Source organism: Haematobia irritans, chromosome 4, assembly GCF_050003625.1.
Source record: "Haematobia irritans isolate KBUSLIRL chromosome 4, ASM5000362v1, whole genome shotgun sequence".
Classification (NCBI taxonomy): domain Eukaryota; kingdom Metazoa; phylum Arthropoda; class Insecta; order Diptera; family Muscidae; genus Haematobia; species Haematobia irritans.
In genome coordinates, this window is record NC_134400.1 from 123,966,117 (window position 1) to 124,038,205 (window position 72,089).

Here is a 72,089-nt window from a genome sequence, read left to right on the forward strand (position 1 = left end):
CAAAATTTTATTTTGTCAAAATTTTATTTCTATAGAAACTTTAAACTTAATTATATACGTATTTAATCGGCCTTTTCTAGTTTAATATATACCACGTATGGACTATGTGGTATATATTACGGTATTAGGAAGTTTTAAGATACCTTGCCATCGGCTTCAGTAGAAGTTTCTACGCAATCCATGGTGGAGGGTACATAAGCTTCGGCCTGGCCGAACTTACGGCCGTATATACTTGTTTAATTTAAATATCTTAAATCACGAAAATGATAGTAGCAATCACAGTTTTAATTGAGCATCAATAAAATACTTGATTAACAATTAATTGATTTCATTAGCAAATTTCAATTAATTATACCCTTCACCACTACTGTGGTACAGGGTATAATAAGTTTGTGCATTTGTATGTAATGCCAAGAAGAGAAGATGTCTTAGAATTAAATTCTGAGCCGATATAGCGATGTCCGTCTGTCTGTAGATGTAATTTTGTGTGCAAAGTACAGCTCGGGGTTTAAGTCCGATCGTCCTCCAATTTGGCACAGAGTTTTACTTTGGTTCAAAGACAATCGCTATTGATCGGTTCAGATTTAGATATAGCTGCCATATATATTTATCACAGATATGGTAATAATTGACGTATTTATCAACGTATTTTCTTAAAATTTCGCGTAACCAAATATTTTAGGGCTCTCGTAAAATATGCACAATATCAGCCAAATCGGTTCAAATTTAGATGTAGCTCCCATATATATCTTTCGTCCAATTTGGATTTATATGGGCTCAAAAGCCAGAGTTTTGGCCTGATTTGCTTCAAATTTGGCACAAGGAGTACGTTTAATAGTATCGTTTAATAGTATATATATTGAAGCTTTAATTAGATAAAGCTTCAATATATGTGTTCTTCCGGGTTATGCAAATATGGTCAAAATACCCACATCTTACACAAAATTCTGTGATTATTTCCCAAGATCATAGTCATATGTGTAGTCATATCTCCCATATCTTGTTTTTTAGTAACATTGTGCTTCATCACAGGGCGAAAGCCGATATAAATGTTAACATTGTGTTTCATCACAGGGCGAAAGCCGATATAAATGTTAATTCTAGAGATTTGGTAGAAGTATACAAAAATTTGTCTCCAAATCGGTTAAGATATAAATATTTGTATATGGGAAAATAAACCTTTATAATAACTCCCAACAAATTTGAAGGAGTTGAGATGGTAACACAAACTTTGGTCTACATAGTGGTGAAGGGTATAATATAGTCGACCCCACCCGTCTTTAGACTTTACTTACTTGTTTTTTAATTGGTGTTGATTGCAAATTATTAATTATTAATTTATTAATTATTACGTTTTTAATAAAAACGAAACTAATTTTAATCGCTATAATATATTTCAACCACTTTCTATAACTATTTTTACTCCTTTCTAGTTTGATTCAAAAATTTATAGTTTCAAAAAATTTTAATTAAGAATTACAAAAAATATATCCATAATTTTTTTAACTGTTTTACTCTTCCATAATTGATTTAATGTTTCTAGTTTGATTAAAAGGTTAATAGTATCAACTTTTTAATTCGAATATTTGGGTGATATTTTTTTGGTAAAAATTTTGATAAAAAAATTTCAATAACTTGCAACCGTTGTTCGTTTGTAAAACGATTCATGGTTAAATTTAGGACAAACTGAGAAAACAAGAAAGTTTATAATCTTTGTTTTAATTTTTTCGTTTGATTTTTATATGTGATGCTGTAGTAGAAAATGCATACGAGAAGGGACACTTGTACATATGTTGGGTATTCGAAGATTACATCGCACAAAAAAACTAACATTACAAAACAAGTGTATAAAGAAACATTAACCATTTACTGAAATAGATTGATTGAATAACTAGACGGCTAAAGTCAAAGACGAATTGAATGCCGACTAAAGAAAACTAGAGAGAAATACACGTAGTTTCTATTATGTACAGCTGAAGTTTAATCAATAAATTCTATTAGAATAACGGCTTTGGGTTAAAAATTACAGAAGTCTTGTCCATAGTGACTTACTTTATCTCATATGTAAAATTTTCACGGACACCAATGATTTTTCTTTTGAAAGTTACTTTTAAAATTAGAATTACGTACAATAATTCATCTATGCATTTCCGCATATTAGTATTGTGGCTTCTTCCTCTTTGTATATATTTTTTATTTCTATTGATTATGCATTCGTTGAAATTGTTAAAGTTTTCCAATGCTGCCGGAATAATTTATTTGTCGTCCTACAGATTCGAAAATTTTCCAACTTCACAAACTTTCTACCTGAACGATTTCATCACGTTAGAGAATGATCCAAAAATATTAAGCATATCCCTTCAACAGTGTTATACTATTTATATATTTCAATTAATTTATAATCATAGGTTTTGAAAATAAATACAAAATTATTGTGTTATAATAACAGATTTTTTTGACTCAACCAGTTCGATGCTCGATGCTCAATCAGCTTCTCAACTTTTATGAGAATCTCCCCAATAACATATTTATTTCACTTTTACTTTAGAAGTGATACATAAGTATGTATTTCTTATGTATTGTGTCAATTTCATTTTTGTTGATGACAAAAAGTGTTGACCACCTACTGTTTGCTTTATGATTACATTTATATAAAAGTTTATTTCTTAAGTCTTTTGTTTTCTCTTTGGTCACAAGAAAACAAAAAGAGGAGTACAATAAAACACAACTCTTATAAACATAGATAAGTTGCCATTGCGTTCTGAGTCGAAGAATTTTGAGAAAAATACATACGCACTCTCTTTTTCTCTCTCTCTCTCTCTCAACATTTTAATACGTATGAGCATGTGGTCATTGTACTCATGCGCATGGCTATCTTCCAGAAAACGGTTAAGCTGTGCATGTTAACAGATTACACTGGGAGCACACAACCACTCATGCTGGTGTGAAGAATGCTATTGCCCCAAAGCCCCCGTTGTCCGTAACTGCTGTCATGGCACGCATAGCCTTAACCATGTTAAGCGTAAAAGAAATGTTAGTTATAAACCCAAGTAAACGGCGCCACTTGAAGTAGTTTGCCTTTGTACGTTGTCAAGTTTAGTTCTTTCAATACCAAATAAAGAAAAATTCAGAGTTATAACGAATATAATTGCTAAAAAAGAAAATTCTCTTAAATGAAAGGACTCTGAAACAAAAAATTCAATATTCTATCGAAGCAATAAAAAATTTTCCATCCAGTAAAAAAATTGACAATAAAAAATGAAATTTATAATTGTAAGTGAAAAAATTAAATATAAGTGGATTATATCGAGAATTTTCAATAAAATAAGAAAACTAAATATACAAATATGTTTGTGCTATGTGACAAGTGTTTGGATATTATTGATGTTGTGTTGTTCTCTTAATTACAATGGCCTGTTTTCGTAGTAGAATACACAATGTAGTGATAAGTAATTATAAATGTTAAAAATGTAGTGATAAGTAATTATAAATTGCTTGTGACTTAATTAAGCCATACACAATGACGATATAAACTCATAACATGAATTCAAAAGTTAAGCCTAAATTATAAGATTTGTTAATGTGCAAATTTTAACAATAATGCGCCCATCTTGAACTTCGTATGGTACTAAAAACATTCTTGCAATTTGTTTTTCTTCAAACTACGTAATTTTCTTTGACAAGTGAAAAAAAAATTAATTACATCTGATACATTTTCTTGAATTTGTCGAAAAATATTTACTTATTTTTGTGAAATCGGCGTGACGTCTGTGTTTTTATTATAGTTTAGTTAACATTTTTAAAGATTGAATTAACTTTTCTAAAATTAAGGATTTACGGATTTACGTTTAAATAAAATTCGTATGACCCTTTACCCTTCAACATGTGATAAGGTGCCTCTGGACTTTTTAGACATTTATTATTACACAACTCTGGATTTTACCGATCTAAAACGTAGTAGTTTATAATTTCTAAAATCCATGTTTGAGATTTTTTTAATACCATAGTAAAATACCATAAATAAAGATAAAAATTCACATATTGGAGTGTTAAATTAGGAGTAAAATTGTAACATAAAAAATTCTTCAAAATTTTCCTAAGATTGGATTCGCCTGATAAGGAATAAAACACTCAAAAAACAGTGAACCCACCATGAAAGAAAGTTTTGGTTCATTTTAGAAAAGTTTGATTAATTTTAGAAAATTTTAAAATAAACTGTATTATAAACGCCGATATCACAAAAATACGCAAATATTTTTCGACACATTCAAGAAAATTTATTAGACATTATTATTTTCTTTCACTTGATGAAGAACATTTTTCTAGTTTGAATGAAACAATTATACTTTCAACACTGAAAGAATAACTTTACCGCCATACGAAGTTGACGATGGACGTATTTGTGGTTACATTTACAAAGTTTTAGATGTTCTGAACTATATTGTGGGAAATACGAATTTAGAAAATCCTTATGCTTCGTTTGTGTATGAATTTCCCCCTATTTGAAGTTAATTCCATGAACTAAAATTAAGTAAAATTGGCTTTAGTGCCCTAGAGGGTTCACTTTTTTTTGAGTGAATGTTAAAATTTAAATATTTCTATGAAAAATGTGAAAAAAGTGTGCTGCGTTTTTTCATAATTTTTTTTTTCTTGAAAATTTCTTTCTCCGTACTAGCGAGTCATCAGCTTTTTAAGGAGGAAGTCTTTATTCTTATAGACTATTTAAATTGAAATTAAGGAACACTACAAATAAACGAATCAATTACCTCGTGCGAAAAAGTAACTAAATTTGATTCCTTTTTTTGATATGTCTACTCTGATATAATGAAAAATTACGAATTTCTGGAATTGAATAAAATTTTGTTAAAAAAAACATACTTTTTCTGTTGTTTAAGAAAATAGTCAATTTAACTACTTTGTGCGAATTTCGAGTTTAGTAAAATTGTGTACCTCATTCGTTTAAAACTTTATAGAAATTTTCGTTTCCTTTTCTCTGAAGATATGGAGATGGTGTCAAACCATGGAAAGGAGTGACCAATTGGTGCTACATTCAGCTAGAGAATTTTTGGCAAAATTAGACAGAAAAAATAGTAAACTCTTAATCTAGTTGTACTGGAAATGATATTTAATAAATAAATGAAATATGTTAATGAACTACGTCATGCGAAAATTCAACTAAATTATACTCCACATTTTGTTAAACCCAGGAAAATTTAATGCCCTGGTGTACTCATAGAATAATGGTTTCCTTTGAAAATTTCAGGGGGATTTGATGACAGATATTTTCCCAAGCAGATCAGTTCAACCAGTACCCTTCCCAAAGATAAATGTAAAGATTCTACTTATGAAGACTAGATCAGATTCTGCTGGTTCTTATAAACCATTTTTTGTTTGAGTTTTAGAGGAATCATAAACATCTCTTGTAACTGTGCAAGAAAATGATGAAATAACGCCTTGATTTGAAATCTTAAATCTGTAGATTTTTACCCCAATTATTTAAATGGTTGCGAGAAGTTAAATCTGTATATTTTACATTCAGTTCCAAGCAATTTTCATGATCAGTGCACCTTCTGTACCCTTAAGATCTGAAATCGGTCTATATGGAGGTCTTACCAAATGGACCGATAAAAACTAAATCATATACACTTTTTTGTGGGTCTAAAATGCCAGTATATTTTCAATTCTAGGCAAATCGGATAAAAACTACAATTTCTAGAAACCCTAGGAGTTAACTTTGGATATCGGTCTAATGGAGGCTATACACATGGAGGGATATACACAATATGTTATTAAGCACATCTAACTGTAGTTCTATCATCTAGACCTGTACCGATACACAATATATTCGTCACACCTCTTTATGGTCCTAGAATACCTCTAGATTTCCAATTTCTGACAAATTAGAAAAAATACGGATTCTAGAAGTCCAAGAAGTAAAATCGGGAGATCGGTCTATATGGGGGCTATATCAAAACATGGTCCGATAATCACCATTTTCGGCACACCTTTTTATGGTCCTGGAATACCCCTAGATTTCAAATTTCAGGCCCTGGAATACCCCTAGATTTCAAATTTCAGGCCCAATTTGGTCCGATAATCACCATTTTCGGTACACCTCTTCATGGTCCTAGAATACCTTAAGATTTCTAATTTCAGGCAAATTGGATAAAAAATGCGGATTCTAGAAGCCTAATAAGTAAAATCGGGGGATCGGTCTATATGGGGGCTATAACAAAACATGGGCCGATATTCACCATTTTTGACACATCTCTTTATGGTTTTAAAATACCTCTAGATTTCCAATTCCAGGCAAATTGAACTACTGTATGGGCCGATTTTACCCATACAGTTGTTCATTCTTACTATTTTTGGAAATCGTACGAACATTTTCCATGGCTTAAAAACTGTTTAGTGTTTGGTTGAAAATAGGATTGAACTCATGACCGCCAATAGTATGCCTCTATTTAAGATATGAATTGTTCCAAAACCTGAGAATTTACAAATTAAAAATATACAAATATTTGTTTGGGGATTTTGTGAATATCTGACATATTATATGCAATAAACGTTAGTTCGGAAAAATCTTATTGAGTAACATCTTAATGTTACCAAATTTTAGGAATGTATGGCTGCATAAATGTAATCATTGACAACGACTGATCTTAATATTTGCTGTCGATATTGCCTAAATTAGTGATAATTTCTCCGCTATATCAAATCACAATCAATCATTTAAATCCAACCTATAGATACCAACAAAATTCTAAATATTTTATTATTCACTACATGGTTGGATTTATGATTTATTTTATATTTTCTCAAAATATTTCCGGCGGGTTATAAAAAACAACTCTTTTGTGGTTGACACATGTGTTGGATAACAAGTACTTGTTGTTTGTTTTCTTTAGAGAAATCTTTATCGCCAACTATGCTAAGGTAGTTGAACAGCATTGATTTTTGATCTTGAGATAAATACGTTATGAGTTTCTTTAGAAAAAGAAAGAAGAAAGTGTCATTCACATTGGGTCTCCGCATTTTGTCAACCAGTTTTAATGAATGTTTATTTGACCTAAATTGAGTACGGTATACCACATATAAAAATTAATAATAAATATTCTTGAAATTTATCAAATTATTTATTTTGAATACAAATGAATGTTTTATTTAAATATATTTTGCATGTGTGTTTGTGGTAAAATGGGCTTTGAAGTCAGTTTTTGTACCCATTTTTCTCTCCTATATATGCTAATTTAGATTAACACGTACAAATTATCAAAAGTTATGATAATTATATATTAAGAGAGCTTTTTGGGTATTATCAAATGGTATACCTTAATAATAACGATTTTATTTCAAATGTAATTTGAGAGTAGTAAAAGTTTTATTTTGCAGACTTACATCCATTATATTCTGAAATCGGTTCATATATAGATAATCGGTCTTAATCCTCTTCCGTATATTTATCATATTTAGATAGTTGGATCAGATTTAACATAAAAAATGTAATCCAGTGTTACTGGCAAATCTCTGCCAACAAACATACCGTTCTTTTGGCCAGCTCAGCTTGCTTTCACCTTCAGTTTTATATTTCTAATAAAATAGACAAAATGTTGAAAAATACTCTTAAACAGAAAAACGTTAAACTGTTGAATATCTTAACAGTAGATACCACTCCTTAGTTGGACAAGTTCAGCAATTATCTACACTTGTTAGAAATATTCAAAATAAATAAACAAGATCAATAAGCATAAATACAAAATCCTGTAAAAAAAGCCAAATAAACAATATAGATTTATGAAATATTCTATGCACAACACATTAATCTATGGGAATAGTATTTTTCCAAATTTTTTAACACAATCGTAAAACACAAACAAAACGAAATTCCGGTTCAATCACCTTATACAAAAATCAAAGACAATTTTGTCCAATCAACTTACACCCGCCGATCTCCAATGACAAAACAAAATTTAAGAGTAAGAATAATAATAATAATAAAAGACACCAATAAGAATTAAAATCAACGACTGATTTAAGTCGAATAAAAAATATTTTAAAACTCTCCAATGAATGAAAGAAGAAATTATAAAAGTTTTCATGAATGAAATTGCACAATTGATGTGAAAAGAATAGAAGCTATTCATCATTATTGATGAGACAAGATATGCCATAGTGTCAAGTTAAAGATATTACTAAATTGTGGGGGGTCTTCCTATTGCCTAGGGTCTTAATATAAAATTGAAAACATGTTATCGTTTCAACCCTTGGGCAATGACAAAACGTACATATACTATGGTTAGGAATGAATAGTTTAATTGAAGTGTGACTTGAAAAGTTGATTATTAGGTCTTCATATTAATCCATTACGTATATCAAATACATTCAAACTTCTAGTTTCAAGTAATTAACTTAACATTGATATATATGGGGTATTCAATGACAAATTAGAAAACACTACCATAAATACTAGTACTATCATTCGTACTAAATAAATTAGTACGAATGCGTCTAAACTAATGCTGAATAGAAACAACTCAAAATGAAATCAAATCTATTCAATTCAGTTTGATTCAACCAATATTTACTAATGATATAAATTAAATTCAATCGAATAATATTTATTTATTTATTAAAATCTTTATTATAATTAAAAAAAAAAAAAAAAAACAAGTAAGGAAAGTCTAAAGTCGGACGGTGCCGACTATATTATACCCTGCACCACTTTGTAGATCTAAATTTTCGATACCATATCACATCCGTCAAATGTGTTGGGGGCTATATATAAAGGTTTGTCCCAAATACATACATTTAAATATCACTCGATCTGGAAGAATTTGATAGACTTCTACAAAATCTATAGACTCAACATTTAAGTCGGCTAATGCACTAGGGTGGAACACAATGTTAGTAAAAAAATATGGGAAACGTTTGAATCTGAAGCAATTTTAAGGAAACTTCGAAAAAGTTTATTTATGATTTATCACTCGATATATATGTATTAGAAGTTTAGGAAAATTAGAGTCATTTTTACAACTTTTCGACTAAGCAGTAGAGATTTTACAAGGAAAATGGTGGTACTTTGACCATTTTTGTCGAAGTCAGAAAAACATATATAGGGAGCTATATCTAAATCTGAACCGATTTCAACCAAATTTGGCACGCATAGCTACAATGCTAATTCTACTCCCTGTGCAAAATTTCAACTAAATCGGAGTTAAAAATTGGCCTCTGTGGTCATATGAGTGTAAATCGGGCAAAAGCTATATATGGGAGCTATATCTAAATCTGAACCGATTTCAACCAAATTTGACACGCATAGCTACAATGCTAATTCTACTCCCTGTGCAAAATTTCAACTAAATCGGAGCAAAAAATTGGCCTCTGTGGTCATTTGAGTGTAAATCGGGCGAAAGCTATATATGGGAGCTATATCTAAATCTGAACCGATTTTTGCAAGTTTTTGCAAGTTTTTCGAGACTCATAAAATATTCGGATGTACGGAATTTGAGGAAGATCGGTTGATATACACGCCAATTATGACCAGATCGGTGAAAAATATATATGGCAGCTATATCTAAATCTGAACCGATTTTTTTCAAAATCAATAGGAATCCTCTTTGAGCCGAAACAGGACCCTGTACCAAATTTTAGGACAATCGGACTAAAACTGCGAGCTGTACTTTGCACACAAAAATACATCAACAGACAGACAGACGGACAGACAGACAGACGGATATCGCTAAATCGACTAAGACGACCGGTATACTAAACGATGGGTCTCAGACTTTTCCTTCTTGGCGTTACATACAAATGCACAAACTTATTATACCCTGCACCACTTTGTAGATCTAAATTTTCGATACCATATCACATCCGTCAAATGTGTTGGGGGCTATATATAAAGGTTTGTCCCAAATACATACATTTAAATATCACTCGATCTGGAAGAATTTGATAGACTTCTACAAAATCTATAGACTCAACATTTAAGTCGGCTAATACACTAGGGTCGAACACAATGTTAGTAAAAAAATATGGGAAACGTTTGAATCTGACGCAATTTTAAGGAAACTTCGAAAAAGTTTATTTATGATTTATCACTCGATATATATGTATTAGAAGTTTAGGAAAATTAGAGTCATTTTTACAACTTTTCGACTAAGCATTAGAGATTTTACAAGGAAAATGGTGGTATTTTGACCATTTTTGCACTGAAAAAACAGTGAACCCACCAGGAAAGATAACTTTCGATTAATTTTAGAAAATTTGGAACTTTTTTAGAAAATTTTAACTAAACGGTATTACAAGCGCTGGCATCACTCCGATATGGCAAAAATAAGTAAATATTTTTCGATAAATTCTTGAAAATTTATTAGACATAACTAAATTGTTTCAGTAGTTAAAGAAAATTTTGTAGTTTTAAGAGAAATCTTGGAGTTCAAAATTGCAAGAATGTCTTTAGTGACATACGAAGTTCATGATGGACACATTTTGGGTAAAATTTACAAATTTATAGAAATAATGAACTATTTTGTAAGAAATACGAAATTAGGAAATCTTTATGCTTTATTTGTGTATAACTTTTTCCCGTTTTTTAGTTCATTTAACTAACATACGCAAAAAATTATTTGACTAAAATAAACTTTTTCCAAACATAATGATTCTATGAACTAATATAAAGTTAATATGGCTTTAGTGAAATAGAGAGTTCACTTTTTTTTTGAGTGTGTCGAAATAAGAAAAACATATATATGGGAGCTATATCTAAATCTGAACCGATTTCAACCAAATTTGGCACGCATAGCAACAATGCTAATTCTACTCCCTGTGCAAAATTTCAACTAAATCGGAGTTAAAAATTGACCTCTGTGGTCATATGAGTGTAAATCGGGCGAAAGCTATATATGGGAGATATATCTAAATCTGAACCGATTTTAACCAAATTTGGCACGCATAGCTACAATGCTAATTCTACTCCCTGTGCAAAATTTCAACCAAATTGGGGTAAAACTCTGGCTTCTGGGACCATATTAGTCCATATCGGGCGAAAGATATATATGGTAGCTATATCTAAATCTGAACCGATTTCAATAAAATTTGGCACACTTGACTATAGTACTAATTGTTCTTCTTGTGCAAAATTTTAAGTAAATTAGGGTAAAACTCTGGCTTCTGGGGCCATATAAGTCCATATCGGGCGAAATATATATATATGGGAGCTATATCTAAATCTGAACCGATTTCTTCCAAAATCAATAGGAATCTATTCTGAGCCAAAACACATACTTGTGCCAAATTTGAAGTCGATTGGGCTAAAACTGCGACCTAGACTTTGATTACAAAAATGTGTTCACGGACAGACGGACATCGCTATATCGACTCATGAGCCCACCCTGAGCATTTTTGCCAAAGACACCATGTGTCTATCACGTCTCCTTCTGGGTGTTGCAAACATATGCACTAACTTATAATACCCTGTTCCACAGTGTGGAGCAGGGTATAAAAACAACCAAGAAAAACAACCAACAACGGGCGGGCCGACTATAACATACGATCTATATTTTCGATAACATTTCAAATCTTTTAAATTTGTTGGTGCTATATATATTTAAATCCCACGCAATTTGGACAACATTTGTTAGACTTCTACAAAATCTCTAGATTTTAGATTTGGCTCCGGAGCTATATCTAAATTTGCATCAATTTCAATCAAATTTAGCACACTTGACGATGCCACTATTGTCAAATAATCAACTCAGGGACCCATCCTGAGCAATATTGCCAAAGACACCATTATCTATCTCTTCTTCTTGTGGTTGTTGCAAACTTATGCACTAACTTATAATACCCTGTTGCACAGTGTAGGTATAAAAAGCAACTTGGGCTATCGGCTTAAATAATATTTAATTTAAATAAATTACAACTAAATCTAACTTAATTGAAATAAAATTAAAATTAAATTTAGAATTAACATTTTCATGTTAGCTTGATATCGAAACATACGATATATGCCACAATATCTATTTTTATTTCCATAGTCTTCAGTAATAATCTGGTAGAAGGAGATGATTTAATTTGGGGTTTATATGCTAATATTCAATAGAGAAAGCATACGGGAATTGTGGCTTTGGAAATTGACCCATCTCTACTCCCACTGTGCATCATCTTTTCATATAACTACAATTTCCTTAATTATACTCTAAACCACATAGTGGGCAGGGTATAATAACTTTGATCTGCCAAAAAATGTGCCTACCAGAAATATTGATATTAGACCCAATAAAATATATACCGATAGATTCAGAATCACCTCCTGAGTCTATCTAGCCCCTAGTGTCCGTCCGTCCGTCCATGTATTTGTTTTTCGCAGGATTCCGGTAGCAATTATTAACCGATTTCTATGAAATTTGGTATGTTGCGCTTTTTGGCACAAGGACGAACGCTATTGAATTTGGAAAAAATCGGATCAAATATAGATATATCTCCCATATATTTGTATCGCCCGATTTCGATAAATGAAGTCAGATTACGCTCGTTTACTAACCGAACGGAACCAATTGATTACCCTTTATGTGTGCCAAATTTCATCGAAATCGGTTCAGATTTAGATATAGCTCCCATATATATGTATCGCTCGATTTTTCCAAATTTGGCCACAAGTCCCTTATTTATCAACCGATCTGACTCAAAGTTGGGTAAATCAAATTTTTTATAGCACGTACTATATGTGCAAAAAATCATTGAAATCGGTTTAGATTTAGATATAGCTCTCAAAAATATGTATTAACCGATTTTGCCAAATTTGGTCATAAAACCCTTATTTATTAACTGATCTAACTCAAAGTTGGCCTACTCTAATATTCTTTAACTATAATGTGCCAACTATATGTGCCAAAAATCATGGAAATCGTTTCAGATTTAGATGTATCTCCCATATATATGCATCGCTCGATTTTCCCAAATTTTGGCCATAATGGGAGCCACCGTGGTGCAATGGTTAGCATGCCCGCCTTGCATATACAAGGTCGTGGGTTCGATTCCTGCTTCGACCGAACACCAAAAAGTTTTTAAGCGGAGGATTATCCCACCTCAGTAATGCTGGTGACATTTCTGAGGGTTTCAAAGCTTCTCTAAGTGGTTTCACTGCAATGTGGAACGCCGTTCGGACTAGGCTATAAAAAGGAGGTCCCTTGTCATTGAGCTTACCATGGAATCGGGCAGCACTCAGTAAGAGAGAACTTCACCAATGTGGTATCACAATGGACTGAATAGTCTAAGTGAGCCTGATACATCGGGCTGCCACCTAACCTAACCTAACCTAACCTTGGCCATAAGACATTTATTTATTAACTAATGTTACTCAAATTCAAATATTGAAGTATTAGCCGATCATAGTTAGACTTCCATGTAGCTCTTACATAAATATATTTCCCAAGTTTCACAAATTTTGATTTATTAACCACACTAATTTAGCGATTTCATCTTTTTATACCCTAAATCACATAGTGATCAGGGTATAATATTTAAGTTTGATCTGCCAAAAATGTGCCTACCAGAAATATTGATTTTAGACCCCAAAAATATATATACCGATCGACTCAGAATCACCTCCTGAGTCGATCTAGCGCTTGGTGTCCGTCCGTCTGTCCATGTATTTGTTGTTCACAGGATTCCGGTCGCAATTATTAACCGATTTTGTTGAAATTTGGTACAGGGAGTTTTTTGGGCACAAGGACGAACGCTATTGAATTTGGAAGAAATCGGATCAAATTTAGATATAGCTCCAATATATATATATGTCGCCCGATTTCGACAAATGAGGTCACGTTGCACTTTTTTACTAACCGATCGATTTAGCACAAAATAATCTCCTGCATCACCCTTTAAGTCTGCAAAATTCCATCGAAATCGGTTCAGATTTAGATATAGCTCCTATATATATGTATCGCCCGATTTAGCCAAATTAGGTCATAAAACCCTTATTTATCAACCGATCTTACTCAAAGTTGGCTAAATGTAATCTTCTATAGCACTAACTATATGTGCAAAAAATTGTCTACAGCTCCCATATATATGTATAGCCCGATTTTCCCAAATTTGGCCATAGAACCCTTATTTATTATCTGATCTTACTCAAAGTTGGCTAGATCCAGTCCTCTATAGTACTAACGGTGTGTGCAAAATTTCATCGAAATCGGTTACGATGTAGATATAGCTCCCATATATGTATCGCCCGATTTTGAAAAATTTGCCGCTAATAACCTTATGTTTGACCATAGAGGCCTCATTTCTTAACTGATCTTACTTAAGTTTTGCACAAGGTAACCTCTTGTTGTATTAATTATACCCGCAAAATATTATGCAAATTGGTTCAGATTTACATATAGCTTCCATATATATGCATCGCTCGATTTTCCCAAATTTGGTCATAATACTCTTATTTATTAACCAATGTTACTCAAATTTTAAATTTTGATGTACTAGCCGATCGTATTTATACGTACTTGTAGCTCTTACATAAGAATATTGCTCGATTTTTACAAATTTTGATTTATTACCCACACTATGTTAATTGAGCGATTTTCTCTTTTTTAATAATGGGCTCAATATTAGTGGCATACTAACCCCGTAGGTGCAATATCAACTACAGCCAGTGTTGCTAGAAGTAGGGGAAATTCCCTATATGTAGGTTTTTTCTAATATTTAGCGTCTTGTAGGGACGTAGGGCCACTATGTAGGGACATTTTGTAATAATTTTTACATTTTGGTGGCTCTACACCCAGAGAAGGAATATGATCACCTCAAACATATTTCAAAAGCAAAATGTTATTTTTGGATGGTGACCATTTAACATGTTTATCGCACCCATTTTTTTTCTCGGAAATTATATATATATATGATTTCGGCAAGTATGTTGTTTAGCGAGAAAACAATATTTTTGCGACAAACATGCTACATGGTCACCATCCAAAAATAACATTTTGCTCTTGAAACATGTTTGAAGTGATCCTATTCCTTCTCTGCGTGTAGAGGAGGAAATTAGAAGCCGGCAAGGCTTGATCTTTAACAATGTGTGGTAACAACAGTTACCACTCATGCCAAAAAAAATCTAACAAAATTTGAAGATTACCACAAATCTACCAAATAAATATTTCTATAAAATTTTTTGTCAAAACTTTGTTCCTGTTGAAAATTTTGTCAACATTTTATTTCTATAAAAAATTTCCTCAAAATTTCTATGGAATTTTTTCTCAAAATTTTATTTCTATAGAATTTATTATCAAATTTTATTTCTATAGAAAAATTTCTCAAAAAAAATTTGTTTATAGAAACTTTTTTCAAAATGTTATTTCTATAGAGATTTAACAAATAAAATTACTATTTTTGGTTGAATTCTACCAACTGTGGCAACCGTGGTGTTAATACAAATTTATTTTCTAGGTTATATATGTTGCATTTTCGTGTTTTAAGATAATAAAGTACTTAGAACCATTTTTATTTTGTAAAATTTGTTTAAATTTAACGAAAAATATTGTAAGGAAAATTGTTTGGGAATGTATGGGAAAGTAGGGAACTTTTTTGTCCTTGTAGGGTAAACCGAACATTTTCCCTGGTAACACTGACTATGAGATATAGTCAGATTGAGACATAGCACCCATAAACATGTACCCCTTAATTTTCTTAAATATGCAACTGCGGTTTATCTTCCAGACCTATATCAATGTTACCCCACAAAAGCTTATGATTACTAATTCAGTAAGGGTGGTTTAGGGTATGATATAGTCGGCCCCGCCCGACGTTCTACTTTACTTATTTGTTTAATAATGGACTCAATATTAGTGGCATACTAACTCTGTAGGTTCAGAACCAACTATTTAGTTCAGATTGTGATACAACTCCCATGAACATGTACCCCTTAATGTTCTTAAATATGGAAATGCGTTTTATACTCCAAGTATAAACCGTATACCAATAATACCCCACAAATGATTATGTTTACTAATTCAATAGGGGTGGTATAAAGGAGCTATATCTAAATTTTTATGCGAACAGAAAAAAAGTAAACTGTTTTTTTTTAGCAAGAATGAACTACGTCATTGAACTAAATTATACTCCACATTGTTGTTAAAACCAGGAAAATTTAATGCGCTGATGTACGAAATTATATCCTCTCATAGAAGAAAAAATGCACTAAAAGTAAAGAAAAAAATCATTGGCGCCAATTCATGAGCATTTTAACCAAACTTAAGTTCATTCTTACTATTTTTGGGAATCGTACGGAAATTTTCGTTTGCTTAAATTTATATTGAACTTATATGTTTGGTCATTGAACTTTGTAACCACGTTCGTGTTCCAGGCAAAACACGTGTTGTTTCAAAATTTCAGGATGATTGCTCAATTATTGAAAGTTGTAGCGTGATTACAACAGACTGACAGACGGACATCATTAGACTACTCTGATCAGAAATCGATATTTCGATGTGTTATAAAGAAAATGACAAACTTATTATATTCTAGCCCTACATTGAAAACAAAATTGTGCGGTTTGATTTTGGCTTGATTTCGAGCCAAAGAAGCTGACAATTTTACTAATGATTCATTTCTCTTTTAAATTAGAGTTGTATGTTATGCAGTTGGTGCTAGGAAACAAATTTAAATTTACAACTTACACTTCCAAATTCGAGTCTCGAATCACGCATTAATAAGAATATCGAAGATTTGTTCGCGAGTTTTTAGAACAAATTCTCATCAGTTTAATAGAATTTTCATTTGCGTAAAGGTACCTATTTTAAATTCGAATCTCCTATCTCTAAGGACGAATTTTAAAGACAATAAATCTTTATGCTCACATAAAAAAAAATCAGTTTTTGTTGTTTGCGAGTTGATTGTCCTTTTTTTTAATTTCTTATATTTCTCTTTAAAAAGACAAGTCAATTTTAGAGCAGTAACTGAAATGAGTGGACGACAACGCAATCAAAGAACATAACCCTTTGACTACCGATGTCCACTTAGGAGGACATTCGAAAACGTAGAAAGTTGTAATCTAATAGAGTAGAGGTTTTAATCTACACCGAAAAAAAAAGTAAACAGGAAGAATGAACTACCTCGCACGAAAATTGAACTAAATTTTACTCCACATTTTAAGATTTCCGCAAAGCGTTGTTAAAACCGGGAATGCATGTTGTACTTTTTAACTGCAGTTCACGAAATTACATCCTCTCATATAAGAAAAAATTAACTAAAGGTGAAGAAGAAAATCATTGGCGCCAAACTATGACCATTTTAACCATACAGTATTTCATTCGTACTATTTTTGGGAATCGTACGAAAATCTTCTTTTGCTTTAGTTCATATTGATTGAACTTATGTGTACGGTCATTGAACTTTATACCCACGTTTAGTTCATAACATTTTTGAGACATACATACCTAAAAAAAGTAAAATTTCATTAAGCTGGGGAAAATTTCGAAAAAAAAACAAGTATATACGGCCGTAAGTTCGGCCAGGCCGAAGCTTATGTACCCTCCATCATGGATTGCGTAGAAACTTCTTCTAAACACTGCCACCCACAATCGAATTACTTAAGTTGCTGTAACGCTTGCCGATGGCAAGGTATCTTAAAACCTCCTAACAGCATCTTCTAAATTGTATGTAAGTCCATACGTGGTATATATTAAATCAAAAAAGATCGCTCCAATACGTATACAATTTAGTTTGACCAAGTAGACATAAAATTTTGACAAAATTTTTTACAGAAATAAAATTTTAACAAAATTGTCTATAGAAATAAACTTTTGACAAAATTTTCTATAGAAATAAAATCTTGGTAGATAAAATTTTCTATAGAAATAAAAATTTTCACAAAATTTTCTATAGAAAGAAAATTTTGACAAAAATGTCTACAGAAATAAAATTTTAACAAAATTTTCTATAGAAATAAACTTTTGACAAAATTTTCTATAGAAATAAAATCTTGGTAGATTATTTTTGGCTCGAGTGGCAACCATGGTTATGAACCGAATAAAATTTGAACAAAATTTTCTATAGAAATAAAATTTTGACAATGATGAAAATTTTATTATGAACCGAATAAAATTTTAACAAAAATTTCTCTAGAAATAAAATTTTGACAAAATTTTCTATAGAAATAAAATTTTGGTAGATTATTTTTGGCTCTAGTGGCAACCATGATTATGAACCGATATGGACCAATTTTTGTGTGATTGGACCAATTTTGGTATGGTTGTTAGCGACCATATACTAACACCACGTTCCTAATTTGAACCGGATCGGATGAATTTTGCTCCTCCAAGAGACTTCGGAGGTCAAATCTGGAGAAAGTTTTGTATGGGGGCTATATATAATTAAGGACCGATATGGACCAATTTGTGCATGATTGTTAGAGACCATATACTAACACCATGTACCAAATTTCAGCCGGATCGGATTAAATATGCTTCTCTTAGAGGCTCCACAAGCCAAATCTGGGGATCGGTTTATATGGGGGCTATATATAATTATGGACCGATATGGACCAATTTTTGCATGGTTGTTAGAGACCATATACCAATACCATGTACCAAATTTCAGCCGGATCGGATGAAATAGGCTTCTGTTAGAGGCTCCACAAGCCAAATCTGAGGGTCCCTTTATATGGGGGCTATACGTAAAAGTGGACCGATATTTCAATACCATCCGACCTAGATCGATAACAACTACTTGTGCCAAGTTTCAAGTCGATAGCTTGTTTCGTTCGGAAGTTAGCGTGATTTCAACAGACGGACGGACGGACGGACATGCTTAGATTGACTCAGAATTTCACCACGACCCAGAATAATTATACTTTATGGGGTCTTAGAGCAATATTTCGATGTGTTACAAACGGAATGACAAAGTTAATATACCCCCATCCCATGATGGAGGGTATAATAATAAAATTTAACTACTAGCAAATACTTTTTTCCAATAAAAATAAGTTAAATTTTGTGTTAGTTTAACTACGGAATTTTTTTCCGGTGTAAATAAGCTGTTAATATTTTCCATATTGGTGAGCACTAAAATATATTTTTATAAACTTCTTTAACAATGAACAAATAATACGACATTTTGAGACCATTTTTATACCGTTTGTCTCTAGTAAATTGACATTCATACAAAAACTGATAGCTGATATTTTCGGGTTCTTTTTGCATTTTTTCTGACACTTCGAAATATATTATAGGCCAAAGAGCGTTTTTTTTTTCGTAAGGTCATTTGGTCAAAATTAAAGAATTAATTTTCAGAACAAACTCATATAGCTCTTGAAATAATTGAGGTAGGTCCTCAAAATTAAAATAGTTGTTCTACATGCTGTTAGTACAAGTACAAACAGAAGAAAAATTAAAGTTTTTAACATTAAGTTTATTTGGGTAGTGAAAGGTTTAAGTTCATTTCCAGTCGATGATAAACTTAAACATGCCTACACCTCAAGCTTGATTATTGAAAACAAAACAAAATAAAGAAATGCATCTTAAATCAATTCTAATTTAATTCAGTTTTACTAATTAATATTAATAATAAGTAAATTTAGTTTGACTTAAAACTAAAGTTAAAATTAAAAAGTAATTACATAGAATTAAAATATTTTGTAATTAATTAATATATAATTAATTCAATCCATAGGATTATTTTATGTGTTATATACAAACTAAATAAAATCGTAACTGAAGGAAAGCTTAATATTATTTAGTAACTTTCTAAGAAATTAAAAAAACGAAAACTTGATAAATAGGAAGGGAAACATTCAAATATTCAAACATAGCTGGTGACCAGAAAATATTTCCATAATATCCCAGCTGAAATCTGCCTTGCAAAATATTTATGCATAAACTATAGTTTTTTTTTTGTTGTGTCACCTTTATTATAAATGTCTTTTTAAGTAATATCAACAATTTGTTTGAGTCCATTGAACCTTTCTAGAGAATGGAATAAGTGAGCTAACTTCGAGATGATTATAATAAGATAGTTTAGAATTCAGTAAAGCATGTGCTGTTGATTTTTAACATAAGGGGTACTGCCAAGAATTATTTATAAGCGATGATTAATTACATACAGTAGACGTCATAAATGCTATATGTTTGTATACCTTACATGGTGTGTTAATTTTAATTAACGTCACCTTACATTCTTAGGTATTATGTTTATCCCTATTTGGATTTTATTCAAATATTTTACATACGTAGCATACAACTTCGAAAAAAGAAAATTTTATTATAAATTTTTGAGTAGCAAATTTGTGGTTTTGAATGAATACACACGCAGAGAAGGAATATGATCACCTCAAAAATGTTTCAAGAGCAAAATGTTATTTTTGTATGGTGACCATGTTTAAAGTTTAAAATTTAAAGTTTTGAACTTAAAACACTTCAGTACAAGAAGTCATAAACCATCAAACTGAAATGCATATAAAAGATAAAGTTATGTATGAATAAAAATCAAAAAGGTCCAGTGGGACCTCATCACGCACAGAAGAGTTAAGTAGAGCTATTTATACATTTTATACATCGACTAGACCGTTTATAATTTCTGCAACGACCATTGAACATATGAGAAAGAAATTACAGCTAACGCATTAACCGATTCCTTAAAACTTTACATGTGCCATATTAAATTAAGAACGAGACGTTAGTATCTGTCCTATTAGACATAGTCTTTATGTATTTATTTATATCCTGCGCCACTGTGTGGAATATGTTTTAGTTCGTTTACCTTTAATTTTGCCTCAAGTATATGTTTTGGGTCAGAATCGATCCCTAATGATTTTGGAGGAAATCAGTTCAGATTTACTCGTACATATAGCTCCCATATCCCAGCAGCGGAAATAGGCGTACAGCAGGCGTTTTATAATACGTCCCAACACATGCAATAGGCATGCAAAGCACATACGTACTCGCTTTCAGATTTACACGGCGTGTCATTGGAGAGGAGGTCTCCTCTTACGCTTCTCATAGTAGAGCGGAAAAATATACTGCAAAAAGAGTGCTATTATAATGCCTCATTTGACTGGCATGGAAAACCCTCTGCAAATGCAGACATTTAATAAGACATACAAAAGTGTAATTTTGGAATGTGCTCAGACAAAAAAATAATAATAATAATAAAAACAAACTTCCATATTTTTTATATTTCATATAATTTTTCTTATGTATCTTACTTTAATTAGACATTCCTACCATTTTATTTTATTTTTATACCCTGCGCCACACTGTGGAACAGGGTATTATAAGTTAGTGCATATATTTGTAACACCCAGAAGGAGACGAGAAAGACACATGGTGTCTTTGGCAATAATGCTCATGGTGGGTCCCTGAGCCGATATAACCATGTCCGTCCGTCCGTCCGTCTGTCTGTGAACACATTTTTGTGATCAAAGTCTAGGTCGCAATTTAAGTCCAATCGCCTTCAAATTTGGCACATGTTCCTAATTTGGGTCAGAATAGAACCCTATTGATTTTGGAAGAAATCGGTTCAGATTTAGATATAGCTCTCATATATATCTTTCGCCCGATATGCACTAATATGGACCCAGCAGCCATAATTTTATACCGATTTGCTTGAAATTTTGTACAAACATAATACTTAGTCGTATAGTCAAATGTGCAAAACTTGATTGAAATCGGTTCAGATTTAGATATAGCTTCCATATATATCTTTCGCCCGATATGGGCTTATATGGCCCCAGAAGCCAGATTTTTGGCCGAATTTGGTTGAAATTTTGCACAGGGAGTAGATTTAGCATTGTAACTATGCATGCCAAATTTGGTTGAAATCGATTCAGATTTAGATATAGCTCTCATATATATTTTTCGCCCGATATGCACTTATATGGACCCAGAAGCCAGAGTTTTATCCCGATTAGCTTGAAATTTTGCACAAGGAGTACAATTGGTAGTATAGTTATGTGTGCCAAATTTGATTGAAATCGGTTCAGATTTATATATAGCTTCCATATATATTTTTCGCCCGCTATGGACTTATATGGCCGCAGAAACCAGAGCTTTGGCCCAATTTGGTTGAAATTTTGCACTAGGAGTACAATTAGTAATATAGTCATGTGTGCCAAATTTGATTGAAATCGGTTTAGATTTAGATATAGCTCCCATATATATGTTTTTCTGCTTAGTCGAAAAGTTGTAAAAATGACTCTAATTTTCCTAAACTTCTAATACATATATATCGAGCGATAAATCATAAATAAACTTTTGCGAAGTTTCCTTAAAATTGCTTCAGATTTAAATGTTTCCCGTATTTTTTTACTAAAATTGTGTTCCACCCTAGTGCATTAGCCAACTTAAATTTTGAGTCTATAGATTGTGTAAAAGTCTATCAAATTCTGTCCAAAAGTGATATTTAAATGTATGAATTTGGGACAAACCTTGATATATAGCACCCACATTTGACGGATGTGGTATGGTATAGAAAATTTAGATCTACAAAGTGGTGCAGGGTATAATATAGTCGGCCCCGCCCGACTTTAGACTTCCTTACTGGTTTATCTTAAATCTAAAGTTTCAATATTACTGTTAATTTAAGGTCAATTTCTTTAAATGAAACATGTGTTTCTTTAATTTAAGGAAAATTAGCCTTAGTTCGAAGACATTGGACATTAACGGAGGGACGCAAATGTACACAATTCGTGTCCTAAATTAAATGAACAAAATGTTGAAGCAAAGTTTATAAACTTTATTTTAATTAAAATTTCATCATTTTAAAGAAATTTGTTCTTAATATTTTGTAAATTTCGCATCCTAAGATTAAGGTTGTGTAATCTTTAATATCACGTAAATATTTTTTCAGTGTATGTGCGCACGAGGAAATTGCATATTTTAAACTCTTTTTCAACTTGATTTCCAATTGACTTATTTAATAGAACATATAGAAACTACGTTTAGCATAACAATGCCACCGACTTATGTACATTCGTTAGTATAATATAGCCCGAAGGCATCTTTCAATATTGGTTATGTGAATTGTATTAAAGATATATTTTTACTGAAATATGAGAGCTATTTGTTACACTGCTACTGTAAAATATTTCACCATCATATGAAGCAACTATCACATTCCTCATTAAAATGTTGATATAGAGGGGTCATGTTCAGTTTACCTCAGATCTGAATAGATAAAGATCGAAAGTTTTTCTGTTGTTATATACTAATGGGTTTTTATTAATCTCAGCTCTATTCATTGAAACATTAATGCTATTAATCATTTTGATAAAATTTCACTTTGCAGCAATAAAATATCGATCATAGAATAATCAAAGAGCTTTTGTCACAATGCCTCCAAGCAAACAACAAAAGTAAACGTTATCGCAACTATCAGCACCTCTCTTCAACTTCTATAAATTAATTCCATTTCACATACAACCATCAGTCAACAATAACCAATAGCTATAGCTGGCAGCAAAGCGAATCATTTAGATACTATGACAATGGAAATTTACATGTGAATATCATGACAATATCTACAAGATACTCATATTTTAAAGGCAATATGCTTCGATATTTTTACGGCTTCATTTATTTGGTGTTTTCTTTTTTATGTAAAACGACGAACAGAGAAGAAAGGACAGATTTAAAAATGAGAAATACTTGACCGCATTTCTAGAAAGCTGCGTCAATCTACAAATTCCCCAAATAAACTGTCTAAAAAAAGTTGGCTGCCTTACGAACTAACCCACCAACAGACAGACAAGTTAACGATATAAAATGTTTGTCTCTGAAATTCTGAACGATTTTATCGACTGTTTCTTTCGTTTATTGGTTTAATTTTTTTTGTAAGAAAACAAAAACTGATGTCAGGCACAGTACTCCCATAGTATAATAAAATTTGTTTAATTATAAAAGTCGTCTTAAAACCCAGTAAGAAGTAAGTTAGTCAGTAAGAACTAAACCTTGAGATGCTTCACAATGTTATACCCTACACCGAAAAAAAGTAAACTGTTTTAAAGGAAGAATGAACTACTTCGCGCGAAAATTTAACTATTTTGTACTCCATGTTTTGAGATTTCCACGAAGTGTTGTTAAAACCAGGAAAATTTAGTACCATGTTGCACTTTTTAACTGTTATTCTCGAAATTACTCCCTCTCATTGAAGAAAAAATTAACTAAAAGTAAATAAGAAAATCATTGGCGCCAAATCATGACCATTTTAACCATACAGTAGTTCATTCTTACTATTTTTGGGAATCATACGAAAATGTTCATTTGTATTAGTTAAAAATGAACTTATGTGTTCGGTCATTGAACTTTATACTCGCGTTGGAGCCACCGTGGTGCAATGGATAGCATGCCCGCCTTGCATACACAAGGTCGTGGGTTCGATTCCCGCTACGACCGAACACCAAAAAGTTTTTCAGCGGTGGATTATCCCACCTCAGTAATGCTGGTGACATTTCTGAGGGTTTCAAAGCTTCTCTAAGTGGTTTCACTGGAATGTGGAACGCCGTTCGGACTCGGCTATAAAAAGGAGGTCCCTTGTCATTGAGCTTAACATGGAATCGGGCAGCACTCAGTGATAAGAGAGAAGTTCACCACTGTGGTATCACAATGGACTGAATAGTCTAAGTGAGTCTGATACATCGGGCTGCCACATAACCTAACCTAACCTAACCTATACTCGCGTTTAGTTCATAAAATGTTTGAGACATACTTAAAAAAACGAAAATTTCATTGGACTGTGGAAAATTTCGCAAAAAATAATAAAATTGAACTACAAACAAATAATTTTTTTGCAATAAAAATAAGTTAAATTTGGCGTTAGTTTAACTACGGAAATTTTTTTCTGTGTACACCGACCCTAGTGAACATACAGAAACATATGGTTATGGTGATAATATTGGAAAACGAAAACCTTTATGCACTGACGAAACTATAGTATAAGCTGGTATTCATTGGACTTAAAACTGGGTATATTTAAATGAAGGAACATTTTTACACCCTCCACCATAGGATGAGGGGTATACTAACTTTGTCATTCCGTTTGTAATACATCCAATAACGTATAAGTATATTCTAAATCGTGGTGATGTCCTTCCGCCCGTCTATTGCAAGTGGGCCGTATCGAACCACTTCAATTATGACCCCCGTATAAGTATAGTCCGGATCCTCTTGACAAAGCAAATTCCATCCGATCCTGTTAAAATTTCGTACGTGATGTTAGTATGCGCCCTATAAGAACCATGCAAAAAATGGTCCATATTTGTCCATTATTATATAAAGCCCCCATGTAAACAGATCTCCAGATTTGATTTTTAAAGTCTCCTGGCTAACGTGATTCCCAAGGGAATCGTACTCAGTAACACAATTTTTTCTTAAAACTTCATATTTCTTCCATTAGTTAGGGTCAATTTTCACATGACTTATTAAATCAAAAGAGAAAAAGCCTTCGAGTTTTATGCATCTGTTACATTTTGTTGGGGCTTATTTTCATGGGGATTATCTTCATCATGACGCGTCGCCCCACATTTGTGGCCCTGTTTTATTTGGGTTTTCGGGATAATTTTCATTCGATGAGAGATTAGCGCCTGTCTATGCCATTTTCGAGTTGAGGAACACAGAGCACGTTTGCCACTCGAGCCAAAAAAATTTACCAAAATTTCGAGAAAATTAAAGAAAAATTACCAAACAACAAAAATCTTATTTTACAAAATTATCTTATCTTATTTTAGAAAATATTTCTTAGAGAATTTTGTGAAAATTTAATTTCTATAGAAAATTCATGAAAATGTTGTCAAAATTATATTTCTATAGAAAATTTTTACAAAATTTTATTTATGTAGCCAATATTGTCAAATTTTATTCCTGAAGGAAATTTCGTCAAAATTTTATTGTTTCTGTTGTTTTGTTTTTCAGTCTTTTTATTTTCAAAATGCATTTATCATAGTGATGCGTATTCGAGACTGTTTTATAGAAAATTTCGTCAAAATTTAATTTCTATAGGAAATCTTGTTAAAATTTTATTTCTACAGAAAATATGGTCAAGATTTTATTCCTATAGAAAATTTTGTCAAAATTTTATTTCTATAGAAAATTTTTTCAAATTTTTTTTCTTTTGTAGAAAATTTTGTTAAAATTTCATTTCTATAGGAATTCTTGTTAAAATTTTATTACTGTAGGAAATTTTTTTTAAACTTGCTATAAAGTTTGTGTCAAAATGTTATTCCTTTATAAAATACTGTTCTATAGAAATTTCATGAAAATTTCATTTCTATAAGATATTGTATTTTTCTAGAAAATTTTGCAAAAAATTCTATTTCTATAAAAAATTTTGTCAACAGTTTATTTCTATAGAAAATTTTGTAAAAAAAATTATTTCTATAGAAAATTTTGTCAAAATATTATTTCTATGCAAAATTTTATTTATATAAAAAAACTCGTCAACATTTTATTTTTATAGAAAATTTTGTCAACATTTTATTTTTGTACTTTTTTATTTTATTTCTCTAGGAAATTTTGCCAAAATATTATTTCTTTATAAAATTTTGTGAAAATTATATTTCTATAGAAAATTTGTGAAATACCTCATAGTTGGCGAGGGATATTTTGCAAGATCTACCAAATCGTCAAAATTCTATCAATCTACCAAACTGTAAAAAATCTACCATTTTTGGTAGAATTCTACCAACTGTGACACAGGGTCTAAGATGTTATTGCAAGTTGACTGGCTACCTAGGTCAATATTTGCCTTAACATTATATCTCAGCCAATTTGCTACCTTTTTTGTTGACAATATTTCAGCTTAAAAAAATGGCATTGGACGTCAGTATTTGTACAGAGTTAAGATTGAGGTCTTTTATTTAGATATCAAAATGTACTCATCAGTTACATATTACTAGAAATCTAAGCGACATTTATTTCCAGTATACTGCACTGGTAGAAAAAGTTTCATTCTATTAACGAAATGTGTCATTAAAAGTGAATGACACATTTCAAATTCGATAATACAACGAAATTTTCGTTATTATAACAATTTTTCTTTTAATCAATGTAATGTGTCGTTCTATTAACGAGTATTTTCATTGTATTAATAAAAATGTTTCGTTATATCACTGAAAATTTTTCGTTGGCTCAATTTTAATGAAATTTTCGGTGTGTGCGAATGCACCAGACATTACTATGGCGATTTTTTAATGAAGAAGTATATGCAGCAGTAAGTTCGGCCGTGCCGAATCTTAAATACCCACCACCATGAATCAAATTTTATAGTTTCCTTTGAAATTTCAGGGGGGTTTCATGACAGATATTCTACCAAGCAGAGCAGTTCAACAAGTACATTTCCCGAAGATAAATTTAAAGATTTTACCTATGAAGACTATATCAGATTTGGATTTATAAGAACCATTTTTGTTTGAGTTTTAGAACAATCATTAACATCTGTTGTAAGTGTGTAAGAAAATGAGGTAATAACGCCTTGATTTGAAATCTAAAATCTGTAGATTTTCACCCCCATTATTTAAATGATTACTAGAAGTAAAATCTGCAAACCCAAGGAGTTAAATCGGGAGATCGGTCTTATGGGAGACTATCGGGAGACCGTTTTCGGCACACCTCTGTATGGTCTAGAATCCCAAACAATAAAATCATTTCTTGCACACCTATTTAGACCTAAAAAACCTCCAGATTTTCAATTTCAGGCAAATTGGACAACAACTACGGTTTCTACAAGCCCAACAAGTAAAATCGGGGATAGAGGTGTGCACGTGACACGAAATTGTCGTGACTCACGAAAATTTTCGTGATTCGTGCGTGAGTCGTGAGTCGCGCTCATGACAACAGCGTGAGTGTGCGTGAGTTTGATTAACAAACCAAAATGTCGTGCGTGAGCGTGAGTCACGAAAATAATATCTTCGTGAGTGTGCGTGAGTAACGAATTACACTCACGACAATATTCCTGCTCACCAACATAAAACGCTTAAGAGTTAAATTCAATTACAATTCTTGTGACACCTGAGATGTTAAGAGTTTAATAAAACTCTCGATTTTAATAATGCTCATGTTTTCAGACACTTCGGTAAGGTAAATTAATTATAAAATTATTCGTGTCACGATATTTTTCGTGATTCACGGTATTTTTCGTGAGTCACGGTATTTTTTGTGAGTCACGACGTTTTCGTGCGTGAGTGTGCGTGAATACAAATTTTCTTTTCGTGAGTGTGCGTGAGCGTGAGTCCTACCAAAAAATATCGTGCGTGAGTGTGCGTGAGTATGATTTTTCTGTCGTGAGTGTGCGTGAGTAAACTATTACTCACGTGCACATCTCTAATCGGGGATCGGTCTATATGGGGGCTATACTACAATATTGACCGATATGCACCTCTTTATGGTCGTAAAATAATTCTATATTTCAAATTTCGTGCAAGTTGGATAATAACTACGGTTTCTAGAAGCCCAAGAAAGAAAATCGGGAGATCGGTATATCGGTACCAAAACATGGACCGATACTCATCATTTGTGGCACACCTCTTTGTGGTGCTAAAATAACTCCAATTTAAGTCAAATTGGATTAAAACTACGGATTCTATAGCCCAGGAAATAAAATCAGGAGGAAATCGGTCTATATGGGAACTCTACCAAACCATAGACCGATACTCAACATTTTTGGCACACCTCTTAATGGTCCCGAAAATACCTCTAGATTTCAAATTTCAGGCAAATTGGATAAAAACTACGGATTCTAGAAGCCCAAGAAGTAAAATCGGTAAATCGGACTATAGGAAGGCTGTACCAAACCATACACCGATACTCAACATTTTTGGAATACCTCTTAATGGTCCTAAAATACCTCTAGATTTCAAATTGCAGGCAAATTGGATAAAAACTACGGATTCTAGAAGCCCAAGAAGTAAAATCGGGAAATCGGACTATAGGGAGGCTATACCAGGGATCCGGAGCGGTCCATTTTTTTCGCTCCGCTCCGCTCCCGCTCCGGAGAAAAAAAAACCGCTCCGCTCCTCGCTCCGCTCCGAGAAAAAAAAAAATCGCTCCGCTCCGCTCCACGCTCCGCTCCGCTCCTCTTCGAGAAAATTATAGTACAAACATTGTATTATTTGTTCAATTGAGTTTTATTTTATTTAGAAAATTTGGGCGGTACATATATGGGAGCTATAGCTAAATCTGAACCGATTTCGATGATTTTTTGCACATATAGTTAGTGCTATAGAAGATTACATTTCGCCAACTTTGAGTAAGATCGGTTGATAAATAAGGGTTTTATGACCTAATTTGACAAAATCGGGCGATACATATATATGGGACCTATATCTAAATCTGAACCGATTTCGATGAAATTTTCAGACTTAAAGGGTGATACAGAAGATTATTTTGTGCTAAATTTGACGACGATCGGTTAGTAAAAAAAGTGCAACGTGACCCCATTTGTCGAAATCGGGCAATACATATATATGGGAGCTATATCTAAATTTGATCCGATTTCTTCCAAATTCAATAACGTTCGTCCTTGTGCCCAAAAAAACTCCCTGTACCAAATTTCATCAAAATCGGTTAATAATTGCGACCGAAATCCTGTGAACAACAAATACATGGACAGACGGACGGACGCCAAGCGCTAGATCGACTCAGGAGGTGATTCTGAGTCGATCGGTATATATTTTATGGGGTCTAAAATCAATATTTCTTGTAGGCACATTTTTTGGCCGATCAAACTTATTATACCCTGACCACTATGTGGTTTAGGGTATAATGACTTTAAAACAATGTGTTGAAATATTTTATTAATTTTGAAGATTTTTTCAGAAATATTAAATCCATTTTGACTTCATTAAAGGAAGCATTCTAGGAAGCATATGTTAATTTTTCATTTTTTTAGATTTTTTTCGTCAGTTGTTATCAAAATCCTTTAAAAACGAGTTAACGAGTTATTTTTTTTTTTCCATATTAAGACTCGACTTTCAGTAGAAATTATGCTATGTTTCAAGTAAAAAGCGTCTTTAAAATAAAGTGTTGAAAAACATGTCTTATTTTTTAACGATTTTTTGCTTTGTAGGCAAGATGCAAAAAGGAAACAAATTTAAAGACAATTTTATTAATTTTAAAGAATTTTTCTTAATTATTAAAGTCACGTTGACCTTACCTCAAAAATTTTATCTTTCATGTTATGATACACATTTTTAAGTAAAATCACTTAATTATAAGGACATTACAACTTCATTCAAAAGTTTATTGCCTTTTGGACAAGAAAACAAGTATATACAGCACTAAGTTCGGCCGGGCCGAACCTTAAATACCCACCACCATGAACCAAATATTAGGGTTTCCTTTGAAATTTTAGGAGGGCGTGAGGACTTGAGGACACTTCCCGAAGATAAATTTAAAGATTTCACCTATGAGGACTATATCAGATTCTGGATTTATAAGAACCATTTTTGTTTGAGTTTTAGAGGAATCATTAACATCTCTTGTAAGTGTGCAAGAAAATTATAAAATAGCGTCTTGATTTGAAATCTTAAATATGTAGAAGTAAAATCTGGAAATTTTACATTGAGTTTCAAGCAGTTCAAGTGAAGTCGGTCTATATGGAGGCATTACCAAATGGACCGAGCCTAAAATACCTGAATATTTACAATTTCAGGCAAATCAGATAAAAATTACGGTTTCTAGAAACCCAAGGAGTTAAATCGGGAGATCGTTCTTATGGGGGATATACTAAAACATGGACCGCTACTCACCGTTTTCGGCACACCTCTTTATGACCCGAAAATACCTCTAGATTTCCAATTTCAGGCAAATAGGATAAAAACTTCGGATTCTAGAAGCCCAAGAAGTAAAATCGGGAAATCGGTCTATATGGGGGCTATACCAAAATATGGACCGATACTCACCATTTTCAGCACACCTCTTTATGGTCCGAAAATACCCCTAGATTTCCAATTTCAGACAAATTGGATAAAAAATACGCTTTCTATAAGCCCAAGACCCCAAATCGGGAGGTCGTTTTATATGGGGACCATACCAAAACATGGACCGATACTCACAATTTTTGGCACACGTATTTGTGGTCCTACAATACCTCTAGATTTCCAATTTCAGGTAAATTGAATAAAAACTGCGGTTTCTATAAGCCCAAGAAGTAAAATCGGGAGATCGGTCTATATGGGGGCTATACCAAAACATGGACCGATACTCGCCATTTTTGGCACACCTCTTTACGGTCATAAAATACCTCCAGATTTCAAATTTCAGGCAAATTGGATAAAAAATACGATTTATATAAGCCTAAGACCCCAAATCGGGAGGTCGGTTTATATGGGGACTATATCAAAACCTGGACCGATATAACCCATCTTCGAACTTGACCCGCCTGCAGACAAAAGACGAGGTTGTGCAAAATTTCAGCACGATTGCTTCATTATTGAAGACTGTAGCGTGATTACAACAGACAGACAGACAGACAGACAGACAGACGGACAGACGGACATCGTTATATCGTCTTAGAATTTCTCCCTGATCAAGAATATATATACTTTATATAGTCGGAAATCGATATTTCGATGTGTTACAAACGGAATGACAAACTTATTATACCCCCGTCACCACTCTATGGTGATGGGTATAAAAAACTTTATTTTAGAGAAATGCGTCTTCCATGTTAAGCAAAATTTGCATTCTTATTCTAAGGACATGGAATCTTTGACTTCACGACAATATTTTTTTTAGTGTAGAAAACTAAAAAATTAAATATAAATAAGATCGTTTAATTGCATTTATTTGACGTTCATTACAAACATCTTTGTAGTAATACGGAATGAAATTGATCGAAAGTACTGTTGTTACTTTTACAACACATACTAGATATATATTTTGACATTTGCCGTTTTTGAAAACAATTACTAAAAAACACGGTGTTTTCCCCAATGTACGTACGTACAAAACTACATATCGTACATTTTAAACGCTTACTCACACTACGCTAAGTACTAGCTAAATTTGAAATTACCTACACAGTGTAATTTCAAAGTTACACATTTCATTCAAGTAATATTTTATTCGGAGCGGAGCGGTTTTTCATTTGGAAACCGCTCCGCTCCCGCTCCGCTCCGGATTTTAGAAATGCCGCTCCCGCTCCGCTCCCGCTCCGGCAAAAAAAGGGCTTGCTCCGCTCCGCTCCACGCTCCGCTCCGCTCCGGATCCCTGGGCTATACCAAAACACGAACCGATACTCACCATTTTAGGCAGATCCCTTTATGGTCCTAAAATACCTCCACATTTAAAATTTCAGGCAACTTGGATAAAAACTACGGATTATAGAAGCCTAAGAATTAAAATCGGGAGATATGTCTATATGAGGGCTATACCAAAACATTTTAGGGTCCTAAAATTTCAAATTTCAGACAAAGTGGATAAAAACTACGGTTTCTATAAGCCCAAGACCCCAAATCGGGAGGTCGGTTTATATGGGGACTAAATAGCCCATCATCGAACTTGACCTGCTGGACAGACGGACATGGATATATCGTCTTAGAATTTCTCCCTGATCAAGAATATATACTTTAACATATATAGTCGGAAATCGATATTTCGATGTGTTACAAACGGAGTGACAAATTTATTATACCCCCGTCACCATTCTATGGTGGTGAGTATAAAAAGACACATCTGTCATTATTTAAACAGAAAAAACTTATTGGGTCCCTATTGCGAAATTAACCGAAATTGCTTCAATCACGGAATTGTTGATATGAATCATCTACGCCAATTAAAATATTAATTTATCCAATTGCAAATGTAATTGATTATAGTAATTTTTTGATTGAATTTTGTTTTGAATTTGTAATGAAATCAATTAAACTTATCAAATTCAATTAAAATATTAATTGAAAATATATTTTTAATATTTTTTTCTATATAGATAATCGCACTGCCTGTCTGGCCGTTGTGTATGAAGGCAACAGATGCAAATTGACATTAAGAGAATCTGTACCTGAATTACTAAATAAGTTATTCCATGAAATTATTCTAAAACCGCCAAATTATGTAATGCCACCAAATTTCCCAAGAAATCAGTTAATTTTTATCAAATTGTGCTGGTTTGAAAATTCTATGTTCCTGATATATCTATCAAGTCAATTGAACATATTATGAAATTAAGCTATCGAATGTAATCACATTGAAACACTGTGCATCACAGAGAAGGTGCCAATAGCTTCTTAGAATATTAATGAAGTTGAAACCAGAGAACTAAAACTTTCATTTTTGCTACGTAAATGTGAGTATCTTTTGATACACACCCCAATGAAATGGCAAAGCTTTTTCATAAAACAATAAACATACAATACTGGTGATAGTGGCATCCGATAACACATTATTATCTGTTGATAGTGTGATGTAGATCTAACTATGTGGATATGCTGGAAGTGATCTACAGCCATTTTTTAATGTTGAGTTGAAAGAGCGTCAGTGAATTTTTACTTTCATTAAGCATTATATTTGGCGTTTTTGTTATAATTGTATTATATTTTATACCCTACACCAAAGGATGGGGGTATATTAACTTTTTCATTCCGCTTGTAACGCATCGAAATATTGCTCTAAGACCCCATAAAGTATATATATTCTGGGTCGTGGTGAAATTCGGAGTCGATCTGAGCATGTCCGTCCGTCTGTTGAAATCACGCTAACATCCGAACGAAACAAGCTATCGACTTGGAACTTGGCACAAGTAGTTGTTATTGATGTATGTCAGATGGTATTGCACATGGGCCATATCGGACCACTTTTACGTATAGCCCCCATATAAACGGACCCCCAGATTTGGCTTGCGGAGCCTCTAAGAGAAGCTTATTTCATCCGATTTGGCTGGAATTTAGCACATGGTGTTGGTATATATATTCTCTAAAAACCGTGCAAAAATTGGTCCTTATCGATCCATAATTATATATAGCCCCCATATAAACCGATCCCCAGATTTGACCTCCGGAGCCTCTAAGAGAAGCATATTTTATCCGATCTGGATGGAATTTGGTAAATGGTTTTGGCATATGGTCTCTAACAACCAGGCAAACATTGGTCCACATCGGTCCATAATTAGATATAGCCCCCATATAAACGGACCACCAGATTTGGCTTGCGGAGCCTCTAAGAGAAGCAAATTTTATCCGATCCGGCTGAAATTTGGAACATGGTGTTGGTATATAGTCTCTAAAAACTGTGCAAAAAATGATCCATATCAGTCCATAATTATATATAGCCCCCATATAAACCGATCCCCAAATTTGACCTCCGGGGCCTCTTGGAGGAGCAAAATTCATCCGATCCGGTTGAAATTTGGTAGTTAGTAGCATGTAGAGTTTACTTTTTTTTGGAGTGTATTAATGCTACGATTTTACTTCTTAAGTCCATGTAAAATGAATTTTATATTTGATTTGCCTGACATTTAGTATTAAGCCTGTTTGATCAAATTTGAATGTGAATTCATCTTTATGTTAAAATTTTGAAGAAAGTTAAACTTTATTATCAGTGAAAGAAAACTTCGTTATTAGTTGTGCATTTTTATTTCCCAGGAAGACTACTCTCTTTAATACTTCATACTTAACGAACTATTTCTAATAATTTTCAGTTTAGGATTTTTTTACTGAATCGAGTAAATTTTATTATTTTGAACAAACTTAGCGTTAATGGGAACAAGTCGAATAAACAAAATTGGTGAAATTTTTACCTTTATTTTCGACGACACTTTTTTCTGGGTGTAGTATGTACGATATGTCATTGATTAAAAAAAACAACATTTAAGATAATTTTTTTACAATTTGAACAATTAAAATTTATACTGGAGGGTACAAAGGTTTCGGACCGGTCAACTCGGTGCAGTTCTTACTTTTTTGTTATACCATTAAGAAAAGTGTCTATTGTGGTAATGAATGCTAATGAGTAAAGTTATCTTAACGTTAAACATCATTTGCTTAAAAGAATAAAAAAACTTTCATAATTTCATTTTCATTAATTTGCTGTCTTTTCTTTTTCAGTTTACACTATTTTGTAGTTTACTGGGACATACGGTATCAATACCACTGGAATCTTCCTCTAATGATGCTACGGAAACTTTGGTTGAGTGAGTATTACGAAAAGAAATATTTGGGTTTTATATTGTTATGTGTCATCACTATTTGGACCTGTTGATTTCCCATCTGTTATGCAGAACTAAGCTTCATCCATTAAGATGTATCATTAGAAACTCTATACGTTTGAAGTAGCATCTTTTATTTGTCTATTCGTACTTTTTCTCACTATCCATATCTTTTTTTCTAAAAATAAAACTGTTTGTCGAATGCATGTAATTCTATATGTTTGTATTTAACACAAAAAAAAATTAAAAATCATTTCATGATACATTAAAACATTGCATTCATTATTTCTATAAATATTTGTATGTATATTTATAATTAGAATAAATGTTCATATTTTAAAGCAAGATATAGAAAAGTCAGGTTTTCGTTGAAGGAAATTTTGATTTTTGTTTTAAAATAAATGGTTCTAAGGAGAGCGTTAAAAGATGAAAAAGTTTAATGTGGTAAATAAATATGCATATAAACCCCTATGAAATTTGGAACACGTTCTGGAGAACTACATGTTTCAAGAGCAAATGTTATTGTTGGGTAAAGAACATGGACCATGTTTGTATTTTTGAGGTACAACAAGAGTATTCCATGATTTTTACAACAATTCAAAGCGGAATTAAATTTCTCGTGTCGAAATGTTCAGAATGTTGATAGCACTCATTTTTTATTGTTCAGAATGTAATGTACAATTTAGTTTCCATAAAATTAAAGAATCGGGTTTAAAACGAATGGATTTTGATCCTTTGCAGATTGGATTGTTTTCAATTGTGAAACGCAATCAAGTATTTCGTTGTGGAAGTCTCATCCCTTTATTAAAATAATTGATTGGAGAAGCAGAATGGCAAGAAGTGCCACAAAATTTAATTAATGCCTTGCTGCATTCCCATTATGGAAAAATGTTGCTGGGATAACTACACCCACAAAAAAGTGACCCCCTCTTTAAGTTAAAATTAACTCATTGTGAAGAAAGTTGAACTTCGTATAGCGCCAAAGACATTTTTATTTGTTTGAACGATGTGATTCCATATATTAGTTAACATTTTTCTTTATTTATGTACCATTATACTACAGAATGGAAAAACTTTTCTGAATTGAATTCATATATGGAATTATTTTATTAAACTTTCTTCATTCATTTGGACAAATCTTACATATTTGTGGTAAACTTTTTACTTTAAATTTAGAACTGCTTACCTTCGTTTTTAAATACAATTTTATGTATTTATATAAGCAATTTTTTCTTCAATAAAAGACATGTTTTATTAATATATTAAATATATTTATTTAGAATCAACAGCATCGACTGGCCTTGAAATATTAAAACACATTTTTTCTTCTTCTAGTACCTTTCACTTTGAATAAGTTGCTGCCTAGCAATTTTGTCCACCTTTTACAATTTCAATACTTACAAATATAAACAAAACAAATCCTAAACCAATTTTTTCACAAAAGGTTAGCGTCACTGAATATTACCTGATAATTGAAGATTCCAAAATGAAGTCGAATGAAGGGGTTGTTATACTGCTGGTGTTTTCTTTTTTTATAAACCAGTTTTCAAAAAAACGACAATTTTTTTCACTAATTTAAAATAACAAATATTTTATATATTTTATTTGTTTGTTTATTATACGATATTATTTTACTATATTATTTTTAACAATCTCTCCGTAACAACGCGATTCCAACTAAAAAACCAACCCACGCGCAAACACATCGATTACAGGTAGATAAAAGAAATATAGGAAAATTTTCTATATTCTAACAAGTGTGTTTCCTTAAGTTTTGAAAGGATTGAATACTTCTTAGTACGAATGAACTATTTTTCTATGCCAAGTGTTATTCGTATGTATGATAAACATTTTATAATAGAGGAAGTCAGAATTATCATTTTATAAGAAATCTTACTAAATTTGAGAAAACTTGGTTTTAGTTCGGTTTTTGCTTATTTTTACGAATGCTTTGTTATCAGTGAATAAAATTTTCTTTTTCAGTAGTAAATTCTTATACCCAGCGAAGAAAACAGTATTAGTAAAATGCCATGCCTTATTCTAGTTAATGAACTATTCCTAACTGCTTTCAGTTTAGGATTTTTTTACTGAAACAAGTAAATTTTATTATTTCACACAAAAACTTAACTGAATGGAAATAAAATGGCTAAACTAAATTGATTAACATTTTTTCCTTTGGTTTCGAAGACACTTTTTTCTGGGTGTATAAAAAAGCTCAGAAAAAGCAAATGTTCAGTTCGACTTTTACAAGAGTCAACTTTTCGATTTTCTGAATTGTAGACACTCGATTTTTCTATTTTTTTCTGAAATTTCAAACTGTCCAATTTCGCGCATATTAAAAAGTTGACTTTGGTCGTCACGATTTTTGTTAAAGTTCGATTAGTTGACTTTGGTCATTAACGATTTTTGTTAAAGTTCGATTAGTCGACTTTGGTCATTAATGATAGTCGTAGTATTTCTACCAAACACGATTATTAAATGTAACCCTCTCAATAATGATGGTAACATTTTTGAGTGTTTAAAAGCTCTTTTTAAGTGGTTTCACCGTAATGTGAAACGCTGTTCTGACTCAGCTATAGAGAGGAGATCCCCTGTCAAGGGCCACCTTTTTCTCCGTCCAGGCGTAACATTTTAACAAGCGTTGAAATGTATTAAAATTACAAAAAATTATTAAAATTTTTTATTTCATTTCATTATTTACAAAATCACAAAATTTTTTAACTAATATCCAAAACACTGAACTCAGATCACAGCCTAAAAAGTGATTGAAAAAACGTCTTTTGAAATGGAGGACATCCGTCCTATGACAAGCCAATGTTAAATTCATAGCTTCTGCGCCAAATTTACACCACTTCCGGATCCTAAAAGAACATTTTCACTACTATTTTGGCGACGCTTTTTTGCTGTGTAGTTCTATTTATAGACTACTCGTACATTGTTGGACACACACAACCAGATTTAAAGAAAACACACCACTTCATAAGTCCTTTTCTTACAACTAATGTACCAAATACGACTTTTGGAAAGGGAAATAATGTAATTTTACATACGAGTATATTGCAACATTTTTCGAAAGATTTCGGAATTTCATACTAATATATATAATTTTTACGATGAAACCTAAAACATAAAGATAAACAAATATATACAGCCGTAAGTTCAACCAGGCGGAATCTTATGTACCCTCCATCATGGATTGAGTAGAAATCTCTACTTAAGACTGTCATCTTCAATCGAATTACTTAGTTTGCCTTAACCCATATGGAGGAAGATTAATTACCTACATAAAACAATTAAGTTTGTGATTGGATTATATAGAGGAGACTACACTCAGAGAAGAGTGAACCCATTAGCGAGTTATTTTTAACTAACCAGTGTTAATATTGAACTTCGTATGTCGCTAAAGAAGCATGTACCCAAAGTAAGTTCAACATTTTCCTATAGGTTAGTAATTTGTTTTTTTTAATTTGTTTTTGTTTGTCAAGTTTAAATTTAACTGATCGGAAGTAAAAAATTAACTAAATAATACATTTTTTGATATAGCACTAACCACTTACTCTTCTGTAGTACAAATCCTTTAGAATCATTTATTAGATTTTATTTTTATCATTTTATAAAATTTTACCTTTTGTCCGGACAGTGGATCGAACCGCGTACCATCAGTTTTCTAACTAAACACACTGTCCACTGGGCCACTTAGCTCTTATACTCATCAACAACCAAATGTGACTTTGTTTATTCTTTTCTTGCTTGGCTGCATGCCCGCTGGTACAAGGAACTAGTTTTGATCCAGAATGTAGTCACACATCGAGTAAAGTGTAGTAGTTCTACTTCTAATTACGTTCAATGGGCTTGAGTGGCGAATTTAACATGGACATGTCCTACGCGAGTATGAATTGCCCCCGTTTCGATTACTGATTCACCGTATCAGAACTAGTTGTTTAGTTATTTGAGTTGTGATAGTAGAACGAAACCATTGAGCAATGGTCCCTAAACGATTACTTTGTAATCAGATACGGTCAAATATTTAAATAACTTCAAAGACTCGGAAAAATAGTTCAATTTTAATAAAATTGCAATTTATTTAATAAAAATAATTAGTAGAAAAGATAATAAAAAATTAATTCAGTACAAGAGTTAAGCTTAAATTATTAAGAATTTTATACATTTTAAAATTAAGTGTAAAACTAAAATTTGACAAATTCGAGTGATTTTTACTTATTTAACATAAATAATTAGTACAAAAGTGAAAACTTAAAACAAAAATAATTCAATACAAACAATTTGACTTAAACTAATAAAAAATTCACATTTTTTACATTGAATTTAAAACTAAAATTTTACGAATTTGAAGTATTTTTTGAGATGTTCCGATCAACACAAATCTTTTTAAAATGTCGCTTTTTCTGCAGTTGGATTGCTTTCCGCAGTTGCGTTTCTGGTGATTGCGAAATATCGGACACTGGAATGGAATCTGCAAAATGAAATAGGTATACATGAGTACAAAATTATAACAAGACTTTTTTAGAGTTCTTACCCAAAAGAGCTGTGTAAAAATTACTCAAATATTTGAGTGATTTTTTTCCATGATTTCCATCAATATTATAATTAATAATTACATCCGTTCCAATTACATTTTTCAATGACTTTGCAATTCCTTCACGCACTATAATATTTTTCATCACTGTCATCTGTATCGAAAATTATAAGATTGTTTAAGCTGTACTTAAAAATTAGTTTTTAGAATAAAAACTTACATATAAATCCTTATTTTCAGTATTTATCTCATTATTGAGAGCAATAAGTGCTTTTTCAGTGTCCAACGGAAATTTGTTCTGCAGCGGAACTTCCTGTGCCTGTTGGCGTTGTAACGTCTTAATTAGCACTTTTTGCTCAGCGAGCATTTCAATCGTAATTTTGATTTGCGCTGAAAAAGAAAAAAAAAATATTATTACAAATAAGTATGGTGTGAAAATAAGCCATATTACCCTGAAGAGCATTGCAGTGGTTTTCCATTTGATCTGAAACAAAATATTAAAAACAGTATTTTAAAAATTTTATTATTTTTATATATCATTTATTATATCATTAGTACTAGCAAAACAATTAGTATTTCAAATCAAATTTTGTTAAGTTAATTGTAACACAAGCCTACCTTTAAGATCATTTATTTTCTTTTCTAGTCCTTTACAATTGCATTTTGATCCCGAAGCACCTGAAAATTATCGTTACAAAGTTAGCATAAATAAATATATATTTTTTTTTATTTAAATTTTATTTAAAATTACTTACAATTTTCAATGTTCTCGATATTATCAGCGAACCGTTTCAGTTTTTTATTTGATGAATTGAAAGCTTGTTCCATTTTTAAATTTTTCTTACCGAATATATGAAATTCAGAGACTTCCACAAAAAAAAAAACACAAATAATTTCACAAAATCGATCCTATCGCCACCAAATTTAGAGAAAGACTGACAAATTTGTTTTGTTTTCAATATTTCGTCCATCTACATACCGTTGAATAACGGTAAACTCAGAATGAAGCAAACACACGTGGTAAAAGATAAAGCAAGCTTAAATGGTTTTTTATAGATTACTTCGTGGTATTCCAGTGTGTATTGGAACCCTTCCGATTACTTTGTATGCTGAAAGGAGTTAGTATGCAAAATTATTGGTGAAGAACCAACTACATGGTGCAGAATGATACTTCCAACACCACAGGGTGTATTCATTAACACATACAGTCAAGGGTGTCTATTTTTAGAAACACCACACGAGCACATGTTTCGGAGACGAACTATTGTCTAGAAGTAGATTCACTCAACGGTAGTTAGAATTGACATTCATCGATAGTTTATTTATACTAAAAATTGAAATTTCGTGTCCAACTAGACTTCGTAATATTCAACAGTAAAAGTTCAGTAACGCTGAGAAAGTTCTTCGTACGTTGGAGAAAATACGTCCTCGCTATTATTATATTTGCTTCATCCATTTACGAACCCATTGGGAGTTCTTAACCATTTTGCTGGTAATGGCCGTAAGTTCAATTTACTTCCACTGAGTTAATTTTGTTCATCAATAGTTAAATTTAACTAATTGTGAGTAAAATTTTGAACTACTCAATATTATGGAATTTACATGTAGTTACGACGTTAAATTTTCTGAGTGTATGTTATAAATAATTATGAATCCATATGAACTAGTTTTCGCACGGTTATTGGAGGGCAACATTTCAACTAGATCGGATGAAATTTGCACTTGCAGGAATGCGGGAAATCAAATCTGGGGATCGGTTTATATGGGCCCTATATATAATTATATATCGATTGGGACTAAATTTTGCATGGTTGTTAGCAAGGCCGTAGCCAGGATTTTAATTCGGGGGGGGGGTTCAACTTTAAAAAAAATATTCATATAATCTCATGTGTAGAAAATTTTATTTATGCAAAGGTATGTATACAATATTTTTATAATATTAAATTGAGCCGACGGGCTTTTTGGGTAGCAAATAAATCAATGACTTCTTCAGTCGGCACATTTATTCGGCAATGAACCAACATTAATGCCAATCCATTGAGTCTACTCTCGCCAGTCGAATTTCTAAGATACGTCTTTAATCTCTTCATTTGAACGTTCGTAGTAACTGCAGGGATGGAAAATGCAGTACTAAATTACTTTTTTCAATACTTTTTCACCCCGGTCAGTACCGTAGTACCCCCGCGAATGATTTAGTACCTTTTGTGTAGACATTTTTGAGTCGATATCAGATTTATGGTACAATAGCTTTGACAAAATATTTTAATATTTTGAGAAAGTCTTTATCAACCTTATTTGCTAATAGTCTTTTACAAATATGGCAAAACAGACATGTTCATGTGGGAAGAAAATCTCGATTTTGTAAAAGATATAGTCAAAAACAGGATTTTTTAAACTTCAAGAATGTTTTAGTCGAAAAAAGAATGCGATTCTATATTATCAATTTTTTATTTCGGTAGAAAATGTTGTCTACATTTTATTTCTATATAGAATTTTTGCAAAATTTTATTTTTATAGATAATTTTGTCAAAATTTTATTTCAATTGAAAATTTTGTAAAAATGCTATTTCTATAGAAAATTTTTGCAAAACTTTATTTCTATAGAAAAAATTTTGCAAAATTTTTTTTCTATAGAATTTTTTTGCAAAACTTTATTTCCCTTCGTTTTGTTTTGTTATTGTTGGTTTTGTTCTTTAAGCATTGTTGTTGTTTTTTTATTGCAGCTTAAAACCATACATTGACTAAACTACAAGTGTAGCTTAACCAACAGAGGAAAAGAATGTTTGTCAAATTTATTTGGGCAAAGCCCTATAGACTGTAAGATGATTAGATGGACGAACGTTTCGGAATTACCACATCCCTCATCAGCATCCCCTACTTGCAGCAAAACTATCAACCAATTATAAGAATAAATTCAGGCAGATCATTAAACCCAACAATAAACCACACTTGAACCTTCCGAAAAAAAAGGTTTTTGTATGATAGCCGGCTATAGAAAATTTTTGCAAAATTTTATTTATATAGAAAATTTTTTCAAAATTTTATTTTCTTTAAAATTCAGTCTCTTGACAATAATCTTCCAGTGAAAATTTTGTTGAAATTTAGTAAAAAGTACCTTTCCGCTCAAAAAATACATTTTTTGTACTTTCTTAAAAATTGTATTTTCCATCCCTGAGTTACTGTCAAAGTGACCAAATTTTTTAAAGAATATGCACGTTTGGAAATATCTCTTTATTGCACTCTCCAAGTGCTTCCATCGCTGAATTAGGCAGGTTCTTTTCGCAGGTTTTGCGCCTTTCATTTACACATGTGTGTTTGGCTGTTTCGTTGTTGTTGCTATGGCCAAACAAAGCGAGTCATGTTCACAAAAAGAACAACAAACACACATAAAAAGCAGAAATACATTTTCCAAAATTGAAATTTGTGGTGCGAGAACAAAAACAATTTGTTTTTTTCGACCGTCGTTTGACGGGTTTTTCAACTAGTATTCTAGGATTTGTGCAAGTTTTATAGGTAAGCGTTTTCAAAATAAAACCTTCAGCTTTCCTTCAACATCTTCGATAAGATTTTTCTATGCAGCTAAAAATATATATTTATTTATATCAAAATATTCATTCATTTCGGGGGGGGTTTGATCCCCCTCATCCCCCCCCTGAATACGGCCTTGGTTGTTAGGGCACATATATGAACACCACCCATCCAATTTAAATCGGATCGGATGAAATGTGCACCTCTAAGAGGCTTCAAAAATCTAATCTGGGGATCGGTTTATATGGGGGCTATATAAAGGGTGGTTAAAATTTCAAGGGCCGATATTGATGTTGATTAAAACACAAACTATTTAGGAAATTATTGTAATTTTATTTTATTATGATATATTGGTATTGCTCAATTATGTATGGAACAAAATATCGGCCAAATGGGCGCCCCGACCTCGGTGGCACACCTTCGTCCGATGGTCCAAATTTTCGATGACGCTGAGGCATAATGGAGGTTCTATGCCGTTAATGTACCGAATTATCTCATCCTTTAGCTCTTGAATTGTTGCTGGCTTATCGACGTACACTTTCAAATAACCCCAAAGAAAAAAGTCCAACAGTGTCAAATCACATGATTTTGGCGGCCAATTGACATCGCTATTACGTGAGATAACACGACCATTGAATTTGTTGCGCAAAATAACCATTGTTTCGTTAGATGTGTGGCAAGTGGCACCGTCCTGCTGAAACCACATATCGTCCACATCCATATCTTCCAATTCGGGCCATAAAAAGTTCGTTATCATCTCACGATAGCGAACACCATTCACAGTAACTGCCTGACCGGCCTGATTTTGGAAAAAATACGGCTCGATGATGCCGCCAGACCATAAACCGCACCAAAAAGTCACTCTTTGTGGGTGCATTGGTTTTTCGACAATGACTCTTGGATTCTCATTCGCCCAAATGCGGCAATTCTGTTTATTGACGAATCCACTGAGGTGAAAATGTGCCTCATCACTGAAGATGATTTTCTTCGAAAATTGATCATCCACTGTTGCCATTTCTTGGAACCATTCTGCCCATTCACGACGCCCATGGTTCAAATTGAGTAAGTCTGAAATAGAGAAATGTCAAATAAAATTCGGAAAAACACTTGGCGCTTGACCCTTTATAATTATGGACCGATATGAACTAATTTTTGCATAGTTGATAAACTCCATATACTAACATCACATATCAAGTTTCAACCGGATCGAATGAAATTTATTTCTTCCAGAGGCTCCGCAAGCCAAATCTGGGGACCGGTTTATATGCCCATTTGCAATTCCATTGACCTATATCAATAATAACTACTTGTGCCAAGTTCCAAGTCGATAGCTTGTTTCGTTCGGAAGTTAGCGTGATTTCAACAGACGGACGGACATAGCTAGATCGTCTCAGAATTTCACCACAACCCAGAATATATTTCGTCTGAGAACAATATTTCAATGTGTTACAAACGGAATGACAAAGATAATATAACCCCCATCCTATGGAGAAGGGTATAAAAATAAATGTGCTTGATATGAACGAAGCAAAAGTATTTTCTTATTACAAAAATAACTAACAAAAACTATTTTTTAGGGATCAAGATTTGACCTTTTTGAAGAAATTAAAAAAAAAAATCAAACGTTTTTTGTCTTTGCGTGTATTTAATATTTTACACATATAATCCCGCAGCTCACTGATCTATAAGGGAATATAAAGACAAAGAAAACAAATTATATATATAAATAAAATCCTCTTTGTATTTTGTTCAAGAGCAAATAAATCAAATTTTGTGATCATCATTGCAATGATTGCCTCTAATTGGTTTTATAGGTTTTTAAAGATTTTTTTTTTAGAAAACATTTCGTTTCTGAAAACAGAAAACGTATCTCACTTTTAAGGCTCTCCTTAACCTTATATATTATAAACATATATTTAATTTCTAAGATGTCCAATTTTCGAATTATATCGCAAACAATTGCGTATAACTGAAAGTATAACCAAAAGTTTTAGAATTATTTGCGAATTTAAATCCCCATAAAAATAGCACACCTGACCCTGAGTTATATAGTGAGGACCCCAACCCGCATATTACTAAACTAAATGCAACCACAAAAACAAAACAATCAAAATACAAAAATGCCTAAAACAAACTTACTTCAACATTTCGTTTGCAGAATTGAAAAACAAAGGCTCATAAAATTTCCAGAGGATTTGGATGAAGCACCCAATTATAATACAGGTGGTGCCAAAAAGACTGATGAGGCTAAACGGATATTGGAGGAAATCGAAAAAATTAATCAAGCTTTGGGTTATGTAAAGAAATCCGATCATGCACGTTTGCCAGCCATCTTGGACTCTTCACAATATTTATTCCCCAATACAGGATATCAACCATTCCATGCTCAAAATCCACAGACAACAGGTAGTAATGGGGAAACTCTACTTGTACCTTCTATACGATCGGTGAAATTTGATCAGGTCTATCATCATAAGGCAAGTGATTACAATAAGCCACCATTGAGAAAAGTATCGGAGGCCACAGTGAAACCTATTGCTAAGCCCTCAATCAAGCCTCCTGCTGCGACAACTAGTTCGCCTCAATTTTATTTCCATCCAGCACGTGTTGAAGTGCCCAAACCCGAAACTCCTGAGGAACAGAAATTACTACCCACCCATTTTGTTATTCCAGTGCGTTTGTACAAAAACAATAAGAAGCAGTATATTGAGAAGCATTCACCGCAGGAGTATAAAGTGAAGGGCTATAAAATTGTTGGAGACATAGATCACTTCTATGGCAAAACTAAATCTGTTACAGCTTCGAAAGTGAAATCTTCTCCAAAATATCATTTACTCTTTTTGCCACAAGAAGTAGTTCCCAAGAATTCAGCTACAGACATTGTAGCTTTGGACAGTGATCCAAGTTCTGCTGAAACTTCATCACGCGAAGAGAAATTGGCCAAAAGGCCCTTAAATTTACAAACCAATACTCAAGCGACTTCCAATGGGAATATTGTCAATGCTACCAGTTCGGCAACAATTGTAAGGAAGCGTGTTAAACCACCACGAGGTGAAGGTCAAACTGTACTCTCGGTAACATCAGCTTCAGTGATTAAGGTAACTCCAGCTCCAACAACAACAGGAGGCGTTGCTCAAAAACAGCCACAAAATCAGCAACAGTTGTCACAACAAAATCAACATCAATTGGCCCAACAACAGTCACAATATACAAAACCAGGTAATGGTCGTCCCAATAATCATCCTCTGCCAGTAGGGACACCTGCATATTTAGCCAATCCCCAACCAACAGCTGGTGGATCGAATGGTCAGAGTATTCCCCCGAATAATGAAAATAATAATATCTACAACAATAACAACAACGATAATCCTGGCAATACCAACTCCAATAAGAATAGGCCATTCTTAAATCCTCTGCTAAGTCTTCAATCGAATATTCAGAGCAATATCAATAACATCAATAATGCCACATCAACGGCCATAAGGAATGCATTCCAAAATATATTCCGATTACCTTTGAGACCTGATAACACAAACGACAATAATGACAATAGACCTTCAGCTTCTGGTAATGATTACACATATCCGTATCTTCAACCAACCTTGCTCCAATTACCCCAGAAACAGCAACAACAACTTCAACAACAACAACAATATGTATACACCTTGGTCTCCCCAGCAAATAGTAAACCTCCAGTAATGCTGGCAAATCCAATCTATCAAAGTGATCATTTAGATTCCGATTATAAATGGGATGATGAAAATTCCAGTATGGATTCCGATTCATCAGACGAAAGGGATGCACCCAATGCAACATCAAACGATACACAAGAACCTCCGGAAGAGAAATTCTTGGGTCATCATCCTATCCGAGAGATACACAACACGCAGAAGGAAGCCCTCAAACAGGGTGGTATAATAATTCAAAAATTGAAGGTACGTAAAGGTGGTATAGCTATAGCTGGTCCTGGAGGTGTGGCCACTGCTGGTAGTGGTGGTACAGCCATTGTGGGTCCTGGTGGTTATGCCCTAACTCATCCGAGAAGTTTAACCATAGCTGGTCCGGGAACCAAGGTGATTGCTATACCAGCCAATGTTGACTTGAAAGATGCTCTGACTCGTACAAATATACATACGAAAATGATTCCACGTGAAGGACGTATTGTGGCTACTGGACCTACGGTCTATTATGCTCCTGGCACAGCGGATGGTGTAGAAATAGACTAGAACTCTCATTTCATTATTAGACAATTTAAGTTTATTTAAAATCATACATTATGTAGGTAGTTAGTTAAGTAAATCGATAAATCCATGTAGTATTATCTAAGTTACGTATTGTATCGAATAATATATACGATATAGTTTAGAAATTTACCAAAAAAGAAGAAAAAAAAACGAAATGTTGTTGGCTTTTGTTTTGATGATTTAGAGAGGATTTAGGGGAACATGAAACATGTTTTCATAATTGGTTGGTTTGGGGTTGAATCGGATCGCTTATATAACATCAGGGAACAACCTTTGTAAACCACCGTGGTACAATGGCTAAAATGCTCGCCTTGCATACATAGGATCGTGGGTTCAACCCTAAATTCGACCGAACATCAACAAATTTTCAGCGGTGCATTGTCCCCTCTCAGTAATGCTAGTGATATTTCTAAGTGTTTCAAAGCTGGTTCTGGAATGTCCTTCGGTCTCGGCTATAACAAGGAGGCGCCTTGTCATTGAGCTAAACATAGAATCGGGGAGCACTCAGTGATAAGAGAGAAGTTCACCACTGTGATAATACAATGAACCGAATAGTCTAAGTGAACCTGAAATATAGGCCTGCCACTATACTTAACCTAACCCTTCATATAAAGAAGCCAAGATGACAGATGTCCTGTAAAAATATGTGGTAGACCTAAAGAAAAGGTACGTCATAAATACTAAGGAACCGAGAAAAAATAGTTTCGCCATAAAAGCAAGAATGGGAATATCGTTGTGAATTTGGGCACAAATTCTTCTGCAACACACAAAAAATATCAATTAATTTTCTTGTCAATACAATTAAAATTATGTTTACATTTGAGCTAACAGCGTAATTTGTAAATACAATTACGATTGAGTAATATTTTGTCACATTAGCAACCAATTTTGTTATATCAACAAAAATTTTGTTGATATAACAATTTTCTTTAAAAACAATTTATTGTTAGTTAAAAAAAAAAAATTATAATATTATTCTGTGCGAAGCTGGTGTAGTTGATATATGTGCTATATCGGTCGGCACTCATATAAACCGGCCTCCCTATTGATATCCACAACACTTAGAAACCACAATTTTTATTTAGAAGTATTTTCGGTCTACAAATAATTGTGCCGAATTGGAAGTGTACTGGCCCTTGTTTTAGTATAGCCTATACAGACTCATCTTCAGAATTGACTTCTTGAGCATCTAGACACCACAATGTTTACCACAAATATCGAGGTCGCCAATAGGCTTAGGATAGCCCCATTTTATACCGCAATTTTACCAGATTTGTATGAAATAGGAAATCTAGAGGTATTTTAGGTCACAAAGGAGTATCGAATATTATATTTTAAGTCAATAAGGAGAGATATTTCATATTCGAGTCCAAAGATCTACAGCGTGGATCATATTAGGCTCCCTATGATTTTCAGTCAATTATGACACCACAGATGGAGATATTCTCTCTTAAGAGTGTTGCCCGATTCTACCACTTTTCCACAAATTAGCGAAGATTTAATGCACTCAGAAGTGGCACCAGAGGGGTAAAGCTCCGCTGCAAAACTTTTGGGTGTTCAAAACTGTGATTGAACGCATGACCCTTTGTATGGAAGGCGAGCACCATAGTGGCTTCTGGAGACTTAGGAAAAAAGGGAAGAACACAGGGCGAACGTAATTCAAAGACGAAAGTTGATAGGCATCGTCTTCTGAGTTCCCGCAGGAACTTCATGATTACTGGGAAAAGGCTAAAGCGGCATGTTGAATTGAAAGGAAACGGCTAAAAATAAAGATTCGCACGGCTTAAAAAAGTCCCGGTTTTTTTTTTTTTTTTGAATAAAATAATAAAAATGATTAGTATTTTCTAAAGTGAAGGAATAATTTTATATCAAATATGTATATAGATAACTGTAAATAACAAACATTGTGCTAATATCCTTATCATAATCCTAAAATACTTATTCTTCATATAAGCTGTATATAAAAACTAATGCTTTAAATGACCTTTACCTTTTGCTTCCCTCCTCATGCATCATACAATATCTCCCATTTTCCTAAATTTCCCTGCAAACGAATTTCCAGTTGGCAGTCATCAGCTTTTACAACATGGCCTCTGCATCCAGCACATATAACTGCTTACACAACAGAAGGCTTAAATCTATTAACAACAGGTGATTTGGAGTCTCTAGGGTCTGCATCTACTAGAATCAAGGCAAATGCTAATGAAGCTAAAGAGACTGACAGAGAAACTATATTTAATACTCCAAATGTACCACAATTCTACCAGTCGCCGATCCTAGAGTCTAACCAAGCCTATTTCCTGCTTAATAGTCCTTATTTTGTTAACCCATTTATCCAATATGCCTACACCGATAGCAATCGTTTTCAGCCACATGTGCTTGAAAAGCCAGGTGAAGCAACATCAGTAGAAAAAACTAAAAGTATGACGACGAAAGCAACAGCAACAACAAGAAGGCCGAAAGCAAGAGATTCAGAACCCACTACAACGAAAAGGCCCGCAAGCCAATTCAGAAATAAACCTCAAAAGTTGCAATTGAAACCAGGCTTTAAAATGGGCCGTCCAACTGGAGATTTTCTCAATGATAAGCCATTGCTGCAAGCAGTACAAAAAATCAATTCACAATTTATTGTTGAAGAAATTATGCCCGTACCAGGACGTCACATATTCTCTTCCACTAAAATGGAGATTATTCCATCTTCGAATATACAATACAATAAACTACAACAAAAGAGTTTGAACAAAAACCTAAAATCAAATAAAACCCCCTTAGCACAAAAATCTCAAGTTGTAGTTGAAGCCACAGGACGAACATCAGCTTCAGGCAATGTACCACAAATTCCTTTTGGTACTTACTTTTTACCTTATTTTTCACAAGGCCAAGAACTCAACCAGTTACACGAGAAAGGCAAAAAAGCTGCAAAGACTGCTGCCTTAATTTTGGAACCTCATTCAAAAGCTATTGTGGGCAATGGAGGTACTGCCATATCGACACCCATTTCTAAAGCATACCTCAAACGTGGTGTGGCCACCAATATTTATTTTAATCCCGAATCGGTGGCTATAGCAGGAGTTGGTGGTAAAGCTCATGCCCAGGCAGATCTTGAATTGGATTTGATAGACTAAATTAACTGATTGACTGACATTTTCAAGGCCTCATGTTTAATTTAAATTATTCAATAATTTTTATTGTCCAAAGCTTCCCAGGGGAACCTTTTCTTTAATTTGTAAATAAATAAAATCTTTAAGAAACATATATGTCATACGATTTTTCTTATATTAATACTTAAATATCGGGTTACATTGTACATATAACGCTTTGTTAAATATTTATTTCCTATCCTATATAGATGATTTTTTTTTATTTTTTCTTTTTCAATTAAGAAAATTCTTCTATTGGTGGTTTTGATAATTATATCGTACTCAATTCGAAAATTAATTATACTAGTTTACACTGAAAATGTACATTTGATGAGAGGTGACTTTTCTTATATATTTTGATCTGCTGAATTCGAAAAAAATGTTAACGAATTCAGCAGATCAAAATACATAAGAAAAGTCGCATCTTATCAAATGTACATGAAAAAAAAATGTATTTTGTAAACTAGTGTTACTAATAATTACAAATGTTGTTTAGTTATTTTTCATAAAAATTTGCAAAAATTTATTGGCGAATTGTTGGTTTAAATTGAGGATTTTTGGGAACTAACGCGTATTGATAAGAGCTAGAACAATATTGGCAATACAGTTGACTGGTTCCTCTTCTTGAACAAATCAACTCCTTGTTAAATTTAACCAATTAGTATTAAAGCAGATCCATAATAAAATGTCCTTGATTAACAATGAACTTAAATTCTCTTTGAAACAAATCATTCCAAAAATTTTGACCTTCCCTTAAAGATTTCGGTTTCTTTAAAATAAAGATTTTTTTAGGGATTTCTCTGGCTTTAAATCTTTGATATATAAAATTGAAAATAGGATACGGATCTCATTCATCGAATTTCCATTTTCTTTTTGCAATATATTAACAAAAGGTTTTATATACAAACAAATTCCAGTTTCAAAATACAAATTATAATAGATACATCAACGTAAAACTAGTTTTCTTAATTCTATAAAAAAAAAACTTTAAACCAAAAATGCAAATCTTTAAAATAATTCTTAGCCTATTTTTGAAGCGTTTTTATCTTAAATCTAAAGATTCAAAATATTAGTTGATTTAAAATATTTTTCTTTACTTTATGGAAAATTTGCCTTACTTCGAAGATCTACGACTTTAACAGAGGGACGAAAATTTCCATTTCCATTTGTGTCCTAAATTAAAGATTATAAACTTTCTTTTAATTAAAATTTATATTAAGTTATTTTGTCTCGAATATCATTTAGGAGTGAAGAAAAAATTGTGTATCTTAGTTTAAATTGAATTCAAAGAACGTTATGAAAAACAAGTATATACGGCCGTAAGTTCGACCAGGCCGAATCTTATGTACTCTCCACCATGGATTGCGTAGAAAGTTCTACTAAAGACTGTCATTCACAATCGAATTACTTGAGTTGGGGTAATACATGCCGATGACCTTGCCTTCTTAAAACTACTTAACATCGTCTTCTAAATTGTAAGTTAGTCCATACGTGGTATATATTAGACCAAAAAAACAAAATTAAATACGTATAAAATTCAGTTCTTGACCCGGTATATGGTATATAGGGAAGTGTATAAATAATTACCAACGGATATGAAGTTTTGATCCATAATTAGAGAGCCGAATTGAAATATAGGGGTCGCTTTATAAGGGGGCTATATACAATTTCGAACCGATGTGGACCAATTTATGTGTGATTGGGGATAGGTTTATCTGGGGGCTACATATAACTATAGACTGATATGGACCACTTTTTGGCATGGTTGTTAGCGGCCATATACTAGCACAATGTAAAAAATTTCAACCGAATCGGATGAATTTTGCTCCTCCAAGAGGCTCCGGAGGTCAAATCTGGAGATCGGTATATATGGGGGCTATATATAATTGGACCGATATGGAGGAATTATTGCATGGTTTTTAAAGACTAAATACTTAGACTTCGTACCGGCTCGGATGAAATTTACACTCCAATAGGCTCCGGAAGTCAAATCTGGGGATCGGTTTATAGGGGGACTATATATAATTATGGACCGATATGGATAAATTATTGCACGGTTGTTAGTGACCATATTCTAAATCCACGTACCAAATTTCAACCGAATCGGATGAATTGTGCTCCTCCAATAGGCTCCGGAGGTGAAATCTGGCGATCGGTTTATATGGGGGCTATATATAATTATGGATCGATGTGGACCAATTTTTGCTTGGTTGTTAGAGACCCTGTACTAACACCATGTATCGGATCGGATGAAATTTGTTTCTCTTCGAGGATCCGCAATCCAAATCTGGCGATCGGTTTATATGGGGGCTATATATAATTATGAGCTGATATGGACCAATTTTTGCATTGTGTTTAGAGACCATATACTAACACCACGTACCAAATTTCAGCCAGATCGGATGAAATATGCTTATCTTAGAGGCTCCGCAAGGCAAATCTGGGGGTCGTCTATATGGGGGCTATACGTAAAAGTGGACCGATATGGCCCATTTGCAATACAATCCGACCTACATCAATAGCAACTACTTGTGCCAAGTTTCAAGTCGATAGGTTGTTTCGTTCGGAAGATAGCGTGATTTCAACAGACGGACGGACGGATATGCTTAGATCGACACAGAATATGTATACTTTATGGGGTCTTAGAGCAATATTTCGATGTGTTACAAACGGAATGACAAAGATAATATACCCCCCATAATGTAAGAGGGCATACGTAAAAGGTTTAATTCACTCCTTTCATGATCCGTAATATTTTAACTAAAACTTATGTTTTTTCTAGCTTTAAATTAAATGTTGATGCTAATAGTTTTTCTATTAAATCTTTGTAGAATTTATTTCCCTCTTTATATTGTATATATAATTGTACATAGAACTCATTTCCAATGAATAGCCCCATAGCAATTTCTCCTTCAAAATTTGGCTGGTGTTTCCTTTCTTCTCCAATTCAACTCGAACAGCAGCTCTTTGTAAAAATATCCTTAAGTCACCATATGCTTTGTTTATTATACAATCAAACCCCACTCCTCGTAAACTGATATCTCAACCAAATCCATCCATTCACAAAAATATGATTCATTAGACATAGATCATCGAATGATGAAACCTATTTACCCTACTATGGTGGTCTGAAAGGTCAAGTTATACATCTCAAAGATGGTAAGGTACAACGGATATCGCTGGTTGGTAAGGACATTGGAGCTAAGGCAGAAGCATTAACCCTCTCACGCCAAGGACCAACAGCAGCTTTGTCAAGTGGGATTGCTTTGACGGCCCAACATGAACGCGAAAAATCTAAATTTGAGGAAGATTTCAGTAGAATCCAATTAGCTGCTGCCCGTCTTGTAGCGATACAGGAATTGGCCAAACGAAAGGGTACCTTTAGTGAAGAGGACAATCGCATATATGCAGCCAGTCTCTTGGAATTGGGTCAAGCAGCACAAAGTCTAGCGATGTTACAGCAAACTGGCCAAATACAAGATTTCAGTGTTCTCTTGCAGCCATATCATAGTGTGGCCATGCCTCAGAAAACTCCCAATTTGATGGATGATAAAAATAATGATGATGTGGTCACCATTGAAGCGCCCATTGAGGAGCAGAAAATTGAAGAACAGAAAGTCGAAGAGCAAAAGGTAGATGAAGTCACTGAACAGCCATTCAATGAAAGTGATGTTTTGCCTGGAACACCCGAGGATCCATATGAAGATGTCAATGATAGTGTGGCAATAATTCCACCCAAGAAGGATGCTTCTGTGGCTGAAGCGAAACCCGTAGGTAAGTTGAAAAGCTCAATTTACAAAAAAAAAAAAAAACAATATCTTAACTCTTATTTCACAAACTCTAGGTGTTTCTATTGCTGGTGAAGGGGGTGTAGCATCTTCCAAGCCCAATGCTGTTGCCCTTTCAGGCCGTAATGGTTTGGCTGTCTCTGCACCCAAGGCTACAGCCATAGCTGGAGTAAGTCCCCAGGAAGCAGCTGCTTTTAGCATATCCTTACCTAGTCGCAATCAATTGGTTATAAAATCTGGTTCCAAACGTATTGCCTCCCCTGAAGATTCTTCAAACTATGAAGACTATGACTATATTGAAACATCACCAGTAAAAGCCTCTACGCGGGATGTACCTCTGCTAAGATCATCGGGATTGGTTGGTTCAAACTCCAAACATAAACCTAAACCCATGATGGGAACTGCCACTGCTGCTGAAGCTATTGTTCAAATGTGGCGTACTGCCATTGCCGAAGATTATGCTGCTGCACCCAATGATGATATGGATCGTTTAAGCGATTATGACATCGAACATTTATATAAGATCTCTAAAAAATTATCAAATCGGCGTAGAATGTAAGGATTATAATGATATTTGGTCCCAATTAAAATGGGGCCGTATACTTTAACAATGCTCAAAAAATGGATACAGAAAATAAAAACAAAGATGTGTTTGTTTATAAACTTTTTATAAGATAAGAAGAGAGTTTCAGAACACCTATATCCAGGTCCGATAAAATATATATTCTTGGCTATGGTGAACTTTTGAGTTGATCTAGTTATGTCCGTTGTTTGAAGTCACGTTAACTTCGCCCCAACGAAAAAATCTATCTACTTAAAATTTGGTTCAAGTAGTTGTTAGTGATATAGGTTCAATGGCATTTCAAATGGCCAATGTCGGATTACTTTTAGATCCGATCCTTATATTTGGGTTCTGGATGAACATATTTTATACGATCCGATAGAAATTCGGTGTATGATGTCATTATATTCACATATGCCATCTAACTAAAGGGTGTTTTTCTAAGAGCTTGCTGATTTGAAATTTTAATAAAACACATGTCAAATTATGAAATGGCAAAAAAATTGGTAGATAATATCTTGTCATTTAACATTTAAATGTAATTTCAGTCATATGGCCATCAAAACTATTTTGCACAAAGTTCATTCTGGAGGTCAAATTTTCGACCACCTTTTCAAGCATTTGAAGGCGTATTGGTTTCCAAAGCTGCAATCCTTGGTGGTTTCCATGTAAACCAATGACTTCAAGTATCCCCACAAAAAATAATCGAATGGCTGCAAATCACATGAACGCGGCCAATCACCAGTCCAAGGTAAGGCAAGGTATCATAAAACTTCCTAACACGTAATATATACCACATAGTCCATACGTGTTATATATTAATCTACAAAAGGGCCGATTAAATACGTATATAATTAAGTTTAAAGTTTCTATAGAAATAAAATTTTGACAAAATAAAATTTTGACATTTTCTATAGAAGTAAAATTTTGACAAAATTTTCTACAGGAATAAAATTTGGAAAAAATTTTCTATAGAAATAAAATTTTGACAAAATTTTCTATAGAAATAAAATTTTGTCAAAATTTTCTATAGAAATAAAATTTTGATAAAATTTTCTATAAAAATAAAATTTTGACAAAATTTTCTATAGAAATAACATTTTGACAATGTTTTCTATAAAAATAAAATTTTGGTAGATTATTTTTGGATCGAGTGGCAACCATGATTATGAACCGATATGGACCAATTTTTGTGTGATTGGGGATCGGCTATATATGACTATAGACCGATATGGACCAATTTTGGTATGGTTATTAGCGGCCTTATACTAACACCACGTTGCAAATTTCAACCGGATCGGATGAATTTTGCTCCTCCAAGAGGCTCCGGAGATCAAATCTGAGGAACGGTTTATATGGGGGCTATATATAATTATGGACCGATATGGACCAATTCTTTCGTGTTTGTTAGAGACCATATACTTACACCATGTACCAAATTTCAACCGGATGGAATGAATTTTGCTCCTCTAAGAGGCTCCGGAGTTCAAATCTGGAGATCGGTTTATATGGGGGCTATATATAATTATGGACCCATGTGGACCAATTTTTGCGTGGTTGTTAGAGACTATATACTAACATCATGTACCAAATTTCAGCCGGATCGGATGAAATTTGCCTCTCTTAGAGGCTCCGCAAGCCAAATCGGGGGATCGGTTTATATGGGGGCTATATATAATTATGGACTGATGTGGACCAATTTTTGCATGGTTGTTAGAGACCATATACTAACACCATGCAACAAATTTCAGCCGGATCGGATGAAATTTGCTTGTCTTAGAGCAATCACAAGCCAAATTTGGGGGTCCGTTTATATGGGGGCTATACGTAAAAGTGGACCGATATGGCCCATTTTCAATACCATCTGACCTACATCAATAACAACTACTTGTGCCAAGTTTCAAGTCGATAGCTTGTTTCGTTCGGAAGTTAGCGTGATTTCAACAGACGGACGGACGGATATGCTCAGATCGACTCAGAATTTCACCACGACCCAGAATATATATACTTTATGGGGTCTTAGAGCAATATTTCGATGTGTTACAAACGGAATGACAAAGTTAATATACCCCCATCCTATGGTGGAGGGTATAAAAATATCCTTTACCATACAAAACTTGATGCATATCAGTTCATAATTATATATAGACCGCTCTATATTAAACGATCAAGAACTGAAGCCTCTGTATGTGTCCATATGGACCAACTTACAATTTAAAAGACACCGCTAACAAGTTTTAAGGTACCTTGCCATCTGCAGCTACTACCATAGACCAATATAAAGACATCGTTTGATAATACACAATGATTTTGTTTATTTGCAGTGCGCAGTCATTCCACTCAATTGCGAATCACCTCCTGAGTCGATCTAGCGCTTGGTGTCCGTCCGTCCGTCTGTCCATGTATTTGTTATTCGCAGTATTCCGGTCGCAATTGTTAAGCGATTTTTTACTGATGAAATTTGGTACATGGTGTTTTTTTTTGTGTACAAGGACGGACGAATGCTATTGAATTCAGAAGAAATAGGATCAAATTAGATATAGCTCCCATATATATGTATCGCCCGATTTTGACAAATGGGGTTATGTTGAGGTTTTTACTAACTGATTATTGTTCAATTTGGCACAATGTAATCTTTTTCATCACCCTCAGATTTTGATAAAGCTCCCATATATATTATCGCCCGATTTTGCCAAATTTCGCCACAAAACCCTTATTTATTTATTTATTTTATTTATTTGTTTTTTCTTGGCGAATCCAAGCCGCAAAGCCATATACGGATTCCAAAACTACACCCGATCTTAGAAAAAGGCAACCTTCTGTGGTATCAACCAAACCTGCCAAATATCATCCAAATCGGTTAAGATTTAGATATAGCTCCCATATATATGTATCGCCCGATTTTCAAAAATTTGTCCTAATAACCCTATTTTTTTTACCAAAATAGCATTATTTATTACCCGATCTTACTAAAATTTGGCACAAGATAACTTTCTATTGCATCAATCAAAACTGGTTCAGATTTAGATATAGCTCCCACATATATGTATTTCACGATTTTGGAAAATTTGCCCCTAATAACCACATTTTGGGAGGGGGTCTAAAATTGATCTGGGGGGTCTTAGTCCCCTCCCCAGAGGTCTTTCTACGCCTATGCTCTTAGGTTACACCCTCAAAAAAATCCCTTCTTTAACATATGTTTCAAACATATTTTGCAGGAAGCATATATATTATTGGATACTGCCAAAACATTAATATGTTTGTTTTATGTGAACATATTATATGTTTGGAAGCATTTTGAGCCCAAAAATATTATATGCTTGGAAGAATTTTTCCCAAAGACGATTGTGCTCATTGCCTAACATACTCGTAATTTTCACTTCCACGAAATATTTTAGTTCTTGGCACCTTTTTCTGTAATACAAATAATGTTGAAGAAATTATTCACTTTTATAAATTTTGTATCCACTGGACTACGTAGCTGTTAGCCCACGAGCCCATGCAAACATAACATTATTTAACAGAAACATACATTTGTTTGCCACGTGAAGCAGTGGTTTGCATGTCTGCCTTGCATGCAAAGGGTCGTGGGTTCAATCCCTGCTTCGACCGAACACTTTTTTTTTTGTAATTTACACATTTATATTTATACTATATTAAATTTTTATAATGAAACTTCGAAATGTGGGTTATTAAATACTTATAGTCAGTAATAGTGCTTGATATAAACTAAATTGACTGATTTTTGGATAAAATATTATTTTTTATTGCAAAAATAACAATTTTGTAACAAAAAACTGTTTTTGTACAAAACTTTAAAATTTGGCAGGAAATCAAGAACTCTAACAAAAGAAGAACGTGGAAATAATAAACAAAACACATGTCCACACATACATAAAATGCTGCTCTCAAGGCGAAAACATATGCTGTTTGTTTTTCAAATGTCTATTCTCTTGGTTCCGAATTATTCAAATTAAATAATATTTAGACATAAATAATTTTATAATATAAATATAAATTTATTTAGGCGTGAACAGTTTTTACTAGCATTTAACACCATCGCTCTAAAATGTCTTTTATTTTTCTTTAATAATTCATTTTAAAGAAAATAAACTTTTTAAATTGTTTTAGCTGCAAAACTCGAACTTAATGCCCGCTTTTATATTTGAAGGTGTCCGTCAACTCCTCGTGGACTACTTATTAATAAAGAGGAACTAAACTTTACTGTGTAATTTTTCACTACTTCCTCCTTATTTCATTTTACTGTCCCAATTCTAAAACGAGTATAGTGCCCTTTCGTTATTTTTATGATGACCCCCGATTTCTTTTAACGAACCAAGAAAAAAATTGTGCCCATAATGCCAAAATGATAAACAAAACACATGTCCACACATACATAAAATGCTGCTCTCAAGGCGAAAACATATGCTGTTTATTTTTCAAATGTCTATTCTCTTGGTTCCGAATGTCTATTCTCTTTATTCAAATTAAATAATATTTAGACTTAAGCATATCAAATTTTTGGCCTTATCATAAAACAGTTTTCCGAAACAACATACAAGCGGTTTCACAGAAATTGTTCTGTTTTGATTCTTGCGCTGTGTTATGTTGATATCTTTCGTCAACCCTCCCGGTTTCCATCTCTATTTCTTTCTCTATACTCTCTCTCTGTCGCTTTGAATAAAATATCACAACATATGTATGTTTAGTCGAATTTTGTAAATTTATATATGTTTGCATTCACACATATGATTTTTATGAAACATTCATGCCACAAACATAATATATTCTAACATATTGACATAGATGTCCCAAACATTTAGTGTTAGTTTAGGAACATTACATGTTTGCACTTAAATATATTGTGTTTTAAAATTGTGCTCGAAACACATTTTGTTTATATCGGAACATATGAAAAACATATTTTTCTAACAGTGTAGGTTAGGCATAAAAGCAGCCCGATATTTCAGGCTCACTTAGACAATTCAGTCCATTGTAATACAACAGTGGTCAACTTCACTTTTATCACTGAGTCTCTCAATGAAATGGCTGTGTACACCGAAAAAAAAGTAAACTGTTTTATAGGAAGAATAAACTAACTCGTACGAAAATTGAACTAAATTTTGCTACACATTTTGAGATTTTCCCAAAGCATTGTGGGGTCGAGTCAATTTTGATCGACTCCGGCTCCGACTCCAGCATTTCTTATTAGCCTCGACTCCGACTCCGGAATCGACTCCAGGTGGTGTACCTAAATCTCATTTTAACAGTATTCCAATAGTAATTTTAGTGTTCCATAAATAGACCGATATAGGTACTCTATTTATACCCTTCACCACTACTGTGGTACAGGGTATAATAAGTTTGTGCATTTGTATGTAATGCCAAGAAGGAAAAGTCTGAGACCCATCGTTTAGTATACCGATCGTCTTAGAATTAAATTCTGAGTCGATTTAGCGATGTCCGTCTGTCTGTCTGTCTGTTGATGTATTTTTGTGTGCAAAGTACAGCTCGCAGTTTTAGTCCGATTGTCCTAAAATTTGGTACAGGGTCCTGTTTCGGCTCAAAGACGATCCCTATTGATTTTGAAAAAAATCGGTTCAGATTTAGATATAGCTGCCATATATATTTTTCACCGATCTGGTCATAATTGGCGTGTATATCAACCGATCTTCCACAAATTCCGTACATCCGAATATTTTATGAGTCTCGAAAAACTTGCAAAAATCGGTTCAGATTTAGATATAGCTCCCATATATAGCTTTCGCCCGATTTACACTCAAATTACCACAGAGGCCAATTTTTTGCTCCGATTTAGTTGAAATTTTGCACAGGGAATAGAATTAGCATTGTAGCTATGCGTGCCAAATTTGGTTGAAATCGGTTCAGATTTAGATATAGCTCCCTATATATGTTTTTCTGACTTCGACAAAATTGGTCAAAATACCAACATTTTCCTTGTAAAATCGCCACTGCTTAGTCGAAAAGTTGTAAAAATGACTCTAATTTTCCTAAACTTCTAATGCATATATATCGAGCGATAAATCATAAATAAACTTTTGCGAAGTTTTCTTAAAATTGCTCCAGATTTAAATGTTTCCCATATTTTTTTACTAACATTGTGTTCCACCCTAGTGCATTAGCCGACTTAAATTTTGAGTCTATAGATTTTGTAGAAGTCTATCAAATTCTGTCCAGATCGAGTGATATTTAAATGTATGTATTTGGGACAAACCTTTATATATAGCCCCAACACATTTGACGGATGTGATATGGTATCGAAAATTTAGATCTAAAAAGTGGTGCAGGGTATAATATAGTCGGGCCCGCCCGACTTTAGACTTTCCTTACTTGTTTGCAATATGTGTTTATATGTCCAAAAGAACTCTAATTTTAAAGTTTGATACAACTCGACGACAAAACTCAGCTTTTGAGGCATGTTAAGAACTCTACATTTTAATTTCAGGCCAATAAACTAAAATACGACACAAGACTATATAGAGACCACATCAAAATATGGGTATAACAACAATCTCCAGAATATATATTTATAAAACCACAAAATTCCAGAAGTTTAAGAAGTAAAATCCTGGTACTGGTCTATATACGCATTTTATAAAAAATAAATCTATATAAAATAGAAACACAAACAAAAAGATACACAAAAATCAAAATGTAGCCCGACATCAGATAGAAAGTTTAGATGTTAAAAAATGTAATGTGTCGGATATATAAAACAGATTTAAAGTGCCAAAAGTTTGGATGGACGGCTGTACAATAGCTGTACAGTTACGAGTATTGTTTCTATAGAAGTAAAATGGTAAATCATCGATTTATAAATGGTCTATCAGTTATGGACATTAGAGGCGATTAATTTAATGTAAAGAATTTCAAATGGCTTTCACGACCGGCTCAGATGGCACGTTGGCAGAGGTTTAATTTAAAATTACAGCTTCCAAGGACATCGGGTGTATAAGGAGATTTCTAAAGTAATTATGTAGGGCTATCTCAAAATCTGGGAAATTTCCGCATTTATTTATGGATATAAAATAACTCTAAATTCGAAATTTCTGACAAATCTTATGAAAATTTTAGACTGGGAACATTTTTTTTAAACAAATCGAAAGTTGGGTTTATATGTAGGTGCTATATCACAAAATTGTCAGGTATGACCCATCTACGAACTCGAACTTACGAATTCAGAACTTTAGGATCTACTGCTATATTGCCTTAAAATTGTCACTTTATCATGAGTATATACAGGGTCAAAAATCTATATTTTTATACCCACCACCATAGAATGGTGACGGGGGTATAATAAGTTTGTCATTCCGTTTGTAACACATCGAAATTCGATTTCCGACTATATAAAGTATATATATTCTTGATCAGGGAGAAACTCTAAGACGATATAACCAGTTCCGTCTGTTGTAATCACGCTACAGTCTTCAATAATGAAGCAACCATGCTGAAATTCTGCACAAACTCGTCCTTTGTCTGCAGGCAGGTCAAGTTCGAAGATGGGCTATATCGGTCCAGGTTTTGATATAGTCCCTATATAAACTGACCTCCCGATTTGGGGTCTTGGTCTTATAGAAATCGTAGTTTTTATCCAAGTTGCCTGAAATTTGAAATCTAGAGGTATTTTATGACCATAAAGAGGTGTATCGAAAATGGTGAGTATCGGTCCATGTATAGACCCCATATAGACCGATCTCCCGATTTTACCTCTAGGCTTATAAAAACCGTAGTTTTTATCCAATTTGCCTAAAATTGGAACTCTAGAGGTATTTTTGGACCACAAAGTGTGCCAAAAATTGTGAGTATCGGCCCATGTTTTGGTATAGCCCCCATATAGACCGATCTCCCGATTTTACTTCTTGAGCTTATGGAAACCGTAGTGTTTATCCAATTTGCCTGAAATTAGAAATCTAGAGGTATTTTTGGACCACAAAGAGGTGTGCCAAAAATTGTGAGTATCGGCCCATGTTTTGGTATAGCCCCCATATAGACCGATCTCCCGATTTTACTTCTTGGGCTTCTAGATTCCGCAGTTTTCATTCAATTTTCCTGAAATTGGAAATCTAGAGGTATTTTCGGGCCATAAAGAGGCGTGCCGAAAACGGTGAGTATTGGTCCATATTTTAGTATAGCTCCCATAAGAACGATCTCCCGATTTAACTCCTTGGGTTTCTAGAAACCGTAGTTTTTAACCGATTTGCCTGAAATTGTAAATATTCTCGTATTTTAGGCTCACAAAACGTGTATCGGATTAAGTGTTTATGGGTCCATTTGGTAATGCCTCCATATAGACCGATTTCACTTCTTGAGGTTATAGAAGGTGCACTGATCATGAAAATTCTTGAAACTCAACGCAAAATTTCCATATTTTACTTCTCGGGTGAAAATCTACAGATTTAAGATTTCAAATCAAGACGTTATTTTATAATTTTCTTGCACACTTACAAGAGATGTTAATGATTCCTCTAAAACTTAAACAAAAATGCTTCTAATAAAACCAGAATCTGATATAGTCTTCGTAGGTAAAATCTTTAAATTTATCTTCGTGAAGTGTACTGGTTGAACTGCTCTGCTTGATCTGTCCTCAAATCCCCCTGAAATATCAAGGGAAACCCTAATATTTGATTCATGGTGGTGGGTATTTAAGATTCGGCCCAGCCGAACTTACTGCTGGAAATACTTGTTATATGTTAAAAATGGACAATACAATTGATCAATTATAGCTGATGGCCTCTGTAGCTACTATTGTAATAAGTTCGGCCCAGCCGAACTTATTGCTGGAAATACTTGTTATATGTTAAAAATGGACAATACAATTGATCAATTATAGCTGATGGCCTCTGTAGCCAATGCTACCATTGTAATATTATTCTTATATTATACTATAAGTCTAATTTTGTAAATAAATAAATAAATAACAATTGATCAATTAAGCCTATATTCTAGTAAAACCTACTTTTTATATCACCGTGAAATTTCACCCGTATAAATACACTTTGAATGGCCTGAAATCCAGTACTTCCTTTTTCTTTGTTCGATTAAAAAATTCTTTGTCGAAATATTTCTTTAGTTACAGAGATATGAAGTGCTTTTCAAATTTTGTTTCACCGGAGTCGGAGTCGAGCAAAATTTCTACGACTCCGGCTCCGACTCCAGCAAAATCTTCAGACTCCGACTCCGACTCCAAGACTCCGACTCCGACTCCGGCTCCGACTCCGGCTCCGACTCCGGCTCCGACTCCGACTCCGGCTCCGACTCCGGCTCCGACTCCGGCTCCGACTCCACAGCCCTGGTTAAAATCAGGAAAATTTAATGCCATGTTGTACTTTTTAACTACAGTTCACGAAATTACACCTTCTTATAGAAGAAAATATGAACTAAAAGTTAAGAAGAAAATCATTGGCGCCAAATCATTACCATTTTAACCATACAGTAGTTCATTCTTACTATTGTTGGGAATCGTACGAAAATTTTCATTTGCTTTAGTTCATATTAAACTTATGTGTACGGTCATCGAACTTTATACTCACGTTTAGTTCATAAAATATTTGAGACATACTTAAAAAAACAAGTATATACGGCCGTAAGTTCGGCCAGGCCGAAGCTTATGTACCCTCCATCATGGATTGCGTAGAAACTTCTTCTAAACACTGCCATCCACAATCGAATTACTTAAGTTGCGGTAACGCTTGCCGATGGCAAGGTATCTTAAAACCTCCTAACACCATCTTCTAAATTGTATGTAAGTCCATACGTGGTATATATTAAATCAAAAAAGATCGATCCAATACGTATATAATTCAGTTTGACAAAATAGACATAACATTTTGACAAAATTTTCTACAGAAATAAAATTTTAACAAAATTTTCTATAGAAATAAAATTTTCACAAAATTTTATATAGAAATAAAAATTTTGACAAAATTTTCTATAGAAATAAACTTTTGACAAAATATTGTATAGAAATAAAATCTTGGTAGATTATTTTTGGCTCGAGTGGCAACCATGATTATGAACCGAATAAAATTTGAACAAAATTTTCTATAGAAATAAAATTTTGAAAATCTTTCTCAAAATTTTGACAAAATTTTCTATATAAATAAAATTTTGGTAGGTTATTTTTGGCTCTAGTGGCAACCATGAATATGAACCGATATGGACCAATTTTTGTGTGATTGGACCAATTTTGGTATGGTTGTTAGCGACCATATACTAACACCACGTTCCTAATTTGAACCGGATCGGATGAATTTTGCTCCTCCAAGAGGCTCCAGAGGTCAAATCTGGAGAACGTTTTATATGGGGGCTATATATAATTATGGACCGATATGGACCAATTCTGGCACGGTTGTTAAAGATCATATACTAACACCATGTTTAAAATTACAACCAGATTGGATGAAATTTGCTTCTCTTGGAGACTTCGCAAGCCAAATCTGGGGATCGGCTTATATGGGGGCTATATATAATTATGAACCGATGTGGACCAATTTTTGCATGGTTGTTAGAGACCATATAGCAATATCATGTACCAAATTTCAGGCGGATCGGATGAAATTTGCTTCTCTTTGAAGCTCCGCAACCCAAATCTGGGGATCGGTTTATATGGGCGCTATATATAATTATGGACCGATGTGGACCAATTTTTGCACGGTTGTTAGAGACCATATACCAATACCATGTAACAAATTTCAGCCGGATCGGATGCAATTTGCTTCTCTTTGAGGCTTCGCAAACAAAATCTGGAGATCGGTTTATATGGGGTCTATATATAATTATGGACCGATGTGGACCAATTTTTGCATGGTTGTTAGAGACCATATACCAACATCATGTACCAAATTTCAGCCGGATCGGATGAAATTTGCTTCTCTTTGAGGCTCCGCAAGCCAAATCTGGGGATCGGTTTATATGGGGGCTATATATAATTATGGACCGATGTGGACCAATTTTTGAATGATTGTTAGAGACCATATACCAACACCATGTACCAAATTTCAGCCGGATCGGATGAAATATGCTTCTCTTAGAGGCTCCACAAGCCAAATCTGGGGATCGGTTTATATGGGGGCTATATATAATTATGGACCGATGTGGACCAATTTTTGCATGATTGTTAGAGACCATATACCAACACCATATACCAAATTTCAGCCGGATCGGATGAAATATGGTTCTGTTAGAGGCTCCACAAGCCAAATCTGAGGGTCCCTTTATATGGGGGCTATACGTAAAAGTGGACCGATATGGCCCATTTTCAATACCATCCGACCTACATCGATAACAACTACTTGTGCCAAGTTTCAAGTCGATAGCTTGTTTCGTTCGGAAGTTAGCGTGATTTCAACAGACGGACGGACGGACGGACGGACGGACATGCTTAGATCGACTCAGAATTTCACCACGACCCAGAATATATATACTTTATGGGGTCTTAGAGCAATATTTCGATGTGTTACAAACGGAATGACAAAGTTAATATACCCCCATCCTATGATGGAGGGTATAAAAACGAAAATTTCATTGGGCTGTGGAAAATTTCGCAAAAAGTAATAAAATTGAACTACTAACAAATAATTTTTTTTACAATAAAAATAAGCTAAATTTAGCGTTAGTTTGTGTAGTTCAATATTAAAGTTTTATGGACAATGTTATTTGTCTGTAATATGAAAACGCACACGACATGGAGGTGTAAGCAGGCTTAAATTTTCGACATACGAAGAAGAAAAGTTTCGAATTGTTTTTTCTATATAGTCTTCTTTTCACTCGATAAATTTGGCCAATTGATAATATACATTTTTTCACTACTCTGCAATATCTATTTTGTCGAAGCTTGAAAAAAATATTTTCAAGGTTGTGGCCAGCGAGTGAAGATTTAGGAAACAAAAAAAGAAGTTACATGGGGTTATATTAGTAGAATACGGTGTATAAAATATCAGTTCATAGCACAATTTGACAGCGTAGTTGACCAATGTTTCTTCAATTCATTATCGAATTGGCCTAAGTCGCAGCTATTAGTCGTGTGATTTCTAACATACATATATACTTCTCCATGTAGTCAATGGGGCATTCGCCTTTCTTGCCGATGGAACAGTCTTCGATTTCTTTCGAGGTAGTTCACTAATTCGACTATATCTTACATCCATGTTTCATCGACTGTCACATTTTGCTTCTCTCTGAGTTTTTCACATTTTTATACTAGATAGCCAATTTTTGTAACGATATTTTATTCTCCATGATAGACTTCGGTGTTCATCAAATATTGACGTGCTACCACGTTATCTGGTTTAACTGTGTATAATTATTAAGACTTCATGCCTTCCTTCATACAAAATTTGAAATATTCCCAAAATGTATGTTCAAGCCATCGGTAATGGGAAAACGCCCTATTCGCAACATACAATATATTTGAACACAGCCTTTTCTGTGCTTTATATAAACTGGAATAGTATACCTTAGGGCGTTCCTATTAAAATTCCTTATTTGTGTAGTATCTATTTTCTAGATTTGTTTACAGATATCCACAATAAAATATTGAATTTTGTCGAAGGTTTATGGGCAAAGAAGATTAAGGAACTTGATCAACAGATTCCTTAATCTCGAATAATAATTAATTGTAAATTAGAATCATGCATTTGGACGATACTCGCCTATTTCGGTATCAGGTCATGAAAAGGTTTATCGAAGGACTTTTGCTAGGCTTAAATATGAATATAAAGTATATAAGAAATTAAGCTTTAATATAAATTCAATTCATGTAACGAAACCAGATTCCATGAAGAACGAGAATTATCATTGAAAGAGATATGTAAATGATAATAATGAAAATAATGAAAATAAATCCCACAAACCTGTAACTATAGAAGTGAACACTGTAAAGGTTCTTGAGCTTATGTTCTGCCAATTAAATTGGTTGTTAGCAAGTGTTTAGTGGAGTGTATTTCACTTACACATATTATTGGTGTTTTGTTTGTTTCTTTTTTATAAATAGATGGTCATGTTAAAAACAAACAAAACAATAGAGATTCCCTCCTACTGCATTCTAAATGTAAATCTCAACCAGTTTTGTTGGTTCTTTGCATCATTTTGTTTGGTCAAACAAGAAAGTGCAACAGCAACTGAACCAGTTTTCAATGGCAAAAAGACTTATCATCTGCAATACCATCACCATACGATGTCATTTGATATCTGACCACAAGCTAGTTTTTTTTTCAATATTACCTCTTGGTCTCTCCATGGTCATGGCTACGGGTCCATTTCTTTCTATCAAGTAACACTGAAGCACCACAAAACTTGGAGTATAACCGTTGCCCATGAAAATAAACAACAAATGTTTTCCTATCCTGTTTTTCTTCTGGATTGTGGAAAAACTACTTGTCATAGTAAAATAAGAGAGATATTAATGTTGCCAGATTAGTTGTTTCTTGGTTGTGTGTATGCTGTTCATCGTTGTTTGAGTCTTGTCCTTAATTTTTCAATCATATGCGAATGATTTCATTAAATTTCATTTCATATTATCATTGTCGTTATTTTTGTATCACGAGATGTATTTGGGCATATGGATGCATATAAAATTTGCAATTTCAATGAGCTCAAGCAGCCAAGAACAAAAGATTGAGAACATCTACTTATATTGATTCAGTGAAAACAGTGTACTTTTTTAGAGAGTGGGCAGAGAAATAAAGGCATATTTTCAGCATTATATAACTTAATTTTTTTTTATATTGAAATAGGGAAGTGGGTTTCTAATCCTCCTTTTAGAAAACTATTATATTTCCTTGTGCTTAAGAATTCTTCTTAAAATTCAAATGCGTGTTTAACTTAAGAAAATTCAATAATTAAAGCATTTTGTCTTTCGAATTAAGAAATTCGACTTCAGGGCAAACAATTCTTCTACTTAAAAAATGCTCAATTAAAGCATTTACCCCCATTTTCATGAAGCTCCGTTAGTGCTACGTTAGCTAACGAACTTTTAAACCGTGATATCTACATATCTGTCATTTTGCGTATATATTCCAAATGCCAGTTAGAAACTTAACAGCTGAAAATTTTTCAGTTAAAGTTAACCGGAGAAAAGATATTTCCATTTTTCTTTCTGTTAACTGGCAGTTAAAGCCTAACGCAGCTACATGAAAATGGCCGTTAGTCATTTAAGTTAAAAGGTTCGACTTCAGAATATTTTTACATTAATTTAAATTTTATTTGAATTGATATCAGTTTTCCTAAAAATTTGTAATTAATCTTCAATATTATTGAAATATTTTTTGAATTCGAAAGATTTTGTTGTAATGTGGCTATAGATCTAAATAAAAAAGTTCTAAAATTCTAATTTGTTAACCATATATGTAAAACTGAAAAAAAGGAATTGTGTCTTAAATATATCCCATTTGTAATCCTCCTCAACCCGGAATCAATACAAAAATCATCAGAGAAAAACACAATCTTTGAAAACAAATTACATGTCTGAGATCCATGTAATTTGTTTTCAAAGTACAATTCGCAATTTAAATCCAACCATCTAGGAATTTGCATTGGCTCAAAGGTCAACTATGTTGATGCAAAACCGGTATACATTTAGTTATATGTCCAGACCTGGCGTATTTATTACAAATCTTCTTTAAATATTGCTCAGGGTAATACTTTATGAACCTTGCAAAATGGGATAGCCCATATCAGGAAAATTCGATATCTCCCATATAGACAAGAATTGTCCGATTTTCGCAAATATGGTAATATTAGTCTCAAATTTTAAGCCTTTACCAAACTCGGGTGTTATAAACCAACTCAGTCTTACATGTATACATTACCAATTTTTTTCTAAATACGGGGATATATCATTAATTCCATGCCTAATGTTGTTATAATTTCGTAGTAGGTTATCCAAACCAGAGAAATATCACTCAAATGGGTTGAAAAAGTGATATAGCTCTTAAATATTTATGAAATGGTTTATAAACAAGTAAGCAAAGTCAAAAGTCGGGCGGTACATGTTTACGGGAGCTTTATCTTAATCTGAACAGAATGCATCATATTAGGAGCTATACTTGTTTTTGCACCTACAGAGTTAGTATGCCTCTAATATTGAGTCAATTTTCAAAAAAGAGGAAATCGCTCAATTAGTATGCGTAATGTATCCAAATTTGAGAAAATCGGGCAATATATTCATTTAAGGGCAATATGAAAGTCTGAATAAGATCGACTAATACAACAAAATTTGAAATTTGAGTAACATTGGTCAATAAATAAGGCTATTATTGCCAAATTTTGGAAAATCGGGCGATACATATATATGGGAGCTATATCTAAATCTGAACCGATTTTTTTCCAAAATCGATAGCGATTGTCTTTAGGCGGAAGTAAGACCCTATGCCAGGGTTGAGAACAATCGGACCTAAACTGCGAGCTGTTTTTGGCACACAAAAATACATGAACAGACAGACGAACATCGCTAAATTGACTCAGAATTTAATTTTATGACGATCGGTATACTGAACGAAAAGCACAAACTTATTACACCCTGTACCACAGGAGTGGTGAAGGGTATAACAATTTGCATAGAACATGGCCGTAGTTCTAGAAGTAAAAATGTGTTCGTTATTTATCATATATACACTTCACATAGATGAAGCGTTTTACATGAATTTGGAAATCATAAACGGTCCTGAGTCAACTCTTGTAACCCCATTTTCGGGTTTTTATTATTTTGATTTCTGTTATCCAATTTATTCAGTTTATTCATCGAATAAAGTTCACATTTTATATACATTAAAAGTAGTTCCTACATCCCAAACCTACCTTCCAGTCACAACTAAAATAAGTCTAGCAACTCTTGTAGATTCATCTCACCGTATGGTAAGAATCTAAGAACATTATTAAATTGCATACAATGTCCGAAGATCTACTATCGATCTGAAAAATTCCTGTTTTATTTATTCTTCCTTCCTATGAAGAGTAAATGCTTTGTTTATGAGCGCAAACTGATTTGTGGGTCTCCCTACTATTCGTTCTGTTATAGTAAATAAAAAAAAAAAATAAAATATAATCGGAAAGCTACACGTACCTACAATCCAATTGGTGACTAGGGAATGGTGTATCATTCTTTTTTCCATTCTAGGAGAATGTTTCCAACACACACAGGTTAGTCAGGTTAGTCTTCCGTATATTGTTGAATTTAGAATGGTTTTGTGTCTTATATTACATAGGGTGTTTGGTTGGTTTCTTGTTTTGTTCTATGTCCCATCATCATGTATCCATCTATTATCCATTTGCAAAATAATATATATTCTTGTGGCAGTTGTGAAGAATCTTACAAAGCAGCTAAGTTGCTTCATGATCTGCTCTTGGTTGGGTATAAAAAGGTTCACTTGTTGAGTATATGACCAACAGTTTCCTTTAACTGTCCACCAAGTTAAGTGTAATTTCCATTTGCTAAGAAAAAGAACTATTTTAGTGCATTGAATAGTATTGTATAGGAAAAGTTCGAGAATAAAAATTGTAAAAAGACTGAATACATTTTAAGTGTTTTAAGGTAAGAAAGTATGGGAAATTGAAGTTTGTGTCTTAAGTCTTTCGTTTTAAGAGGTCAAATAAATTAACAATTTCCATTGTGTTGCATGTACGTTGGTGGCGAAAAACTCAGATCTGTTTGATTTTTGATTTTTTTTTTGTTTTTGATTTTTATACCCTGCTCCACACTGTGGAACAGGGTATTATAAGTTAGTGCATATGTTTGCAACACCCAGAAGGAGACGAGATAGACACATGGTGTCTTTGGCAAAAATGCTCAGGGTGGGCTCCTGAGTCGATATAGCGATGTCCGTCTGTCCGTCTGTCCGTCTGTCCGTGAACACATTTTTGTAATCAAAGTCTAGGTCGCAGTTTTAGTCCAATCGACTTCAAATTTGGCACAAGTATGTGTTTTGGCTCAGAATAGATCCCTATTGATTTTGGAAGAAATCGGTTCAGATTTAGATATAGCTCCCATATATATATTTCGCTCGATATGGACTTATATGGCCCCAGAAGCCAGAGTTTTACCCTAATTTGCTTAAAATTTTGTACAAGAAGAACAATTAGTACTATAGTCAAGTGTGCCAAATTTTATCGAAATCGGTTCAGATTTAGATATAGCTCCCATATATATCTTTC

The 72,089-nt window shown here is 33.3% G+C and overlaps 3 protein-coding genes across 3 annotated transcripts; 2 read left to right on the top strand and 1 right to left on the bottom strand.

The window, feature by feature from the left end:
• The first annotated feature begins 3,085 nt into the window (after positions 1-3,085).
• On the top strand, positions 3,086-47,585 carry LOC142235015 (uncharacterized). The gene is made up of 3 exons (XM_075306235.1): positions 3,086-3,273; positions 35,021-35,106; positions 45,345-47,585. The coding sequence occupies exons 1-3, from the start codon at positions 3,259-3,261 to the stop codon at positions 47,410-47,412; spliced, it is 2,169 nt and encodes a 722-aa protein (XP_075162350.1). The 5' UTR covers positions 3,086-3,258; the 3' UTR covers positions 47,413-47,585.
• Positions 39,428-40,857, bottom strand: LOC142236345 (uncharacterized). Its single transcript, XM_075307594.1, has 6 exons — positions 40,414-40,857; positions 40,277-40,336; positions 40,110-40,142; positions 39,879-40,048; positions 39,659-39,812; positions 39,428-39,595 (listed from the first exon to the last, which is right to left on the bottom strand). The coding sequence occupies exons 1-6, from the start codon at positions 40,484-40,486 to the stop codon at positions 39,462-39,464; spliced, it is 624 nt and encodes a 207-aa protein (XP_075163709.1). The 5' UTR covers positions 40,487-40,857; the 3' UTR covers positions 39,428-39,461.
• Positions 47,586-52,165: 4,580 nt separating the features above from the next.
• On the top strand, positions 52,166-54,917 carry LOC142235758 (uncharacterized). The gene is made up of 3 exons (XM_075307016.1): positions 52,166-52,170; positions 53,653-54,344; positions 54,415-54,917. Exons 1-3 carry the CDS (start codon positions 52,166-52,168, stop codon positions 54,915-54,917), a joined length of 1,200 nt encoding a protein of 399 aa, XP_075163131.1.
• The last annotated feature ends 17,172 nt before the right edge of the window (positions 54,918-72,089 follow it).

What these genes read in the sequence shown, in the direction of transcription:
- LOC142235015 (XM_075306235.1), top strand. An exon ending in GCTACGGAAACTTTGGTTGA is followed by an intron (nt 35,107 to 45,344) that starts GTGAGTATTACG and finishes TTTCGTTTGCAG; the next exon opens with AATTGAAAAACAAAGGCTCA.
- LOC142236345 (XM_075307594.1), bottom strand. Translation starts at nt 40,486, where the DNA reads ATGGAACAAGCTTTCAATTCATCAAATAAAAAACTGAAACGGTTCGCT. An exon ending in TATCGAGAACATTGAAAATT is followed by an intron (nt 40,337 to 40,413) that starts GTAAGTAATTTT and finishes GATAATTTTCAG; the next exon opens with GTGCTTCGGGATCAAAATGC. An exon ending in CCACTGCAATGCTCTTCAGG is followed by an intron (nt 40,049 to 40,109) that starts GTAATATGGCTT and finishes TTTCTTTTTCAG; the next exon opens with CGCAAATCAAAATTACGATT.
- LOC142235758 (XM_075307016.1), top strand. An exon ending in GGCTGAAGCGAAACCCGTAG is followed by an intron (nt 54,345 to 54,414) that starts GTAAGTTGAAAA and finishes CACAAACTCTAG; the next exon opens with GTGTTTCTATTGCTGGTGAA.